General features: G+C 39.6%; 1 pseudogene; it reads left to right on the plus strand.

Moving 5' to 3' along the window:
- The first annotated feature begins 23719 nt into the window (after positions 1 to 23719).
- LOC149198153 (uncharacterized) lies at positions 23720 to 24537 on the plus strand (annotated as a pseudogene).
- Positions 24538 to 72089: the final 47552 nt, after the last annotated feature.

Raw genomic sequence — 72089 nt, forward strand, 5'->3', positions numbered from 1 at the left:
TTATTCTATAAGCCCATAATGCTTCATTCAATTTCTCTGACCAATCCTTCCTATGCATATTCATTGTCTTTGTCATGATGTTCTCAAGGGCTTTATTTGTTGACTCCACTTGTTCATTTGCGTCAGGGTGATATGGAGTTGATTTCTTGTGCTTGATTTTGTAACTCTTTGTAATGTCCCTAACAAGATTAGAAAGTAAATTGTGCTCCTTGAACTGTGACTATCCTTCTTGGAACTCCAAATCTTACAAATATCTCTTCAAAAAGAAAACATACTACTACAGTGTTTGTTTCCTTAGTCACTTCTTTGGCCTCCACCCATTTTGTTACATAGTCAGTACAACTAAGTTGTATTTCTTACCATTAGAGGGTGGGTTGATAGGACCCACAAATTCAATATCCCATTGCTCAAATGGCTTTATAAGTACTTGTGGTTTTAATGGAATTTCATCAGAAACTATAGGTGTGCCTATCCTTTGGCAGTTGTCACACTTGTTAACATAAGTCTTTGAGTATCTGAATATTTGTGGCCAATAATAGCCTAGATTAAAGACCTTGTATGTTTTTCTTTTCCCTGCAAAATGAACACCACATGGTTCATCATGACATGCTTTTAAAATATTGAAAATTTCATCTTCTCTTATGAACTTTCAAATTAAAATATCTGGTCCAGTGTAGAAAATGTCTCCATTAACGCAACTATGTCTAGCAATATCTCTAATTATTTTCTTTTTCTGTTTATTTGTAAAATGAGAAGTCAATTTTTTGGATGATAGATAATTAGTTATGTCAGCAAACTATGGGGTTTTAGTTGTTATAGCAAACAAGTGCTCATCGAGAAAATGACCAGAAATAGGAACAATCTCACTAGGAAGATGAAGCCTTGACAGGAAACCTGCCACTTGATTGTCTTTTCTTGGTCGATCCAAAATAGTAACATTAAACTCTTGCATTAATAACAACCATCTAGTGATTCTTCCATTAGTGATAGGTTTGTTCATTAGATATTTTATGGTTGAATGATCAATATGAATGAACACTTGATATCCTATTATGTAATGTCTGAATTTATTTACTGCATGCACAAAAACTAGAATTTCTATTTCAATTATTGTATAATTCAACTTTGTTGGAGTTATATTTTTGCTGATGAAATATATAACATAGTTAAATTGATTTTCTTTTTTTCCTAGAGATGCTCCTATTGTTTTATCGGATGCATTAGTGGATATGTTAAATTGTAATGACCAATTTTGTCCTCTGAGAATTGATGCTATGGAAAATTTTTGTTTGAGTTTATCGAATGCATGTCGACAATCAATATTCCATTTAAATCCTATGTCTTTTGTAAGTAGTTTAAATAATGGAAAAGATATTTTACTGAAATTTTCAATGAATATTTAGTAATAGCCCGCATATCCCAAGAAACTTCTTACTTGTTTTTTAGTTGTTGGTGGTAATAGGTTTACAATGATTTCTATATTTTTTGGATCCACCTTTATTCCAGATGATGAAATATGGTGTTCCAACACTATTCCTTTAGTTAGCATCATAAAACATTTCTCATTTCTAAGAGATAGATTTGTGTCCATGCATATTTGTAAAACGTTTTCCAAATTGTTTAAAAAATCATCAAATGTATTTCCATAAATAGTACAATCATCCATGTAAACCTATACACATTCATGTATAAGATCAACAAATATGGCTAAGACTACTCTTTGGAAAGTAACAGGAGCATTACATAATCCAAAAGGTAACACATTGTAAGCATATGTACCCCATGGACAAGTAAATGTAGTTTTTTTCTAATCCTATAACGCTATCTTGATTTGATTTTAACCACTAAATCCATCAAGAAAGGAAAATAACTTCTTCTCTACTAATGATTCTAGTACTTGATCGATGAATAGTAGTAGGAAATGATCCTTAAGAGTTGCCTTATTCGATTCCCTATAGTCTACAAAGATTCTCCATTTTCCATTTTTCATAGGAACCACAACTAAGGGAGAAACCCATTGACTATCAAAGATGGGGTAGATAAATCCTATCTCTAATATTTTTTGCAATTCTTCTTTTACTATCTCCTTCATCATTGGATTCATTATTCTTTATGGTTGTCTTACAAGTTTGATAGTTTCATATGTGTATATATGGTGGATACATGTTTTTGGATGAATTCCCTACATATCTGTATAATCCCAAGAAAAAAAAATAGTATTTATTTAATAGTACAATTACTTGTTCTTCCTGCGATGATTGTAAATTGTTACCAACGTTAAGATTCTTTCCGGGGTTGATTTGAATCACTTTACTTTGAGAATTTGTAATTGAGTTAATAGGAAAAATTGCTTCAAATGATGTTTGCAATGAATTAATAGTGCAATTTTCCTGAAAAAATTTGATCTAACAATTGATTTACAACTTCATATTGGATGGTTCTTAGATTCTCTAAAATATCAGGTTCTGAAATGAAGAGATCTTTTAAGTCTTGATTATCCTCTTCTCTAAAATAAAAAACTTGATTAATGCTTAGAATAGGTTGAATTTATTCTTTTTGTTCATCATGACAAGATAATAAAGAAGGAGATTGAGTAGGAGGATAGAGTTTTACGTGCTTTCTTTCATTTCCATGTGATATGATCATATTTCCTGATCTACATCCAATAAAGCCATCGGTTGTGGCTAACCATGATCTGCCAAGAATTAAAGGATGGCCTTCTAAGTTTGATTTTGGTTGTAGGAGTAGGAAGTCTACAGGATATTCCCAAGAATCTAAAGAAACAATGATATCTTCAAGTAATGCTTCTATCACTACTTTGGATCTATCAACTAGTTCGAAAATTATATTGGTTGGTCAGATATTTGGCAAGTTCAAACATTTCATGGTTTCTATTGTCATGACATTAGTAGAAGCTCCTAAGTCATTTAGAGTTTTAGAAACTGAATTTTTTTTTATTAAAATTCTTACCATAGGTATTTTGGGATCAAAATATTTTGCAAGTATGGTATTTGTTGACATAGGACTAGCTAATTCTGCAATGACATGAATCGTACCTCGATCTTGATTTCTTTTTCCAGTTTTCTTTGTGCACAATTCCTTAATTGCCTTTGTATAAATAGGAATATCTTTAATAGCGCGCAATAAAGGAATTTTAACATAAGAATTTTTCAATTCATCTAAAATATCAAATTTAGGAAGAGAGATTAAAGATTTTTTCTCTACTAACCTTTCCAGAAAAGGAGGTGTTTGAGTTGTTATTATTCTATTCTTCTGAATTTGATGTTCTGCATTAAGTTTTTCAAGATTTCTCTCCTCCTCAATTTGTTCTTCTATAATCATAGGAGAGTCTTTTTGTAAGATTTTTCCAGACCTTAAGTGGATGTTTTGAATAGGAAGAATTGAATATGATGTTCCTTCTTCAATATTGTAGATTGGCCTCTCCACTTTGTTACTTGGATTTTCTACCAGTTGGGTTGGTAATTGAGTTGGTCTGGGTGGTGTTTGGTTAGAAGGAAGTTGAAGCTACTAAGGTTGTGTTAGTGCAGGCAATGACTTTTGTGTAAATGGATTTTATTGAGGGGGTTGCTAGAATTGCTGATATGGAAATGGTTGTTGATATGATTGGTGAGGATAAGATTGATATTGCTGTTGATATGGTTGTTGAGGATAAAATTATTGGGGAGGTTGGGCTCCATAAGCATATCCTTGCCAAATTTGTGAAGGTGTTTCCTTGTTTTGCTGAGGAAGCCAAGATTGCCATAGCATAGGAGCATTCCATGAAGTTTGAGTAGGATATTGATAATTTTGGGGAATTTGTTGAGTAAATTGTTGAGGTAAATTTCGAGGCATACCTGTAAACCATGGTTACCAAGGTCTTCATGGTGCTAGATAATAGAGAGAGCCAATTCCTTGACCTTCATCTTTTGAATTTTCCTGTAATTCCTTTAGCTTTGGATAATTATCAGTTAGATGATTTTCAGTACAAAGTCCACAAATCTGAATACCATCTAAAGGACATTCCCTTAGTGGATGTTTCTTCCTACATTTAGGACAGAAAATTGATAGTACTTGATCTTGTTCATATTGTTTCTTTTTATCCTTAAGTACATCAAATTGTGTTCCGAATGTGCTCAAGATATCAGTTTTAAAATTCTGAAAAAAAAAATTCCCTAATTCAACTCCTATTATGCTTCCTGTTACTAATTTAGTAACTTTTGAATTTGCATCTCTTTTTCCACTTTTATCTCTGCCTCTCGAATACCTCTGACATAATTATGCAATTTCATCAAATGGAAAATATGATATGTCTCATTTTCCCATCACATTGAGAATATCAAGATACTCATCTCGTATTCCTTTGAGAAAAATTGTTCGAATGGTATCAAGATTTAAAGAATGTTGTTTGGATTTTTGTAAGTTGTAAAGAAATCGTTCTAAGTATTCTTCCAAACTCTAATCTTCTTGTTGAGACATCCTAAAAGTATCTTCCTTTTAATCTCTACACCTACAATAGGCTTGATACTTCTTAAGAAACATTTCCCTCATGTCTTCCCAAGAAGTAATAGTGTGTTCTCCTAATCCCATAAACCATTTTAATGCAACTTCTTTAAGAGTAGTAGGAAAAAGACGAAGCTTATGTGTATCATCATTATAACCATAAGTATGACATAACATATCAAATTCAAACATGAATGAATCAGGATCTTCAGAAGACCTTCCATAGAAATTTGGTAAGGAAAAAGGTGGAATATTCTTCATTTTTACCTACTCTACAAGAATTTCTCTAGTATCTAAAATTGGGAATCAAAAAATAGCTTCTTGATCATTGTCTATTTCTGCATCCTATATTATCTTATTATCATATTCTCTTTCGGCATATTCTTCTCTTTTTCTGCTTCTCTTCTCATTCCTTCCTCTCTTTTTCCTTGCCATTCATTTTGTTTCCTTTCATATTGTAACCTTTGTTCTGGAGTTAGTATTGGGATATTAAATCCTTGTCCTTCTTTTGCCATGTATTTTTCAATAGTTTCAAATGTTTCAGTAACAAATTGAGATTTTTTATTTTCAACTTGTTTTGTTTGTTCAGAGATAGGTTGATCTAGTTTCATAGTAATACGCTGATCTAATTGTTCAATAATAGGATGATCAATTGGATTTCTTGTCTCTCTTTGTTTTTCTATGTAATATATTCCTGTTTGTTTTTGTTTTCTCTTCATTTCATAAGCTAACAAAGTTTGTCTTTCAACAAACCTTAACCTTTGTCTTGAACGTTGGTTTTCCTCTAACTCTTCCAAAGTTGGCTTTCTAGTAATTGGTGTAGTTAATTCAAATGTAGGTGATCTTGCTTCCACCAATGGTTTAGTAGCTGGAGTTCTTGTTTTGTATATCTACCCTTTTCATCTCTTTGTCTAGGCATAAATGACCATAATGAAAAATCCTAAAAAAAAATTATATGTTTTTTATTTTTATGTTGTTTTTTTTTGTGTTTTCTAAACGATCTTCCTAATTAGTTATATCGAAGTATGCTTCCCTGGCAACGGCCAGTCCAATATACCGGGTAAATTAAAACGTGTATTTTACTTATCAATCTAAGTTGGTAAACTTAGAAGCAAACCAAAGTTTATGGAATCTTGGATTAAACTAATGTAGAGAATAGTTGTGAAAATAATGGAAATTCATATTACAAATATCATTTATTCTAAAAAGGAAGTAAAAAAACTATATCTACTTTATGAAAGCATAAAAAATGATCGACCAATGAGATTAGTCTATTTTAGGAGATGGGGAAGAGGCTCTTTTCTAAGAGTCCTAAGTTGTCATTCCATAAACTTTCTATAATAACATTACCAAACATCTAAGAAAGCATGAGAGAATGTCACTATGAAATTACATAAATTTAGCCTAGAAAATCATATGAGAAAGTAAATCTTGTTTCAGTTCAATCCTAGCTCACGGAGAAGAGGCTCTTTTCTAAGAGTCTTGGTTGTCCTTCCACATCCAAACTAATTTCTGAAAGAAAAGAAATATTCACTTAATAAAACATGGCCATGAAATGAATTCATACTAAAAACATCTGCAAATATCCACAACAAAGAAATGAGATGAATATAGAGAATTAAACTAGCATATTACAAGTCGCGAACATTACTCTACAACAAAGTGTACTTATCTTGGTATGTGGGGCCTCCACCCTAGCTGGTACACTATTAAAACAATCAGCTACAACACTCCATTCAAATCATATAGCATACACATGAAAATGATAAAGAAAATCTATGTTTTCAATTATCTTTAGAAACCAATAATCTCCAAGTCTCAAGTTTTTCCAGATCCCTTCTAACTATGAACGTCTTGCTTAAATAGGAAAAATCATAAAACTATAAGCTAAAAAGGTTGCAACAACTAAAAATAACCCTAATCCATATCATAACGTCAAAATCATCGGTTTGTTACACAAAATAAGGATGAATCCCACAAAATCATAAAGCTGCCCCTGGTTCAGGGGATTTCCTAAGTGACTGTTCAGGTTCCCATTTTTTTTAGATATGTATTTGATTCGAGCCCATATATCTTGCAACCATGACTTTTTTCGAGTTTTGTCCAAATTTAGTTTTAATGCTCAATTTTGATTCAAACACTAAAATAATTAAAAGACATAGTTTGATTAAATTGATGTGCAGAAAAGAGGGAAAATGAAGTGAATATGATAATAAAGTAATGAGAATAGGTGGTAAATTGTGAGATGTATAAGGTAAAAATAAGCCAAAATCGGAGGCCAATAGGTTCCTCCCATAGCTGATTTGAAATGGATAATAGTTGTAAAAGACCTGGGGTCTTCACTGTCTCAACTTTATTTTGTTCACAAAGAAAACATTTTGCCACAAACTTTTGAATATCAAATTTAATTCCATTCCAAAATAATTTCTTCTTAACCATCTGGTAAGCTTTTAAAAATCCTAAGTGCCCTCTTATAGAAGAGGTGTGTAATTCCAAAATAACCTTATGTTTGAGTTGGGAGTTCTTACATAGATATATGTGACATTTTTACAATAGTGAATCATTTTTCCAGATAAATGTATCACATGCACTAGAATCTTGCTGCAACTTTTAAATGAGTGTCTATACATTTTTGCTATTCTTCCATTCATCCCTCGCTTCATCTATCCAATTAGATTGGACTATAGAAATGGCACAAAGAAATGCTTCCATATCCTCATCCCTTCTTGAGAGTGGATCTGCAACAAGATTTTGCTTCCATTTTCTATAGATTATTTCAAAGTCATAACACAACATATTTGTGACCCATTTTTTCTTCGGTTATGAAGATAATGTTTGTTCTAAGAAGCATTTAAGGTTATCATGATTTGTTTTTACCTTGAAGTATCTTCCCATTAGGTAAGGGCGCCATTTATTCAAAGCATGTAGTATTTCCAACATTTCTTTTTCATAAATAGGTTTTCGTAAATAATTTCCCTAGATTGGATGACTTTTGAAAGCAATGGGTCTTCCTTCTTGCATTAAAACAATCCCAATGTCATTTCTTGAGGCATGACATTCCACAATAAAGGGTTTTTTGAAGTTTAGTGTAGCTAAGATCTGAGGTCGACACATTGCCTCTTTAAGATGTTCAAAGGCCTTAGTTTCCATTGGAGTCCAAAAAAATGCATCTTTCTTCAATAATGTTGTTGGTTGTGTTCTTATCTTCCCATAATTCTAAACAAACTTGCGATAATATCTTATCAACCTGAGAAATCCTCGAAGATTCCTTATGGTTGTTGGGATTTTCCATACCTTTATGGATTTAATTTTGTTAGGTTCTACCTTAATACCCTCATGAGATACAATATGACCCAAATATTCCACTTCCTATACCCCAAAGGAACATTCAAAGGGTTTTGCATATAATTGTTTTTCCTCCACTAGTTTGAGCACCCTGTCAGCATGTTAAACATGATCTTTACAAGGCTTGTTATAGATTAGTATATCATCAAAAATACTAACACAAATTTTACAAGGAAGGGTTTGAAAATGGAATTCATCAAATCTGGAAATGTGGAAGGTGCATTAGTAATACCAAAAGGCATGACCAAAAACTCATAATTACCTTCATGAGTTCTAAATGTTTCTTTTGGAATGTATTCTTTCTTCATTCTAATTTGATGATATCCTAGCCGAAGATCTATCTTGGTGAAGTAAATTGATCCATGTAGTTAATCCAACAATTCATCAATGATAGGTATGGGAAAGTTATATTTAATAGTGGGCTTATTGAGCTCTTTATAATACTGACACATATGCCATGATCCATCCTTCTTATGCTCTAATACTACTGGAGAAGAGAAATAGCTTTGGTTAGGTTGAATTATACCTTCCTCTATCATTTTTGCAACCATACGTTCAATTTCACTCTTCTAGGCATAGGGATATCTGTAAGGTCTGATGTTTGGAAGAACACTTAAAGGAATTAGGTGAGTATCATGATCATGATTGCGAATAGGTGGGAGACACTTGGTAGTCTCAAATACCTTGGAATGATTGTGATGTAGGAGGCTGATGAAAATGGGGTGGTAGTATGGAATTAGACTACTAGTTAACTTTGTAATCAATTAGCTGCGGGTTGATAGATCTTTTACCCGGATTTTTGCCGAGGGTCCCGCTTACTTGACCAATCACCATCGGTCCTTCTTTGACTTTTCCCTTTGTTAGGCGCTTCAATCTACACCGATGATTTCACTCCTTCTGATCCAATGGATATTGCGTCACCTGCTCGCCAACTAGCTTGGTCGATGTCCGCTATCGATCTATCCCACTCAATCTAATGACTATTGCACAATCTCGAGTGAAATCTTGCACACCCGATATTAGGTCGAGAGCGTGCGAGAAAAGTAGTTTTCTCATGCTACGTGTCACCAGCTTAGGTTAATCGTGTGAATTGGAACAATACCATCTACCACTTCTTAAGCACACGAGATACCGTTTACCACTTCGGAATAATTCCCATGTGCTAATTCATACTTTAAAAGACACGATTTAATAGAGGTTTAGCTTAATCTCAGAATAAATCCTTAACCCTAATTGATAATGATTAACAATAAAACACATAAATGTAAATTAATACTCGATTAGGGTCCAGAATGTCGATCCATAGATTCAAGAGAATTTCACACTAGGAATAATATACCACACCACATTTATTCAATAAAATAGAAATTACAAAGTCTTGGTCTTCTCGGCTCAATTACAACAATTTTTCTGACCTCTGTTTCACTCTCAAACCTTATCTCTCACACACCTCTCGCTTACTCACTTTCCTATTCCATTTCAATCTATCGTTACATTTTTTTCTTTCCTTTATGAATCAAATCCTATCCTAACTGCATTGATACTCAATCTCTATTTTTATCAACTCAACCATTAAATCCATCTTCTCAAGCTCTGATACACACTTATACTAACAACTTATCTCCTATTCTAAAAATAATACAATATTCTAATTATTATAATAATTGGAGTAAAGATAATTTTCGAGAGATCCAATCCTCTCTACTAAGAATTGATTTTGACCACTTAGGTCAATGATATTCATCTCTTGTTGGCCACAACATGTGAACATACAATCACATTATTGGCTAAGTCTAGATGATCTTGCATCAGATTGTCAAAGGCTCCTTGGAGATCTAGAGAAATGGATGACTTAGATATTTAAACATCTAGTGAGAATAATTGTGCAATCACCCCTCATTGTTCCTTCTTCAAAATCTCTTTCATGGAATTAGAGCTAATTATCTTCATAGGTTTCACTGTGATACCCATTAATTAAATTTTATTTCCTCTTCATAAAAAAATTCAAGAATATTTCTTAAAAATTAAAACATATCGTCCCCAAATATTGTAACCATTGGACTCTTAATACAAAATCATAGTGTTGTTGGGAAAAGTATCTACTCAGAACGCCCCTATCCCACTAAGGTGTGATAGTGCCTTAGCAACAAACAAGGAAAACTACTTTCGTATTCTTCTTTATGAAATGTAAACGAAGAGGAATAGGATGAACCAACCTGTGTCTTTCGCTAGTCCTTTGATCCAATCTCTCTCCTCTTTGACAGCTTCCAGCTACCTGCTCCCTTACTTGCCCAGCTTCACCAAGTTCCTGCAAGATCACAGAAGAGGAAAACTACACAAAGACATAGATTTACATTCATAAATAGCTTAGGATCAGATTTAAGCTAAACATGCAAATATAACAAAACATCATTGATACACAAGCATGTAGGAGAAACTCAAATAGTTTTATTGATATAACAAGAAGATCCAGGAGGAGATACAACCAAGTGAGTCCCGATCCAGCATCAACCTCCCAGCAAAGGAATCCCTTCTTCACCTCCAACAAAGCATAAATCACCCAATGCACTGATCTCAATCTCAAAACCAACAACAATTCTCTGCAAAGTACAAAATTCCAGCCCCTGGATCTCTGGGATGAGGGATCCATATATAGATGTATGCAAAGAGGATGAGTCAGCTTATGATTTGACTTGTGGCTTCTCTCTGTTAGTTCTTGCTTCCACTTGGAGACTGAGAGCCTCTTACTCATCCTTGGTCGAACTCAGTGAGGCAAGTGTCATTGGGGAAGATTCTGGAAGCTTCCATTGTCTGTCCACCTCGCGGAATGACACTGCCATTTGTCATTTCCCGCTCAGCGCACCCTGGTAGTGCATTTAGGTGTGTTGCAACGCACCTAGCTAGTGTACTGGGGTGCTATGCAACGCAGGTAGCTAGTGGAGCAGCTGAAATGATCCTGATTTGATTGATTCTGAGCAGTTTCTAGTGGAGAACGTTTGGGAGAAGCTGTAATTTGTTGACCTTGTTCCTTTAGGGGCAGGAACAACAATTTTAGGGACTTTGGATCCCTTGGTTTATGGACATTTCATGCTTAGAGCTGTAAGGCACAAAAATGTCTATAACAGTTGCCCCCTAAAGTATGAGGCCGTTTATCGGGTGAAATGCTTTATTAGGAGGATCCAAAGTTCTTTCAATGCTGGGAGGAGACCTATAATAAGATACAATACAATACATTATTTTCATACTGTTTTCATGATCTAGCTGAGGCGGGCATTCCCATGCTCAGCTTTATAAATTCTTTTTTATGTACACAGGACAGACAATTGTCTGATGGTAGACTGATGATTTTGATGAAGTCATCATCCTTTTGGTAGGATGATTATCTATGCTGCAATGCTGTACATGTCAATGTCTTTATTTTTCCTGAATATATATCGCAGCCTGGATGGATGAAACTAGATCCAGGGTCTTCAATCTCGTCCGATCTTCACTCGAAGTACAAGTCGATCCATGTGAGAAATGTTTTGAAGTCGAACATGGAAAGACATCGCTTGATTACCAGTCGATGATGTAAACTGTTAACAAGCGCGAGAGAAATCACCGATAAGGATGATGACCCTCAAGGTACTGCAGTAAAATTCACGTGGTGTGAATAAAGGACTTGGCGTCGAACACCATGCAAAATCTTTCGGTCGAAGGTCATTGATGTATACCTGTCGCCGGAAGTGAGAAACATGCCATTGAGGCATGCAAGCTTCAAAGTACTGAATGGGGTGTTCCTAGATCAACTTCTTGGATAATGAGCTGATGTCGACAAGAAGCGATCCATCAAAGGAGGGCCTTAATGAATCCCACATCAATGACACGGAACGGAGCAAATGATTTTGATGGAGGTGGAAACGATCTGATGATATATGGTTCAGGATGGCGGTCATGAAGGAATGAAGTATAATGTATGGTAGTGGATGGAACATGGGTGACTTCTCTGGATGACTTCTCTTGAACATGTCGCGACACTTATGTGATGGATTGGTAGCATTTACCCCAAATGTGGATGGTATGGCGTGACCATGGTGATGTGACCGGTGAATGAAACAACCCAACCCGACTCAGGCATGGAGTGGAAGTGTCATGTTCAAGAGCGACTTGCTACCAATAAAGATTCTTTGAGTTTCTTCCCAATTTTTCCCCAGTCATTGCTGACCAGTACCTCTTTATTTTTGTCAAGCTTGAGGAGGATAACATATGCTTGTTCTATAATTTGCCCTTTGGGCAAACCCATCGCTATGTTTTAACGAGCCTAGCGATAGTGAAACTCGTTCTCGTCTAAAGACAAGTTTGTCGCTATTAATGTTTTTAACGAGTTTAACGACAAAGATAACTCGGTCCTTTTCATTTTTAGAGAGTCTGAAAAGGTACGTAAAGTTAACTCCAGAATTCCTTTTTCGTCATCTAATCCCTTAAGTCCGAAAAAGTATAAAACAATACAGAAGGGATGAATTTTCGATAGTTTTAATGAGCTGAACAACACAAGCGCTCGATCTTTTTTGTGCAATAATCCCTCAGGTCCAAAAAGATTAAAATCTAGAGGAGGGATAGCACTTCCGGTCGCTTTAACGAGCTAGAAGGCCAAAACTCGGCAATCTTTTCATGTTTTACGAGTCAGATGAAAAGAGCTTAAAGAAGACTCGTCTTTTGAGGAACGAGTGATAAAATGGGTAGCAGCTGATTCCAGGTAAGGGTTGGAATTTTCCAATCACGAAAGTGTCACAAGGATGGCTAGTGAAATCACTCTTTGCAGCTGTTCCTCAAAATGGGTAAACAATCAAATGGAGGTGAATGATCGGCCAATGAAAAGTGGAGGTGACGGTGCAAACACGACCAAGGCTTTAATGGCTGATAATGCTACATTCACGGTGGTTATTTACCGGAGGATAGTTCATTTTTTAACGAGCTTAAACGCGGATTGAAACACTTGCTCGGTCTTATGTTTCTTTTTTAACGAGCTTGAACTATGTGCTAAAACTGCTCGATTATCCAGTCATATGATAAGAAAGTCTCATATAAAATGGCAACATTTAGATTTTTTCCCCACATCCTTTCTTTATGCAAGTTAGGAAACGGCTAATCCAAAAAACATATAAATAACCGCTCTTTGCTTGCACTCCAAAAGGTTTGCATGCACCCAGGTATAAAATATGATTTCAAGGTTACCCCTCAATTTGCAGACAAAACATTTGTTCTATCAGGAAAGGCCTACCTCTTTCAGGTTACCAAAGATTGTCTCATTCGCGTTACAAATGAAACACTTCCTCGGCGATGTCTACCGAAATAAACAAAGGTGAGCAGAGACGCGCGCCACTCACATAACTTTGACAAGAGAATCTTTTTCTAGAATAACCCCTCTTCCACTGACGGACGGGGTACAGACTAGTCATATTCTCCCGCGGAAACCTACCCTATACCCGAAGTTTTCCTGCCGAAGCAGACCAGGACGCATGCCCCCTGGGATTCAGTCATATCCCTCCGAATTACTCGCGCTCATCGGGAGGACGGATTGGGGGTTGAGACATTTCTTGCGTGAAGAGACCATTTAGGGATGGTATATGACTATTTGCTATGCGTGATCCGAGAAATGAAAGTTGGTCTACGAGCTTGACCACTCTTCCTTCGTGCGGAAAACACATTACTCTAAAGAGTGAGGAGACGATGGCTCCCATGCAATAAATATAGTCTCGCCCAAGGAGTAGATTGTAATCTAAGGGTCCTTGGACTACCATTACGTTCATTTGAACTGTCTTCCCTCTCAATGTTATGGGCACATTGGGAAGGATCCCTAAAGGCCGACTGGTTCCTTTATCAAAGACTGTCAGATTTCTCATCTTAGGTAAAAGCGATGGCGAACCAAGCGCTTTCCGAGCAGTAGAGGAAAGGATACTCACAGAAGCCCCCTCATTTATGATGGTACCATGACCATTCTATATATTTGGACGATAATTCTGAATGGTATGCTTGCTGGTAAACGGGGTCTGCCTAGTTGATTCCAGTCGAAGGAGACAACTAGGTTGCTTGGAGGTGGGACCGAGTAGACGGCCGGGTACGGCTCTGACGAACTTCCTTCCTGCGGTAAGGGAATGGGTAGGTTGCCCCCGTGTTCGTCGGAGTCTGTGTTGATGAAGAGAATTTGGATGGTGTCATCCTTGTTCTCTCCAGTGACTGTGTCATTCGAAGATAAAACCTCTAAAGGCAAGACCGGGTCAACTGTCGCCTCGACCTTTTGACTTTCGTCAGGTATGGATTCAGCTGGTTCATCTTCAATGACAGGCGCTTCAGCTGACCACTTGAGTGGGGCAGCCGGGTTTTCAACTAACGAAGGACTCGACAAGAGTTTTTTATATCCAGGAGGAAGTCGTAACGGTGAAACCGGACGATCATCCAAAACTCTTTTAGCTTCATCTAAGAAGGGACAACGGTGGATGGCATGATCGCCTTCACACAGTTTACAGGGAGATCTAGCTCTCCCTTTTTGTCCTGGGGCTTCACTTTCGCTATTTGACGGTGTGCTTTCAACATGGCCATCAGAGGTTGATGACACCGGATTGTGCAAATGGGGAGACCAGTCCCTTAGTATCCGAGGGATGCAAGGACAATTTCTATGAAAGTGGTCTCCCTCGCAAATGACACATGGAGATTTAGGCCTAGTTGGTGCAGTGTGTGGATTTTAGTTAGACGGCACTCGTTTGCCCCCATTCTCTTTTGGCTCCTTCTTATTCTTCTCTTTCTTCTTCTTTTCCTTCTTCTCCTTAGGAACTTGACTTTTGGCTTTGCCAGCCCCATCAAGCGAAGAGGAAGGAGAGGAAGAATTAGAGGAAGTAGAAGGTTGGTGGGTAACTCTGGACTGGTCTAACTGTTGATTCGATTGTTCAGGAATAGTGGTGTTCTGAATGACATTGGTTGAGAAGAGCCAGACCGGCAAGCCAATTGTCAGTCCTGGAAGCGACAATGTGGCCATATGGGGTGCACCAACATCTCCCCAAGAGGAGAAGGGACTAGGATTTCCACCAAGGGGAATTCCTTGGTTGGTAGACTCCATTTTCTCAACCTAAGATCAACGTAGGAAAAGGGTATGAATATTTTGTTTAAAATAAATTTTAAGACGCTTGGACACAACTTGTTTTTTCAATTTTAAAGAGTCGAGAAAAAACAAAAGATGACTCTAGTCTCCTTCGATTTTTAATGAGCCTGAAGTGACAAGTGCTCAGATGGACCTTTTCCGTTAAGGAGTCTGAAAAGGAACGAACGGGACTGCTCTGGAGATCTAGGTAGAGGGAGTACCAAACCAATCACAAAACTGCAGAATACGTTTTACGGTACGGCAATCAATCTTCCCGAATGCTGTGTTCGGTGCATTGCGATCAGTAGGGCGGCCGACACGGCTTCCTATGGATAAAAGGTTTTAAGCCTATAGGGGTCTCCCAATATATACTCGACGGTACGTGGGAGCACAAGTCCTTACTGGCACTTATCGTCTCACAGTGGAGGAATCACCCAACCATCAGTGAGGACAACGGTTACCAGGCTTTACGACGCCGGAATACGTCTCTAGCCTAGACCTCTATGTTGTGCGTTAAGTTCCAATGCATTGTTAGATTCATTCAATTTATTTTAAGTTGATCTTTCTTAGAAGTTTGCCTTTTGGGATCACCACGAGATGTAGATGTAATTCCTAAATGCAATCTAAAGATGATAAGCAGGCTTTTATCTCTTTTCAACAATGAAAATCCTAGCTACAAGGGGAAAAGAAAGACACAATCTTTTCTCAAAGAGCAAAGAGGACACTGTAGATGCACTTTTCATAAATCAAGCCAAATAGATTATCAATATGCAAATGCACATATGCATGTATTTGTTTTCATTTTCTTAATATTGATGCCTAAAAAGAAAGTTGATGTACAAATCTGAATTTGCTTTCAAGTGAAAAACACAAACAAGCTTCTTTTTGAAATAAAAAAGGTAGAGAAGATTACGACACTTTATGATTTTGAAATAAACACTCGTTTCGACACTAGAAAGAGACAAATTCAAACCAAAGGTAAAAGTAAAAAGTATAATCAACTGTCAACAGTAAACAAACTTTCTCCTAAGATCAAAATCGACACTTACGACAGATCTAAATCTAAGGACGACAGTATGACTATTCTACTCTTTCAATGGAAAACTGTAAATGATGTAACAAACACACAAAGAACATCTACAGCCTTTTTGTACAAAGGAGGCGGAATTAAGGCAAAGAAAAGGAGTTTTCAGACAGGTACACACACTGATAACAGGCTGCAAAAATCAGAGATAAAACTAGACAAAATGAAGCAAAGAACCTCAGCTGCACAGGGCAAAGGCTGATCAGCGCAACTGTTGCACAGAGAAACTCAATTGCAGTGTAGGTAGCCCTTCTCAGGACCTGCGTTGAAATGCAGAACCTCTTCACAGAGCCTGCACTGGGGCAGAAACGAGACTTCTATTCGGGTTCTGGGTCGCGGTTTGCAGTTTAATCTATGGTTTCTGGCCGAGTAAAAGCAATCAGTAAGGTACAATCAGAGGGATGATTTAAAGGAGGAATAAGAGCTATCACAAAGGGTAATCAGATCATTTGTGGATCAGCTGTTCAAATCATAAACAAATCCAGTGAGTGGATCGAAGTAGCAACTACTTTGCATTTGATAATGGCAAATGCAGTTCGATTGCTACTTCTGTGTTTATGAAACAAACAACAAGAGAAACACAAACAAACTAACTAGACACGCTCCCCAGCGGAGTCGCCATTTTGTTGTTGGGAAAAGTATCTACTCAGAACACCCCTATCCCACTAAGGTGTGACAGTGCCTTAGCAACAAACAAGGAAAACTACTTTCGTAATCTTCTTTATGAACTGTAAACGAAGAGGAATAGGATGAACCAACCTGTGTCTTTCGCTAGTCCTTTGATCCAATCTCTCTCCTCTTTGACAGCTTCCAGCTACCTGCTCCCTTACTTGCCTAGCTTCACCAAGTTCCTGCAAGATCACAGAAGAGGAAAACTACACAAAGACATAGATTTACATTCATAAATAGCTTAGGATCAGATTTAAGCTAAACATGCAAATATAACAAAACATCATTGATACACAAGCATGTAGTAGAAACTCAAATAGTTTTATTGATATAACAAGAAGATCCAGGAGGAGATACAACCAAGTGAGTCTCGATCCAACATCAACCTCCCAGCAAAGCAATCCCTTCTTCACCTCCAACAAAGCATAAATCACCTAATGCACTGATCTCAATCTCAAAACCAACAGTAATTCTCTGCAAAGTACAAAATTCTAGCCCCTGGATCTCTGGGATGAGGGATCCATATATAGATGTATGCAAAGAGGATGAGTCAGCTTATGATTTGACTTGTGGCTTCTCTCTGTCAGTTCTTGCTTCCACTTGGAGACTGAGAGCCTCTTACTCATCCTTGGTCGAACTCAGTGAGGCAAGTGTCATTGGGGAAGATTCTGGAAGCTTCCATTGTCTGTCCACCTCGCGGAATGACACTGCCATTTGTCATTTCCCGCTCAGCGCACCCTGGTAGTTCATTTAGGTGCATTTCAACGCACCTAGCTAGTGTACTGGGGTGCTATGCAACGCAAGTAGCTAGTGGCGGAGAAATGATCCTGATTTGACTGATTCTGAGCAGTTTCTGGTGGAGAACTTCTGGGAGAAGCTGTAATTTGTTGACCTTGTTCCTTTAGGGGCAGGAACAAAACTTTTAGGGACTTTGGATCCCTTGGTTTATGGACATTTCATGCTTAGAGCTGTAAGGCACAAAAATGTCTATAACACATAGCCACCCATTGGAATGGAAATCATTGGAATATTCAATACGTATTTCCCCATGGTTAGATTGATGTTATGTAACTTACCTAAGAAATTTATAGTTCCTCCATTTGTAACAATCATTTGACGATCTAGCATTGGATATAGAAAGCAATTCAAATCCTTTTCTATCTTACAATAAATAAAATTATGGACCTAATCCCTAAATCAATTAGTACTATTACCTTTTTCTTCTTGATACATCTTTCTATCTTTATATTTTAAGGAGTAACAATTCTCACCAATCAATTACAAGATATGGTTGGGTTCACTTTGTATTTTTCAAGCCTTGGGGTTGGTTCCTAGTGTATATCTACTTTTGATGTTTTCTTGTTCCTTTTCTTCCTCCTCTTCACAATCTATGTAAAATAATTTCTTCTCGGCACACTTATGACCTTTACTATATTTCCTATGACAATTATAAAAAAATCCCTTTTTCTCTTATTTCCTCTAGTTGTTGTGGTGTCAACCTTGTAAGTTATGGGAGGCTAGGAGCGACAACATTTCCATCTTTATAGTTGTGAGTGGTAGACCTTTTTTCCATAGTTTTTCTTTCAACTTTTCTTGCCATCCTGATTACATTTTCAAATGACTTAGGTTCCCAAACGTGGGGCTTAATGGGTCAAGTGAATCGCTCCAGCTAAAGTCCATAGGAAAACAACAATCAGATGCTCCTCTAGAATATATGTTACCTTGATATTCAATCTTTGGATGTACTTAATGTGTTCCCTAGCTGAACGAACCTTTTTGTTTGAGCTTTATCATTTGTCTAAAAAAGGTATTTCTATTTGTATCTTCATAATGTTATATCAATTCCTCTATAAAAAATTTATATTTTATGAAAACAAATCACAAAACATAAGAAAAGATAGACCATCAACTTGAAAATTAGCCTCTTCGAGGTGGAAACCTCCTTTATATCACATAAATGAATAATTTTTGGATGATTCCAATGACAAGACCTCCTTGACATAAACAGGAGTCTAAATATTCATAATATAATCAGAGCCTACATAACAATAATAATGTAAGGGCATAATAATAACAATAATGGGCTTCTACTGGGAACATCAATAATAATATGGGGGCTACATGGGCACAAAATTAACAATAAGGGGGCTACGGTAACAGTGACAATAAGGAGGCTACACTAGTATTATAGGGACCTAACATGCCCCTCTTCTTCAAAAAAAAGTGTTGTCCTCAATGCTTGAGTAGTTATGGATGCTTTTGTATAAAATTGTCATCCTCCCATGTGGAATCTTCAACGAGTAAGTTCTTCTAGTTAATGAGATACTTTGAAATTGATCAATTCTTTAAATTTGGAGTTCTTGTTTCCATAACTGCTTTAGGCCCTGATAAGTTTTTCCTTCCTCATCTAGTTTTGGAAATATTGTTTGAATTGGGAGCTTGTCACTGATTTCCTTCTTTAAGCATGAAACATGGAAAACTGAGTTTACTCAGGAAGATGTAGGCAAATCCAATTTGTATGCCATAGTACCAATATCTTGCAACACTTTGTAAGGACCATAGTACTTGGGTGATAATTTATTATCCTTCTTAGTTTTCTTGAGGGACATTTGTTTCTATGGTTGTAGCCATAAAAGGACCTAATTTCCAGCGTCAAAACTTCTTTCACTATGATGTTGATCTTCTTGTTGTTTCATTTTATTTTGTGTTAGAGTTATGTTATCCGTTAATAGTTCAAGAAATTTTTGTTGATGCTCATTATGATCTTCCACTACTTGAACCATAGAATTTTCTCTTAAAGATGATGTGACGGATGGTGGATTGTATCGATAAAGTTGCATAAATGGGGTCATTTTTATTGTAGTATTGGAAGGAAGTTCTATACCATTATTTAGCCAGAGCTAGTCACTTGACCCATTATGTTTGTTTATGAAATACAAAGCAACAAATATATCCTTCCAAACATTTGTTCACTATGTTAGTTTTCCCATCATATTAAGCATGATAATATGAGCTATGAGCTAATTGTGTACCAAGATAAGAAAATAATTCCTTCCAAAAACTTCCTGTGAAAATGGGATCTTTGTCACTTACAATAATATTTGTGTAGAAAACTAATGAAAAAATAATACATACTCACACTCATAAAATAAATATCAGAAATATAGAAAAACCAGACATGGTGGAAAAGGCATGAAAGACTTTCATGTAGTCTCTCATTCTCATGAATTTCATTATTAAAATAATGTTTATGATACATATAAATACATGAGGAAGTTGTCTCAAGATAGTGCATCTATCTTAAACAAACCTGGTTGAGAAAATATCTCAACAACACACTAATCTAGGAGCCTAACTAATTAAAGAGAATCTCTCAACCAACTAAGCCTAAACTGACTCCTAACCATGAGGAACAAACACAATCTAGAAAGGTAGGATTAAATCCTAACTTTCATAATTTTAATTAATTTAATTATTTGGACTTAGAATTGTTTTTAATGTGAGAGTGAGGCTAACATTCCCCCCCTTAATGATAAGTCCAAATTAAGAACCAGGAACCATCTTCCAAGTTCTCATGCTAAAACTGTTGATCCTCAAAAAACGTTTGCCTAAAAAACCGCCAAAGCTGGATGTTGAAAAAACTCAAATTTGAAGAGAACATGAATCAACTGCATGTCTGATTTATCTCCGAATGTTGCTTGACAACTCCATCACGTGCCAAGATGCAAAAGGATCCAATTGTCCTTTGCTTGAAATCAGCATCCTTTGTCCTCTGACGAAATATTGAGAACGCCCACTAGCTAATGATGTTGAAAAACATCTCACTGTTGCTTTTGTTGTGTTTGAAAACTGCTCATTGTTGACTTTGCTATTGATCACCCACTGGAAAATTTGTTGGTTCTCACTCGTTGATGAAAATGCCCACTGGCTGCTTTGTTGATGTTGTCGAGACTTTCAGTCTGACAACCACTGTCAATTTCATTGACATTTTCCCCCCTTTGTCAGCTAAAAGGAGAGACAACTTTCTTCAAATTATTTCTGAACTCCCCCCTTCATTGTACGAGTGTTTCACTAGTGTACTCCCCTGTTCAATTGCACGAGAGTACCATCTTTATTTTTATTGTTCGCTACAATATGTGTGAGTGAATTCGATTGTAAAACTTATACAATCTTTTGACTATGGATGACCATTCCTAGGGTTCAATCCATGAATAATTGATCTTCAATCTGATTTATTGTTGTTGTTTGTTGCATTGTGTTGATGAATGATTTGACTTGCCACAATGGTGACAAGGATGGAGATAAAAACATTGATCTTCCAAATGACTGGTTTTTTGACAATGAAGGCATTTTGGTTTGACTGCAACTTCAGTTTGCACGCATGTCTATTTGTCTGCAACTTCAGTTTGTGTGTATTTCTGTTTGTCTTCAACTTTCTTAGAACTAGCCGATGTGATTTGTGCAAGAAACCCTGCACTGACAAACTTAATGGGCCTTGAATAATCTGGGATATGCAATTTGGCGTCATCTTTGACATATCCTAAGCCTCGTCGATTTCTGTTACTTTGGATTTATTCCCATGGCTTGATGATTGGTTTGGAAGAAAGTTGAATTGGATCAGGGACCACTTCGACACTTGAAGTTGGTTGGATCAGTGACTTGGAATCATCAACTGTATTGTTCAAAGACTTGGAAGCATCACTCTTCTCTAGCAACTCAGTTTTTTGTAATTGTGACTCTAGTTGAAGGAACTTAATCATTTCATGTGCATGTTGAAGATGCACTTGAATATTAGCAAGAGTTTTTTTGCTGAAATTCACCATGTCACGAGTTGATGATAAAATCAAATTGTTAAGAATTTGGGAAAGTTGAATGTATGTCGCCATGTTAGCTTGCTCACTTTGAATTCAGGCTAGCTCGTACTGTTTTGTATTGCTGATGCTTCAAACACTTGCTAGAGTTTTATAACTTGGTTGCTTGAACTCTTGATTTCACGCTCTTTTGATGACGATTGCTTTGCTTGAATGTTTCACTGACACTTTGTGAATGCTTAAATAAAATTCACACTGGCTCGTTTATTGTAGATGTCATGCTTTTAAATTCGCACTTGATTTTGACATGCTCGCTTGCTTGGTTTTTTGAATGACACACTCACTTTCTTTGTTGTTTGAATGACACGCTCGCTTGATTTAGTGCTTATTGCTCACTTGAAGAAAAGAATACTAAAATTCACACTTGTTTGATGATGATTTCTTGTTAGATGGCTTTCTTGAACTTTCTTGATTGATTACTGACACTTCGTGCTTTATTGAATGTACTCACTGAATGTGTTCATTTTAAAAAAGGAAGGGTGTCGAACACTATCGAAAATGCACCCAAGAGACAAATGACAAGTTCAATCTTGATGACTCAGTTGAAGACTTAGTTGACTTAATGTATTCACCTTAACAATGCAAATTAGGGTGTCAGTTACAACTGAGAATGCACCTGTACAATTCACTTAAAAAATGTTTATTTGCAAGTGATACAAAAAGTGTTGATGATGTTGATGTCGTCTTAGCTTGAAATTCTTGATTTTGTAGCATGCTTAACTTGATTGCTTTGATTACATGATGTGAAATGTGCTTGCTTGGAAGATCATCTTATCAATTTGATGATGTGATGCTTTGTGCTTGTGTACTTAATCTTGATTAAGCGTTCTTATACTTAAGCTTGCTTATGTGCATGTAGTTGTTTAAGAATAATACAAAGATAACATTTTGATAATATGAACACAAGCCATGCACACGCATTCATTACACACTGTGTACCTAAGATCCCCTTATTCAATTTCGGGCAGATCTAAGACATAAGCACCACAAAAATTATGATTTTATTAATTACTGGAGTACATCATTCTTAAATGTCACAACTTTGTTGTGGAGACTTCTCAATGAGAATGTCACGCTTGCAAAATTTTGTCTTAAAAAAACTTCCTATAGTGACTCAATTGCTCTCAAAGTAAAATATTACTTTGGATTACAATAATGACTTTCACTTATCACTCCAAATTTACAAAACACTTATACATCAAAGACTTTGAAATTTGTCTTGACTTGAAAAATGACTCCTTATTGCTCCAAAATGACAAAACTCACACCTTATTACTAAAAATTTGTAAAACATGAGCCTTATGAAAAAATTAATCCCAATCTTCACCCTTATTACTCCCAAAATAAAAATATTTTATCCACTCCTAATCTCTCCCAAAATATATTCTTATTGCTCGCATACAAAATATGCATCTTGTCACTCCATTACAAACCTTTTAAAAAATATTTTTATAATCCACCTTATTCCTCCAAAAGCATTATTTTATGATCCCTATAAAAAATGTTTTTACACTCATCCCATTAAATTATAAACTTTAAGAAAAAACTCCAAAGTGACGTAACGTTTCCTTTTAAAATGATTTATGAAAACACTTCAAAATGATTCAACGTTTATGCATGTAAAAATATACACCATAAGCTTTATGCACGTTATTAGTTGGAGAGAAAAAATGAGAGGGGGCATAAATAACCTTAAGGAGACGGCAAGTGATCAACCAGTTTGTTGAACTTTGAACTCCATGATCACCATAAACTCCATGCAAATTCTGGTTCACTTTCAATAAACACACGTTGGTTCTGAAAATACCGATTTCATTTGGATTTTTGTCAAGTTTTAGTTGTTTCTCCCTTGGACATCGTAGTAGAGCTGATTTTCTCCAAACGCAGGTCTATGTGTAAAGATCAAATCAGATCGGTTCGTGTTGCTAGCTTTCCATGCTACTCACAGGTCTCACGTCGTTCTCATCAATGTTGACTTTGATGTTGTGGTTTTCACATTGCAATTCCTCGACGCATTCATGGGTTTTACAATGCTTCTCAGAATTAATGTCGTGGATTCTCTTCTCTTAATCACGAGCCCACTTCTTGTGCTCTCTGCTCATCTCCCTTTCGCTATTTATTATCTCGCAGACAACAATGGCTGAGGTTTTTATACCATCTCAGAAAATGACAAATTTTGAATTTATACCGGTTGAGAATCCTATTTTTAGAAATAAGAAAAGTTCAAATGTGGAGAAAGGTGGGAAGATAAGATTTAAGATACTTGCTATCAAATGGGTAGAACAACACCGAGTATTCCAAGCATTGGGAAGTTTGGAAGGAGATTTTCTAGGACCTATTTTTGATCCAAAGATCTTTAACGAGATGAATTCTCAGAGCCCTAAGATGAATGCTGGGGGCGATGATGAAAATCCTATGGCTAACCTGAGAAAAACAATGAGAATCAATCAAAGAATGTTGATATCAATCCTGAGCATCTTCAGGTGAATACTGATTTGAACCATGAAACGAATTCTGAGATGAATCCGCAAAAAAATAGTGATGCAGTGGTTCCTCAGACCAGTCCTGAGTGTCTGCAGAGGAATTCTAAGATGAATCTGGAAACAAATTCTGAGAAAGCTCTGCAACAAAATTCTGAGTTGAGAAATGAAACAATGAATCTTGTGATTAATCTTGTATATCTTGAAACAGTGAATCCTGTGCTTAATCTTGTAAATCTTGAAACAATTTTTGAGACGAATCAGTCACAGAATGTTGAGATGAACACTGAGACAATGAATTCTAAAACCAATCTTGAACAAATTCAGGCGTATGTTGAGATGGATGTGCAACATATTTATGACACTGAGATATTGAGCTTGACGGATGTCATGAATTTTAGATACCGTCAATGTGCTGGTGAAAATACAATATGTGCATGCTACGAGTTCTCCAATAAATGGCATGAGATATGAATGTAAACAATGTCTCCCCTTCTGATTCCATTGCCATGATCATAATATAATTAATAGGTTTCCAGGAAGACTGCCATGGAACCAGTCAAGCCCTAAGAACCATTGATGCTTTGATACCAATTGTAGAAAACTAATAAACAAATAATGCACACTCACACTCATAAAATAAATATCAGAAATATAGAAAAACCAAACATGGTGGAAAAGGCATTGGAGACTTTCCTGTAGTCTCTCATTCAAATGAATTTCATTATTAAAATAATGCATATGACACATATAAATACATGAGGAAGTTTTCTGAAGATAGTGCATCTATCTAGAACAAACTTGGTTGAGAAAATATCTCAACAACACACTAATCTAGGAGCCTAACTAGTTGGAGAGAATCTCTCGACCAACTAAGCCTAAAATTACTCCTAACCATGAGGAACAAACTCAACCTAGAAACGTACGATTAAATCCTAACTTTCGTGATTTTAATTAATTTAATTCTTTGGACTTAGAATTGTTTTTAATTTGAGAATGAGGCTAACACTTTGGGTTTCCATGTAGCTTTTGAATTGTTTCCATAAATGCAGTTGCCATTGTATTGGTGTTAAAAGGATGATATAATGCACAAAAGTGTGCATACTAGGTAAGTATATCAACTACCACCATGATGACACTCATTTCTTCAGACTTGGGCATAGTTGTGGTAAATTCCATTTAGATCTCCTCACAATGTTGACTTGGAATGGCTAAAGTTTGTAACAGACCTAGGATATTAATTGTCTCAACTTTATGTTGTTGGAAAAACAAACATTCTGCTACAAACTTCTAAATATTAGATTTAAGGCCATCCGAAAAAAAATCCTTCTTGCCCCTATGGTAAGATTTTAAAAATCCTGAGTGCCATCCTAAAGGAGAGGTGTGCAATTCCAAAATAATCTTTTGTTTGAGTTGAGAATTCTTGCATAGATATAAGTGACCTTTGTACAATAATGAGTCATTTTTCTAGATAAAAGTATCAAATGTACTAGGATCCTGCTGCAACTTTTGAATGAACGTCCACACATAATCATCATTCTTCCATTCCTCTGTTGCTTCAGTTATCCAGTGAGTTTGGATAATAGAAATGGAATATAAAAAAATTTCCACATCCTCATCCCTTCTTGAGAGTGAATATGCAAAAACAATTTGCTTCCCTTTTTTGTAGATGATTTCAAAGTCATAACCCAACATCTTAGTGTTGTGCCACATTTTTTCTTCTCTTTTGAAGATAATCTTTGTTCCAAAAATTATTTAAGACTATCATGATTTTTTTTTACGTTGAAGTGTCTTCCCATTATGTAAGGATGCCACTTCTTCAGGGCATGTAGTATTTCCAACATTCCTTCTCATAAATAGGTTTATCTAAATACTTTCCATTGGAAAACTTTCAAAAGTAATGGGTCTTCCTTCTTGCATTAAAACAACACCAATTCCATTTCCCGACTCATTGCATTCCGCCATAAAGGTTTTGTGAAGTCCAGAGTAGCTAAAACTAGAGCTTGGCAGATTTCCTCTTTAACTTTTTCAAAGGACTTAATTGCTTCTAGAGTCCAAAAAAATGCATCTTTCTTTAATAATGTTGTTAGAGGTGCCTTTTTTTTCCCATAATTCTTAACAAACTTGCGAAAATACCCTATCAACCCAAGAAATCCTCAAAGATGCTTTAGGGTTGTGGGACTTTACATTCCTTGCTGAATTTAATTTTGTCAGGATCTACCTTAACACCCTCATGAGATACAATCTGACCCAAATATTCCACCTTCTTTACCCCAAAGAAACATTTTGAGATTTTTGCATACAAGTGTTTCTCCTCCAATAGTTTGAGAACCCTATCGACATATTGAACATGATCCTTTAAAGATGTGTTGTACATTAGTATATCATAAAAAAATATTAACACAAATTTTCTAACGAAGGGTTTGAAAATGGAATTACTCAAACCTTAAAATGTGGAAGGTTCATTAGTAAGGCTAAAACGCATGACTAAAAATTCATAATGACTTTCATCGGTTTGAATGTTGGTTTCGAAATGTCTTGAGTCTTCATTTTAATTTGATGATATCCTAAACAAAGATCTAGCTTGGTGAAGTAAATTTCTCCATGTAATTCATCCAAAAATTCATCAATTACAAGAATGACAAATGTATCTTTAATATTGAGTTTGTTGAGCTACCTATAATGTAGACACATACACCATAATCCATCCTTCTTGTGTAACAATACTACTAGAGTAGAGAAATAACTTTGGCTTATTTGAATTATACCTGCCTCTAGCATTTCTACAACCATACCTTCAATTTCATTGTTTTGGGCATAGCAATACTTGTGAGGTCTCATGTTTGGATGAATGCTTCCTATAATCAAGTCAATATCATGATCATGATCATGAATAGATGAAAGGCCATTGGGAGTCTCAAATACCTTGGAATGATTATCCAAGATTCTTTGAAGATCCAAGGAAACATATGATTTTGATGTTTGAACATCTAGTGAGAATTATTGTGGAATTATGCCTCATCGTTATTTATTCAAAATATTTTCCACCCCATTAGATCTTATTAACTTCTCCAATTTCCGTGTCATACCCCTTAACTCAATTTCCTTTCCTTCCCAAGAAAATTTCAAGACTCCTAATAAAACATCAACACCACCCATGGGAATAGAAAACATTGGACTATTCAATACATATTTTCCCATGCTTAGATTGATATTATGGAATGATCGAGGTGGCTCCAGACACATGCAGAAGTCCCAGAGGACTCAGAAAGGGTCAAAATTTAAAGTGGCCATATTTCTCCCAAACCAACACCAAATTGAAGTAATCATCGCCCTGATTCCAATGGTGTGAACGACACTGAAATCCGAGCTTGTGTGAGGGAGAAAGAGCCAGTCAAAGTTTTCGTCAAATTTGGGTTGTCGGCCAGGTTTAAATGTCCTACAAATTGACCAAGTCCTGGATAGTGAATCTAGCTCTCAAGAAGCGGGTAAATTTGTTGGATACTTAATTTTTCTAATATCCCTTATATTAGACAAAATCGAAAAAAGTGGCCTTATTATAAAAATAAAAAATAAAATAAAATATTAAAATTAGGTGGTGGGCCATGACCCTCACCACCTCTATCACACCCAACCACATTATATATTAAAAATTAATTTTGAATTAAATATGGGCCGATGGGCCATGACCCCCACCAGCCCACCAACTGCCATACAGCATTGTATTAACAAGGTGCGAGCCACCCCTGTCGGACCTGCCGCCCAACCAATGTATGCAACCAAACAACATACGATATATATATATGCTATAAAACCATTAACAAAACCAATGTGGAGCCGTCGGGGATCGAACCCGCCCGGCCAACGTGGGCCGACCCCCACCAGGCAGCCCTATGTGGTGCACTCCAACCAAAACAACGCACCAAAGCCATATTTAATTATGTGACGATGTGATGATTCCACAACCATATATCGTTAAACACCAACTCCATTTAATGTAAACTGTTACAATGTGCCTATGTTAAAAAAAAGGGTGGGAGCAGGTTTGGAACTCAAAACCTCCGCCACCAATGTGCCACAACGACATCATTGTTAACTCCACCACGAAGATGTATATAAAACATTTCTATATAGTGCGCCGACAGAGGGGAACCAAACTGAGGGAATGGACAAGAAAACAGAGATTTGGCAGAATTGCAAGCGACAAAATCTTGATAAGCGGAACCATGCCTAGCCTAGATGCAGGAGTGGAACCCTGAACTTAGAGATTATTCCACGGAGGTAAAAAAATCATTTGTATCAGAATGTAACCAAGTTTACAGACATTTTTCCCAGATTTTCATAGGGAATGCAATGGCAAAGTTGGATTTGCCTTTTGAGAAGTAGATTTGTGGATTCCCAGCGGAGGAGGATATTCAAAATCTTGAGGGAATCTTCTAGATTCCTTGGAGGCTGAATTTTCCGAGATTCAGAATGAAACCAACTTTATACTCATTCTTCTCACAATTTCGCAAGGGTCTCAATGGCGAGATCAGTTTGCTGATTTGAGCAGCAGATCTTCAGATGACCCAGAGGAGGTAATCTTTGAGGAATCTAAAAGATTCATGTAGCCCCATATTTTCACTTTGTCAGCATTCATAAATTTGATAGTTGATTTTACACTATTCGACGCCACGAATCTGATGGTGTAATCAGATTTTCATTTGATCATTCCATTTTTTGGCCACTTTTCAAAGTGGAGTGTAGGTGTTAGCATTCAATGTGCGAGTAGTCATTTCCATGATATTCGACACCACAAGATTGATGGTACAACCAGATCCAGCAGTTTATCATATTTTTCTTCATATAACTCCTTGATGTGAGGTATATGCAATGTGATCATGTACTTCTTTATCTCTTTGCTTGAGATGCAATGTGCTGCATAGATCCCTGTTTGATGTTTGATGTGGGATCATGTCTTTGTTCTTGATCTGAGATGTACTTATTGTCATGTTTTTATTGAGATCACTTTGTCACCATGTTGATGGGATACTCATGTGTCGTCATGTATGTTTAAATTGAGATCCCTTTGATGCCATGTTGGTTGGATGCTCACCATTATCATACGTGAAATTATGTCATGATGATAGGAGTCCTTTTGTGAATGAGAGTTCCAACACCAGAACATATCGTGGAGCCATTCCTGCATGAGGGCATATTCCTTGTATGATAGAGAAAACGAATGCATGTAGATCATCACTCTTTCCATCACTTAATGTAGCGGCCTACACCATCTTGACACTGGGTACCAGAGACGTAGTCCCTCCTGGATGAACTCTATTATCAACATCTTGTGTTTTATGTTGTTGATTCTTGTCATGTTCCTTCTTCTTTAAAACATGCATATATGTTCCTTTATTCTATTTTAAATGCAATTCTAATCACATCATGAAAGAAAAGATCTTGGTTAAATTCGGGAGTTGAGTCAACTCGAATCAATTTTGGTATCAAAGTGGTATTTGCGTGGATATGAATTGAGAGCGTGAACAATGGAACCTGCAACGATGGAGGATGAGAAAGCGATGTATGAGACCATGCTTAGAATTTGCCAAAAGGTGGAAATAATGTATGAAGCTCTACAAAAAGAGACAGAGGAAAAGCAGAAAGTGAAGCTTCAGTTGTGAGCCATGGAAGAGGCTCTGGAAGAACTGAAGCACAACAACCAAAATATTCTAACAGAGAATGACGAATTGAAGATGCTTATACGTGAAGAGGAAGAGGAAAAACAGAGTTTGCTACAACAGCTGCAAGCTAAGAATGAGGCCTTGGAAAAGCGGCAGCGTGACCCATATGAGGTAAAAAGTAATTCTATGTCTTCATGTATGTTTCTTGATGATGATTTTGCTGTTTTTAAAAATCATACCGTAGAAATTGGCTCGAAACTATTGAATAAAATGGGGTATGAAGGAAAAGGCTTGGGCATTAATGGCCAAGGCATTGTAAACGCCATCAAAGCAGAGGAATTACCCCATCATGCAGGACTTGGGTATGTCGGAAAGGAAGTTGGGGAATGCGCCATGATAGCTAGCAAATCCCCAACAATAGATGATGAAAAGCCCTCATTAGTTATTTGCAAATCGATAGTGGAGGGACCTTGATTTTCGAGCTTGGGATACATCGAAGGAGAATGCTCGAAGGTGTCAGATTCTTCCAAGACATTGTTGAAATCATCGAGAAAAGAGAATGATGGGAACACATCCCCATCATCCCATGGCAGTGTCCATTGCAGGGAAAGAGCTGAGGCAAGCTCTCATCACCATAATGACACTAGAGACAACAAGGAAAGGTATAACGAGTCTCAATATTTGAATGTTCATTTCAATTATAATCATGTTGTTAAAGATGAACGTAAATCATGGAATTGAAAAACATGTAATTTTTGTGGTTTACATAACCATGTATTTTCCAAGTGTTGAAAGAGAATGGCAACACGAAAAGGGATAAGGCGTGAAAGACCCTCTCAACAGTAGGCAAAGAAGAAGGTAAAGAATATTTGGAGGAAGAAGATCTATTGTAGTCATTGCAACAGAAGTGATCACCAAAGGGCCACGTGTTGCATGCTTCATCCAGAGAAGCGCCTTAAAAACAAACCGTCAGTGCATGAACCAGGTGAAATAGTTGCTCGACAAGAAAAACCACCACAGTGGGATGACCCATTCACATTGATAAGTTAAAAATGGTTTCTAGATATGTTGGCTTGTCATGGTCGTGCTTTTGTAAATCATTTGTTGCATTTTAAATATAAAAGTGATGATGTGTTTTCCATCACCTGTTAAGCAACAATGACGTCTGGTCTTATTTTGTGTTGCATTTTAAACTATGAAAGTGATGTTGTGTTTCCATCACTTGTCAAAGAAACAATAGTGTTTGGCCTTATTTTTTATAAATCATGTGTTGTAGTGATGATGTGTTTTCCATGACTTGTTGAAGGAACAATGATATTTTGGCCTTGTTTTCATAGCTGGGGTATTGTTTCCATTTTGATGTAAACTTGACCACCGAGTATGTGTTATAAACTTGTCGCAGGTATGGGATGCTTGGGTCATTAGTTGGTCATGTAAATCAAGCATGTAATTTTCAAACACAATGTACTACAAGTTTGCAGAGGTTGCAGGTGTCGTCTCATCGCTTATCGCTCCGAACGACAAAGGTGAAGGAGAAGGAAGGGTGACATATCAGATACTTGCAAGTGCAGACAAGGTACAAAGAAGTTGCATATTATTTTTCATGCTTTTGGAGGACTAAAAGCTCCTCAGTTGGGAGGAATGATCCAGGTGGCTCTAGACACATGCAGAAGTCCTAGAGGACTCAGAAAGGGTCAAAATTCAAAGTGGCTAGATTTCTCCCAAACCAGCACCAGATCGAAGTACTCGTCGCCCTAATTCCAATGATGTGAATGACACTCAAATCCAAGCTCATATGGGGGACAAGGAGCCAGTCAAAGTTTTGGTCAAAGTTGGGCTGGGGGCCAAGTTTAAGTGTCCTACAAATTGAGCGAGTCCTGGATAGGGAATCTGGCTCTTGAGGAGCGAGTGAATTTGTTGGATAATTAGTTTGTCTAATATCCCTTATTTTAGACAAAATCGAAAAAAAGTTGCCTTATTATAAAAATAAAAATTAAAATTAAAATATTAAAATTAGGTGGCAAGCCATGACCCCCGCCACCTCTATCGGCCCCAACCACATTCTATATTAAAAAAAAAAATTGAATTAAATATGGGCTGACGGGCCATGACCCCCGCTGGTCCCCCAACTACCATACACCATTGTATTAAGGGGGTGCAAGCCACCCCCGATGAACTGCCCACCCAACAAACATATGAAACCAAACAACATACGATATATATATTCTATACAACCATTAACAAAACCAATGTGGACTGTAGAGCCAGTGGGGATTGAACCCACTCGGCACACGTGGGTTGGCACCCACAGGGTGGCCCCATGTGGTGTACTCCAACCAAAACAATGTACCAAAGCCATATTTAATTATGTGATGGTGTGACGGTTCCACAACCAAATACCATTAAACACAAACTCCATTTAATGTAAACAGTTACAACACGCCTATGTTAAAAAAAGGGTTGGAGCGGGTTTGGAACCGAAAACCTCCACCCTCCTAAATGCCTCTGCCACCAATGTGCCACAATGACATCATTGTTAACTCCGCCATGAAGATGTATAAAAAAACATTTCCCTGTAGTGTGCTAGGAGAGGGGAACAAAACTGAGGGAACGGACCAGCGAATAGAGATTTGGCGGAATTGGGAGCCAAAAAATCTTGACAAGCGGAACCATGCCTGGCCCAGATGCAGGAGTGGAACCCTGAACTTGGAGATTTTCGCTAGAGCTAAAAAAAATCATTTTTATGAGAATGTAATCAAGTTTACAATCATTTTTCTTAGATTTTCGTAGGGAATACAATGCCGAGGTTGGATTTTCCTTCTGAGCAACAGATTGGAAGATTCCTAGTGGATGAGAATCTTTAAGAATCTTGAGGGAATCTTCCAGATTCCTTGGAGGCTGAATTTTCCCAGATTCAGAATGCAACCAACTTTATACTCATTCTTCTCACAATTTATTTAGGATGTCAATGGCTAGATCAATTTTCTGATTTGAGTAGCAGATCTTTAGATGACCCAGAGGAGGGAATCTTTGAGGAATCTAGGGGGAATCTAAAAGATTCCTATAGCCCCAGATTTTCATTTTGTCAGATTTAAGAAATTTGACAGTCGACTTTACACTATTGGATGCCATGAATTTGATGGTGTAATCATATTTTCCATTTTATCATTCCATTTTTAAGCCACTTTTCAAATTCGAGTGCAGGTGTCAACATTCAATGTGCAAGTAGTCATTTCCATGATACTCGATGCCACGAGATTGATGGTACAAGCATATCCAACATTTTATCATCATGTTCTTGAGATAACTCCTCGATGTGAGGTATATGCAGTGTGACCATGTACTTCTTTGTCTCTTTGCTTGAGATGCATTGTGCTGTATAGATCCCTGTTTGATGTTTGATGTGGGGTCATGTCTTTTTTCTTGATGTGAGATGTACTTATTGTCATGTTTTGATTGAGATCATTTGTCACCATGTTGCCGGGATACTCATGTGCCATCATGTATGTTTAAATTGAGATCCCTTTGATGCCATGTTGGCAAGATTATCATCATTATCATATATGAAATTATGTCATGCTTATAGGAGTCCTTTTGTGAATGAGAGCTCCTATAGCGGAACATCTCGTGGAGCCACTCCTGCGTGAGGGCATATTCCTTGTATGATAGAGAAAACACATGCATGTACATCATCACTCTTTCCAGCACTTAATGCAGTGGCCTACACCATCTTGACACCGGGGCCTAAGACGTAGTCCCTTCCTAGATGAACTCCGTTATAAACGTCTTATGTTTTATGTTGCTTATTCTTGTCATGTTCCTTCTTCTTTACAACATGCATATGTGTTCCTTTATGCTCTTTTAAATGCAATTCTAATCACATCACAAAAGCAAAATATCTTGGTTAAATCCGGGAGTTGAGTCAACTCGGATCATGGAACTTCCCTAAGAAATTTATAGTTCCTCCATTTGCAACCATCACGTGACACTCTAGTATTGGATATAGAAAGTAATTCAATTCCTTGGCTATCTTAAAATGAATAAAATTATGGTTACTACTGTTGTGGGGAAAAGTATCCGACTCGGAATGACCCTATCCCGACTCTAAGGGTGATAGTTCCTTAGCAACAACTGAAAGTAAAGCTTTGATAGTTTTCCTTTATGAAAATACAGAGAAGGAAGAAAAGATTGACCAACCGATGTCTTTCGCTTTTGTCGATCCTGTCTTCTCTCTTTGCCTCTTGTTCCCAGCTCCTTGCTCCCTTGCCGGCCCAGCTACACACAGATCCTGCAAAAAACGAGAGAAGGAAACTACAAGAAACATGTACTCATAACTGATGCATGGATTAGGATGAATCAAATATACAGATGAAAACAATACATCATTGCAATACAAGTATATAGGAGAACATCAAAGCTTTATTGATAGAAGAAAAAGGTTCTGAGAAGGTTACAACCATAAATGGCTCCAATCCAGCAGCACCTCCCCAGCAGCAAGAAATCTCCTCTTCCCCTCTATAAAAGCAATCACCCAATAGCTCTAACTGTAAACCAACAACACTTCCTTGCTTTGCACAAAATTCCAGCCTCTAGAGCTCATAGGAGAGAGCTCAATATATAGATGAATTGAGAAAGGATGAGTCAGCTTGCAACTGATGTGTAGCTGCCTTGTGTCCTCTCTCTCTTCAGTTAATCTTTAGTTGATCTTCAGTTCTTGAGTCCACTTGGTGAACCTTGCTTCCACTTGGAGAAACAAAGCCTCTGACTCATCACAAGGCGAAATACCTGATCCAAGTGTCATTTTTGGAAGATTCCAAAGCAATGACTCACTGTGCCACTTGTCCTTTCTCGCTCAGCGCAGGTGGCCTTCATTGGTTTTGACTTTCAGCGCAGGTACAAGGAGGAGCAGTTGACATTCAGCGCAGATGCTCAGTGGAGTAGCTGACAGGATCCAAAAATAGCCTGTTTTTGAGTGTTTTCAGGTGGAGAACTGATAGGAAGTGTTGTGGTTTGCTGACCTTGTTCCTCTAGGGGTAAGAACAACATGTTTAGGGACTGAGGATCCCTGTAATTATTGACATTTCATGCTCCATGCTGCGAGGCACAAAAATGTCTATAACAACTACCATAATCAATCAACACTATTACCTTTTTTTCTTGATATATCCTTCTATATTGAGAGTTTGAGGAGTGATAATTCCTACCAATGCATTACAAGATATGGTGGGTTTCATTTCTTATTTATCTAGGGTTGGTTCTAGATGTATATCCTCTTCTATTGATGTTTCTTTTTCATTTTCTTCCTCCTCTTCACAATCTACGTAAAATGATTTCTTCTCAACACACTTATGAGCCTTAGTGTATTTTTTATCACAACTGTAACAAATCCCTTTTTCTCTTTTGTCCTCATGTTTTTGTGGTGTCAACCTTGTAGGTTTTTGGAGGCTAGGAGAAACAACACTTCCATCTTTATAGTTGTAAGTGGTAGACTTCCTTGTTTCCATAATTTTGCTTTCAACTTTTCTTTCCACCTTGAATGCCTTCTCCAATGAATTATGTTCCTAAAGGAGTACCTCAAGTTGGAAATTGCCGTTTAAAGTCCCTATGAATACATCAAACCTATGCTACTATGGAATATCATTTACCTTGATATTCAATATTTGGAAGTACTCAAGGTTTTCTACCATTGAACCTTTTTGTTAGAGAGGTACAAATTAGCTAAAGTAGGTATTGCTCTTTGTATCCTCATAATGTGCTACCAATTCTTCCATAAAAATTGTCTAAGAGACAATTGAATTACGAGAAAAAATCCATCAATACTACACAAACTAATTATTTTTTAAACATAAAGATGTAATGTGTACCTATTATGCATGTGGCACATCATGTAGATCAAAGAATTTCTCCATTTGTAGTATCCATGTTACTGGATCCTTGCCATCAAGCTTAGAAATATTGATTTGGAATGCGGTTAGTCTTCAACCCACTATTGGATTCTCTGAAATCATAATTCGTATTCCTTTTCTCCTCATCATGATTTTATTGGAGTACCTTGTCTCCACTAGGAAGCATTTCTTGTAGCAACTTGTCAAACCTTCCTTCAACCTTGCATCTTGACATTGATCATTGCTTCCGTGTTGGATTATAAACAATTCTTTGAACCATCCATCTTAGCTTCTAGTTCAATTTTAGGTACTCTTTACAACAACAAAATCTGTTGCACTTGGTATCATAATTTTGATATATCATGTTGCATTTCTTCCTCTTCTTCATGCGTCAAACTAGATATTTTTGTTTCCTTACTCAATTTATCCATTTTATTGTTACAAGGAATATTGGGACCAAATAATTATTTACATTCTTTAATATTCTCTTTGAATCATTTCAAACATTTTTTTAATAAAATACGTACATACCTTTTTCTTTCTTTTACAATCTCAATATTGAAACTCTTGTATATATATAATTTCGGCTCTCCAAGGTTTGAAATTTCATCTTTTGGTAGCCCTATGATTCTTATTTCCAATGACACAATTCAGACCGAGATTTGATTATTCAAGGTAAAGTTATGCCTAATCTCCTACGATCCCCTGATTATGGACTGGTTCAACAGAGAAAACTTGTACAAAATTGTTGGCTTGTTGGGGCCTGACCCAGGTTCGAAGGTGATTAAGCCAAAAAAATCCCAGTACTACTAGCCCTTTTAGTAATAGTCCGTGGAGCACAGACTAAGGTCTCACCCGAAGTAGTATGGGATGGTGCTAGAACTAGGTTTCCGCACCTTGGAGATGTCTGATGGTTTTCAAGTGGTCCAAGGTTGCACATGTTTTTATGCAGACTTTATTGTACCTCGTAGCCCGAGGTATTGGCTTCACCCAGCCCTATTCGGGGGCCAAACAATGTTATTACCCAAGTCCTTCCTAGTAACTCGATACTAGTTGCTTGACTTAGCTTACCTATATGCTTTCAGTTGTACTTAACAATATTCACCATTCATACAAGTGCGCGTAGTAAATAAACTGTATAATTGCAAATGATATCAAACATGTAATAACTCAGAACAGATGCACATAATCGGTAACACAACCTTTATTTATTAATCTCTTCTTCGGTTATAGACTCGACTCTACCCTACGCACTTAGCTACAGGGGTCTGCACACTCAGCTGCGGACTCTACTAGGCCTCTGCGGACTAAGCTGCAGAGTCTCTTCCTACTACTACGACCCAAGACACACTTAGAATTTTCTTCTATGATTCACTATCTCATTCTATCCATTAGATTCGATGATCCTCTCCATCCTATATTTACAACTTATAGCCTCTCTCTATTTATACAATCCCATGGTCTGTGGACCATCGGAAGGCCGACATTACATTCAAACTTAAGGCAGACAACCCTATCACTCTAACATACATTTCGCGCCCGCAATTCCAGAACTTTACAATAATATCACTCAAAACATGGGCTTTGAGCCCCAATGATGCAGGAGCAACAAGGCCAACTTTCATTTTTTATTTATGCAATAAAGGGGGGTGTGACATTTTAATTGTTTTATTAATTAATTTGGTATTTTTATATAAAATAGGAGTTAAATTCTAAAAGTGAGGATTTTGTAAATAATTCTCAAATATGAGAGAGTTTGGTCAGTTGAGGATGTAAAGGGATGAGATATTTTAATTTAGAAATTAGTTTCATTAGTTTTGGATGAGAGAGGATCCTTAGGGATTCAAAAGTGACTTTAGGATTTGTTGAGATATTTGGGGATTTTGTTGAGTGATTAAAGGGATATGAACCAGAATTGGTTCAATTCAAATTGTATAAATTTATGAGCCTCAAAGGCAAATGGGGGTAGATAGGATAGAATAGAGAGGAGAAAGTGAAGCTTGGACAGCCCAAGGCTTGAAAGCCTCTTGGCAATTGTAAGGCCATCAACCTGGAATATCAGGCCAATAAGAGTTTGTAAGTAATTTGTTTTGATTTCAGATTATATATATACATTCGGTGATTGATTGTGAAAGTTATATTTATTTCTGGTTAAATGTATATATATGGTTGAGGAATTGATTGTTGGTAAGATCGACCAAAGGAAGGTGCAATAAAAGAATTTGTGAGGTTGATTTATGCGTACAAGCTAAAAGGATCGATATTCATATAACAATTGTCATCTGTGCTAAATAAATGAGCTTATCTATGTCGAATGAGTGGTTATGTTAAATTGATCTGAATTTGATTGATAATGGTAAGAGGAGAGCGCCAGTAAATGTGAAAACCGTTATGCATACTTGGTGAGTATAGAAGGCGTTAAACCTCTGCGTAAGGGGGTATTTTAATACATTTTAGGTATACAGTTTGGTGAGGAATCTTGTACGCAAAACTCTGTTATGTCAGGCTTATATATTTTTGAGTGATCGATAGCAGAAATTGCTATTCGTTGGTGCGTTGAGACCATTGTTGAACTGAATGGAAAGCGTTAAGCTGTATAGGAACAGGGTACTTTTATATGCTTTGATTAAGAAAAAAATCCAACTGCTATATGACTGTGCGGTAATGTAGAACAGTAGCAGTTTTAAATCGATCTCATCTATGGAGAATTTGGATGCGCTGTTCTATGTGGGTCAATACTGTAATTGTTAATTGCAGAAATCGACGAGATTATAATTGTTTGCAGCTTGTTTGAAAGTTTTAAATAGAGCGCAGATTTAATTACAATTCAGTGGCAACAAAAGCATGGAGTGAAAACGCTGGTGCAGAGGACAAGTTTATTATCAAAGGTGTCAGGACGGATTGATGATAGGTTGTATAAATTAGAAGCACTGGTATTGAGACAAACCAGTTCGAATCCAATGCAGACGTTGAAGCGCCAGATGTGAACAAGGTAACGCAGGTAGGCACAGCATTCAATTAGCAATTGTATTGATGTGTTGAGTTTTGTATTAGACTTTGAATTAGAGCGCTGGCATGTTGAAGAAGTCAATATTGAATCTAGGTTTTACACGAATTACTGGTGTCTGAGGGACGCAGTAAGTCAATTTCTGAACTTTGTGGATATGTTGCTGAAATCGATTCCACTAGTGGCATCGATTGGAGGAATTCTGTTCGATTAAATATGTTGTAGACGAGTGAATACCATTGAAGTCGATTTCAGGTCAGTGTAATTTAGATTCAGAGGAATCGAATGTCAGTTTGAAGTGGCAGTTCGAATACTTAAAGATCCAGTTTGGAAGCAGTGTCAAAGAATTGTGTCAGCGCTGGAGAATTGGGGAAATACAAGTCGACAAATTCGCTGAAGGCAGCGTTGGGTAAGTGATGAGCCCCAATTTTTGGTAACAATTTGGGCTCATTTGGCCTACTTACCTTGCTCAACCCTTCATCTTTTATCACTTATGCATTCATTTCTTGGTATATTCGTGTTATTTGTAGGAAGAAGGGCAGGCATTATATCTATGTGGCTAATACATGATGATTTCAGGTTTTTTGGCATTAAAGGGAGCAAAGACCACGCAGAAGGAGACAAGGAGACAGCAAAGGTGGCATTGAAGGTTTATAGGAAGGTTGTCTACAGCCTTAAATGACCTCCCTCGTGGTCTCCACCCTAACTCCGAGCTCCAACAGCTTTCCCCACCGAGCTTAAAGGCATCCAACGGATTCTACAGGAACAACAGTTTACAGCAGTTTACTTTTAGTTGGACAGCCGAGCTCCACTAATTGAGGAAGCCAGCTTGATCCTCATCATGTATAAATATTAAGGTCGTGGCCTTTGATAGGAGCTTTTTGAACTTTTGAACTACTGTTGCAATTTCTAAGCACGAGCTACAGCTCGGTTTTTGCTTTTTGTAAGCCAGTTTTGGCATGATGTTAGACTCATGATTATTCAATAAAGGCAGACAGCTTTGGATTCAATTCTGAGCTTTTAAGGGAGCTATAGCTCTCAGGTTAGGGCCCAACCTGAGAGCAATAGACCTCCTTTCCCTTGTATTGTTATTTGTCTTTCCTTTCAGCACTTCATTTCTTTGCTTTGACATGCATTTGAAAAACACAGTCTGCTGATTTAATTTCTTTTATGTGATTGAGTAGGATTAGTTTACGGTTCAAGTGCTTTTAGTTGCTTAGATTAGAGTAGGAGGATCAGCATTCATTAGAGCTCCAAGAAAAGGTTGACAGTGCACTCACTGCCATCTCTGTTTAGAGATTGGGGGTGTAGACCGTACCAACCACCAAAAAAATGCAGTCTTATACTTTCATTCAAGATGCAACACAGTCATTTCAATTGTAGATCCATCCATGCATTCTGATCTTGAGCAGTAGTTCTTCATTCCAACTCCATGCACGATTTTTCTCTGAAGTTTACATAGCTGTTCGTTGATTTAATAACATAGTTAGGATAGGTTGATGAATTCTCGGTTTTGTGCAGATTTGTTTCCTTTACACTGCGTTGCATCACTCTGTTATCTTCTTCTTCTTCTCAAACATGCCCAAGTCACCTACCCAACCTCTGTTCAGCTCGTTTGCCTTCCAACACTTCTACTGTTCACGTAGCTCCATCTTTTTGGACTTTCCATTGCTTCCACCCTTCCATTCACCAACCAACTGCAAGCACTCTCTCTCCATCCCATCTCTCTGTCCCTGAACCATCACAAGCTTCCTTTTCATCCTACCTATCCACCCATACAACTCCTCCATCACCCAAAACTCCAACCACAGAACATCCTGTAGAAGTTAGCAGACTTCCTGTAGAAATCCCGAGCTTCCTGTAGGATCCCCTGCAGACATCCTGTAGAAACCTGTAACCTCGGTTGCCAAGCACCTGAATGTTGTGGACTTCTGTGGAACGATGTTAGGGATCCCCTGGAACCTCTCCTAGCCCTCCTGACCTTTCCCAAGCTTTCTTTCCCTTCGAACTACCCCTGCACAGTCAAAACCCTAATAAGAAACAAAATCATAATAACTCCAACCACTTAAGCAAAAATATAAAAACAATGTTCTTTTCAGTAGAAGTAGTTTAAATTCATGCATCTCATATCACTAGAAGTAATGGCATCATTTCTAGAAGTTTGCACTCCCACCATTGCATCATAGAGATTAGACTAGTCAGATTAGGGTTTACTAGGGTTTCCATGTTTTGTTGGCTTTCAGTTCATTATTGCAAAGTAGGTTAATTTCCTTTGAGATAGCCTTCATCCATCATTTAGAAAGCTTCTTCTCAGAACATATAGAAGTTGGCTTGAGCCCTAGCGGACTTGTGCTAGCTGACCAAGTGACAGCTGCGACAAGAGCTAGTACTTGTGCATACAGCACCGTCGCTTCCAAGTTTGTTACGAACTACCGGGTTGATAAAATTAGAGATAGGAAGCTCCAGGAGTTGTAGCATTATTGCTACAATACTGGAGCCCACCATTTTTTTGGCGTCGTTGCCGGGGAAGCGTCAGAGTATTAGTAATTGTTGCTTTTCTTCTATTTTCTTACTCTTGCCTTCTACTAAGTAGTTTATTTCATTTCCATTCTGCAAAAGTAGCATAGACATTTCCTGCTTTCATAGATTAGCATTTCCTGCTTTCATAGATTAGCATTTCCTGCTTTCATAGATTAGCATTTCAATTCTGCAATTTCATTTCTGCAAGCGTAGATTAGCCTTTCAATTCTGCAAGTGTAGACTAGCATTTCCATTCCTGCAATTCCATTTGAGCAAAGTAGATTAGTTCTTTCCTGCTTTCAATTTAATTCTGCATCTTTATTTCAGTAAGATAGTTAGTTGTAGATCAATCTGTTTCAGTTTTGCAGGTACCAAAGAAGAAAAAAAAAAAGCAATCAAAAAAGTCTTTCCATTTCATGCCTCGTAGGAATCGAGATAAAACAGGCAAATTCTTACCCAACACCCCCACCACATCACTGAGTCACCCTTCTCTCTTCTTCGGTGACAGTGATCCAGAAGAACCTATAGGTGAACCTCCTGAGATATATGAAGATCCTATAGCAGAAGAAGAATTAGAGACCATCCCATCTGAAGCCATGGCTGACAATAGAGGAGAAGATGAGAGAATAGAAGGTGCCTTCCCCATCTGAGAGACCAATGGAGAGATGAAAATGAAGAACATTAGCCCCTCCGCTTTACCTCACTTCCATGGACTGACTACTGAAGATCCTGATACCTTCCTGTTTGAGTTTGTTGTCCTTTGTAGAACCTATGACTATACTGAAGATGAGCAGAAGCTAAAACTCTTCCCTTCCACTCTTAAGGATGCAGCATTACGCTGGTTCATGGGCTTACCTAGGAATAGTATCACTACTTGGGCTCAGATGCAGCAAGCTTTCAATAGCAAATACCGGGACTACTGTAGGTCCAAGGAAACCAAGGGAGAAATCTTTCGGATGACCATGGGAAATGATGAGTCCTTAGAGGATTATGAGGAGAGGTTCCAACTTAGCTATAAGCGGGCCAAGTGCACACTTGACCCTAAATCCCTCAAGTTGGTCCTGCTTCGAGGAGTCCCTGAAGACCTCTTAGATACCCTTCACATGTTAGCTGGGGGGGACATTTACCAACTGCCTTATGAGGACATCAAGACTGTGTTTAGAAACCACTCCAGGGCAGCTCGAAAACGAGGAAGAGGAAACCTCCTCTCAACTGGTGTCCCTTTCTCCAAACATGAGTTTGCAAATCAATTAGAAGATCTTAAGAGTGAGGTGAGACTGACCATTTCCATGCAGCTGGACACATTCAGGATCCAGCAGAAGAAGGAAGAAGCTGAGAGAGCCTTGGCTATCTTCTGCCCTAGATGTATAAGGAGACACCCTAAGAACGAATGCCCATTGCATTCAGTTGAAGTGTGTTTCGTTTGTGAGGAGGACCATCCCACAAACCAATGTCCAACCTTACCTGGATTTAAAGCCATGTACCAAGGGACAGAAGCTCCCACTGAACCTCTCTATTTCCTCAACCAAAGAAGGCCACAAGGACCTAGACCTTACCAGCAGGGGATGCAAGGGGCACCCCAAGCTTATTACAGCCCCAACCAATCGACTCCTATGCCTTCCTGGGGTCCCCCTACTCATCCTTCCTGGTCTATGCCTCCTCCATGGTCTTACCCACCTCAGTACCCTACTCAACCCACTACTCATTCCTATCACTCACATGCCCAGCCACAGCCTCAGTGGAATGCACCTCAGTCGGGGTGGAGGCCCCAGTACAATACTCCTCCTGCCATTTTTCCTCCACCACCAGTCCAACCTCAACCATTACCTCTTGCTCCTCCAAGGCAACCTCAAATACCTGCTCAACCGAACCCGAATCCCAACAATAGACAGGCCCAGCAGGTATACACTGGGGAAACATCATGCCCTACTTATGTTGTGGAGATCCAGGAGATCAATCTTCGATCTGGAAAGACTCTTCCGGATCGCCAACCTCCTCCCCCAGAGGATGAGGAAGATAAATAGGAAAGTGAACCAAAGGCTATTCCACCCTTTCCTGAGAGACTAATAGCCACCACACAACCCAACCCAGAGGAGGATGAGCTTCTGGGTGAGCTCAAGCAGTTGTGTGTGAAAATACCACTTCTCCAAGCCATCAAGGATGTGCCAATATACAACAAACTGGTTAAGGAAAAGTGTTTCAAACACCCAGGCAGGCGAAAGGGAGATTCTTCAGCCATCAATGTCTTAGGACAACTGTCTGACCTTATGTTAGGACAAGTCATCTGCCCAAAGTATCTAGATCCTGGGAGTCCTGTAGTAGATGTCCACATCAATGGCATCATCATACCTCACACCTTGATTGATCTGGGGGCTGCCATTAATGTGATGACCAGGGATACCATGCTCAAACTCAATCTTCAAGGTTCCTTGAGGAAGACTTCGACAGTTCTGCAACTTGCAGATCGCTCCACTGTGACTCCCGAAGGGATTGTGGAGGATGTCTTGGTCTCCGTCGACTCTTGGGAATAACCTGCAGATTTCTTGGTTCTGCAACCCAAGGCAAAGCTTACTGGATATCCTCTTATTTTGGGAAGGCATTGGTTAGCCACTGCAGATGCTTACATAAGTTGTCGTGCAGGAAACATGACCATCAAAAATGGTCCTATGTCCAAGCAGCTAGTCCTATACCCTCCTGCCCAACCTTCCTTAGAGCATGACTTACCACTTTGGTTGGAGGAAGGAGAAGAGGATGAAGTGTACTCAGCACCTCTGTGCACCGTAGATACCACTAGAAGAGACCCCCCAACCGAGGATGACTTGATTGAGACCTTGATCCAGAATCCACCTTCCAGTGCACTATCCTTAGAAAAATTGGTGGAGGATGCCCAAGCCAGCACCTTAGTGGATCTTTGTACGACCAACCCTGTCACTCCCAGAGTCAAAAATGTGGAGTTCGGCCCTGAGAGAACGTTAAAGATCAGCTCCTCCCTATCTCCTTCCCAGGAAAAGGAGCCGTGTAGCCTGTTGGCTAGTCACCTAGATGCTTTTGCTTGGAGCTATAAGGAGATGAAAGGAGTCCATCCCTCGGTCTGTACCCATCACATATACATCAAAGAGGGTTGTAAACCGGTTAGGCAACCTCAGAGGAGAATGAATCCAGCCCTTAAGGACATTGTTAAGGAAGAATTGCAAAAACTGTTGGATGCCGGATTCATTTACCCCATCTCAGATAGTGAATGGGTGTCCCCTCTGGTGTTGGTTCCCAAGAAAAATGGAAAGTAGAGAATCTGTGTGGACTATCGAGAACTGAACAAAGCTACCAAGAAAGACCATTTCCCTCTACCTTTCATAGATCAAGTGTTGGATGGACTGGCAGGAAAGAAGTTCTTCTCTTTCCTGGATGGGTTTAGCGGGTACAACCAAATCCAAATCAGCCCGGAAGACCAAGATAAGACCACCTTCACTTGTCCTTGGGGTACCTTTGCCTACCGAGTTCTTCCCTTTGGGCTATGCAATGCTCCTGCTACCTTCCAGAGAGCTGTCTTGAGCATCTTCTCGGAGCTGGTCCATGATGCAGTGGAAATATATATGGATGACTTCACTCCTTATGGGGCCAACTTCCAGGAAGCATTGTCCAATCTGGGAAAAGTCCTAACCAAATGCATTGAGATGAACCTGTCCCTTAGTCCTGAAAAATGTGAATTCCTGATGACTGAAGGGACCGTGCTAGGCCATACCATTTCTTGCCAAGGGTTACAGGTGGATCCTAACAAAATTTCTCTCATCAAGAAGGTTCCACCTCCTCAAAAGGTAAGGGATGTTCGGAGTTTCTTAGGATTAGCAGGGTATTACAGGAGATTCATTAAAGACTTCAGCAAGCTAGCCTCGCCATTGTTTGGCCTATTGGCAAAAGATGTGGAGTTTAAGTGGACTGATGATTGTCAGAGGGCTTTGAATGAATTGAAGGACAAGTTGGTGTCAGCCCCAATCTTGAGAGGTCCAAACTAGGCCCTACCTTTCCACATCCACACTGATGCCTCGAACAAAGCCATAGGTGCAACTTTAGGACAAGTTGAACAAAAACTTCCATATGCCATTTACTTTGTTAGTAAAAACTTGTCCAAAGCTGAACTGAATTACACTGTAACCGAGAAAGAGTTCTTGGCTGTGGTCCATGCATTGAACAAGTTCCGACATTATATCACTGGCTATCAAACATTTGTACATACAGACCATGCTGCAATTAGATATTTAATGAATAAACCAGATGTGAATGCTCGTATTATTAGATGGTTACTTTTGTTGCGGCAGTTTGATTTGACCATTGTTGACAAACCAGGTAAAGAAAATGTTGTTGCTGACTTTTTATCTAGATTGGATTTGTCTGCAGATGAGGATGGAACAGTGGATGACCAGATGCCCGATGAACATCTGTTTGCTATCTCAGCACTCTCTCCATGGTTTGCTGATATAGCAAACTACCTTGTTTTAGCACAGTTCCCTCCGCACCTATCTTCAAAAGAGAAGAGCAGAATCATCAGAAAAAGTGCCTCATTTACTTGGATCGGGGGCAATCTGTTCAAGCTTGGCCCTGATCAGATCTTAAGGCGTTGTGTAAGGGAGGAGGAAGTCTTTGATATCCTCCTCACCTGTCATGATGGGCCTTGTGGAGGACATTTTGCAGAAAAGAGGACTGCCTTCAAAATCCTGCAGGCAGGCTACTATTGGCCCACACTTCATCAAGATGTCCGAAGATATATCAGCCAATGTGACCAATGCCAAAGAATGGGGAAACCGACTCAAAGGGATGAGGTGCCTCTCCAACCTCAAGTGACTCTTGAGCCATTTAAGAAGTGGGGTATGGACTTTGTGGGTCCAATCAACCCTCTTTCGAGGCAAAGGTCTTACATCATTGTGTGTACTGACTACCTGACAAAGTGGGCAGAGACTAAAGCAATCAAAGCAGCAACAGAAGAAAAGGTGGCCGAGTTCTTAAGAGAAAACATCTTCTACAAGTTTGGCTACCCAAGAGAGCTAGTCACCGATCAAGGGAGCCAGTTCACATCCAACCTAGTTGAAGATCTACTAGCTCATCACAAGATCAAGCATAGGACTTCCACCCCCTATCACCCTCAAGCAAATGGGCAGGTGGAAGTCACCAATAGAGCATTGGAAGGGATATTGACTAAGGTGGTGAGCAGCAGCAGAAAGGACTGGGCAGATTGCCTGGTTGAGGCCACATGGGCTTACAACACAACCTGGAAGACCACCACCGACTTCACACCTTATGAGCTGGTCTATGGGAAGAAATCTTTGCTGTCCATTGAGTTCGAGTACAACACTCTGAGGATGGCAGCTCAGCTAGATCTAGATCTCAGCCATGCACAACAAGAAAGGTTATTGCAGCTGAATGGACTGGACAAGCACCGGATGCAGGCCCTCCTTCACTCAGAAGTGGTTCAACTTCAGAGAAAGGTATGGCATGACCAACACCTCCATGACAAGAAATTCCAGCCGGGAGATTGGGCTTTGTTGTATGACTCCAGATACAAAGATTTCAAGGGGAAGCTGAGAACCAGATGGCTGGGACCATATGCAGTGGAGAAATGTCATGACAATGGATCTGTTCTTATTCGGACCATTGATGAGGAAGCCATCCCCATGCTTGTCAATGGGCATCGATTGAAGATCTACAGGAAACCTCTCTCAAGACAAGAGTTCATCAAAACTATGGAGAAATCAGTGTTGGTCATAGAGAAGGGTTCTGCCTCTCCTTTGGGCATACCCTGAAAAATAATAATAATAATAATAATAATAATAAATAATAAAGATCCTTGGGTGAAAACCTTTCTGAGGCGCCCAAGCCAGGTGGTAGGGGTGAAAACTTCATTGAGGCGCCCCTATTGTCTTTTTTAAAAAAAAAGATTTGAAAAAGATCCTTGAGTGAAAACCTCTCTGAGGCGTTGTCACGCGAAAAGAGTCGTTAGTGCGGACACAACCGACCTTCCTAGAAGCCTAAGACTTTCTAATGACAAACAAGACAAATAAGAGCAATCCTTCCCTAAATATGCTTTTACAATATGAGAAATCAAGTGTTTAGATCCTACCTGTAATCCAACGCTGTTGTAGTAGTCCAGCTTCGTTGATCTGGATGAGCTCCTCCTTCCTTTCGAAACCTACATTCACCAACAATCCAACGATTAAATAGCACCTGAATATCACATAAAATAAAACATATTTAACATATAGACCAAGGAGTATATGAAACAACTCATAAATAACAAATTGTTGAGAAGAATGGACTAATTTGTATTAAAAGGTAACAAAAGGAACCATTACAACCTGAGCCTTGGTGTTGTGCAAGCTCCTCCCAGGGTCCACAAGAGTTCTCCCTTACTCTGATCAGCTCACCCACCTCCCAATGGAAACAAGTAAAGATGGTAATCTCTCCTCACAAGCTTCTAAAAGGAAGTCCTATTCCAGCAGCATCTACCCTTAGGAATGTTCAGCTTTCAACCTCCCCTCCCTTTGGCCCAATGCCTGTATTTATAGTGCTCTAGAGGAAGTTATTCAGGTCCACCATCAATGGGATAAGCCCCTCTTTGGATGGGATAGCTCCCCTCTTGATGGGATAAGTTCCTCTTTGGTAGGGGTACATGAACCATCTGGAGGCGCTTCATACACGTCAAACAAGCTTCTAGAAGACTCTAGAAATGACCACAAGTAACTTTTTTGGAGTGAAACTTGCGCCTTTTGACCTTTACAGGAGTACGCACCCATTGCTTTACATACAGAGCGTGCAAGTACGCAGGTATTGTGAACTTGGGTTGCGTACACGCAGGTAAGGCTAAGAGAAACTGCGTACCAGAGATAATTGACTTTTAATGACTTTTCTCTTTTTCTTGAAGTTTGACATGAAGAGCAGAGGCATGAGACTTGCCAAGGAGGATAGTATGACAGTGGATGGAGCCATACTAACTGCAAATAGTCATGGTGACATGTTTTAGTGTAACAGATTGCCCCCTAAAGTGCGAAGCCTGTAGTAGATTAGGGTTTCATATGATCTAGGAAGGGTGAAGTACTTTATCATTTCAAGGAGTATCTTGCGGAGAGCCTGGTCGAAACCTGCAAATATTCAACAAAAAATACATATATAAGATGATATCATCGCTGAGGTAGGCATTCCCATACTCAGATTGAAAACTTTAACTAACAATCTAACTATTGCTCTAATACAAGAATGATTTTGCAGTACATCACAATCGTAGACTTTTGTAGACACAGTATGGACGCAGCCATCTGTTTATGATAAGTCTACTATATAATGAATACAAACTCCTCGCAGCCTGGATGGTGGAAACTAGATCTAGGGTCTTCATTTCTACTTCCCGAATTGGTACGATTCTATCCATGTGAATAAATGAGTTGATGTCGAGCATGGTAGAAACCACTTGATTACCGGTCAATGATGTAAACCATTAACAAGTGTGAGAGAGACCACCAGTGATGTCAATGGTTCTCAAAGTACCCAGTACAATCCATGAAATGTGAATGAATGGGTTGATGTCGAACACGTCACGGAATCCCTCGATCGAAAGTCAATGATGTAAACTGTCGTCAAAGGCGAGAAACCTGCCATTGATGCATGCAGACTTCAAGGTACTGACGATTTCTAAGTCATCTTTCTAGATAATGTGCTGTTGTCGATAGAAAGTGACCCGTTGCAGGCAAGCCCACAACACGAAATCATTGTTCAAGTTGAAGAAATGTTGCTATAAGGACTAACTCAGGGATGGTCAAATGGATGACAAGTATTTTGCATATGAATGGTTTATTTGCAGAGACGTCTTGAACACATAACGACACGACAGATGGCTTGGTGACGATTGACCCAAAGTTAATACCCGGAAACGATTGAATACTTTCAAAGTGGTTTGACCAACTTTAAGGCAAAGGATTTCCCAACCCAGGTGAATGAAAAGTGTCGTGTTCAAGAGCGGTGATAAGGTTCTTCTGTAACAAAGGATGACAAATAGGTTCATTCTTCTCTCTTTTCCCCCACCATTTCTGGCAAGTACCTCTTTATTTTTTACAAGCTTGAGGAGGATAACATATGCTTGATTATAAGCTCATCCTTCGGATGAGTCCAACTTAGTTTAGATTCGAACCCTAAGAAAGAGTGGTCCATTCCTGTTTGTAATCGAACAGGTCCTTTACTGTGAAATTTTAACGAGTCCAGTATAGGAGAAACTCAGCGTTTTTCAATTTTAGAGAATCTGAAAAAACTAAAGAAGACTCCAAGGTGAACTTTTTCGTAAATTTGTGTCTCCCAAGCCCGAAAAAGTATAAAATAATACCTGAGAGAACCGCTTGATCTTGCGACCAAGGATTACTTTCATCATTAGTGTCTCTGACCTGAAAAGTAAAAAGCGATCAAGGACACGTTGTTTTATTTCCAATATCGAGTTTGAAACGACAAAAACCCGGCAATCTTTTCCTGTTTTTACGGTCAGAAAAGGGCTATAAGGGGACCGTCTTTTAATTCCGTTTTAACGAGTGTAAAAGAAACGCTCGGAAACCTTTTCATGTTTTAGGAGTCAGAAAAGGGCTTAAAAGATGACTCTGATGTCTTGGTTCGTAAAAAATGATGATTTTACCCTAAAGTCCTTTTGTCCTACACAAAGACAACACATTACTCATACCTGTTTAAGATGGGCAAAAATACATTGAAAAATATCCTTTCATGGTGAAAAATAAACAAACTTAGCATTCATTCATCCAAAAAACCTATAAAAAGACTTTTTACCATGTCATTTTTACCATTTTACTGTTGAGGTTGAGAAAAGGGCTTTTGACAAGAAACTTTCCGTGGACTTTGTGGAGAATCCGACCGTCAGAATCGAGCGCCGTCTCTTTCAGGTATTTCACAACATCCTCCTCTTCAATTTCATCCGTTTAGAATTTCATTTCAAGTTCTAGTTTGATTTTTTAGAGGGTTTTAGGTTTTAGGGTCCGCTTCTCGGGGGACGCAGGTGCCCCATGGGCGACCTGCGTACCCCAACTTTTTCGTATATGGGAAAAAGGTCAGAGTACGTAGCCCACCTTCAGAACAGCTGCGTACCGCCACTCTGTTTTCTAAACGTGGGGTGCGTACCCCGTGAAACGCGGATTTTCAAACCCCAAACCCCAAATTTAACCAACCAAATTTTGTTTAATGAATTCTAATCATTGTTTTTTGGTGTGTAGGTCACTCACCATGCTAGATTGGCGTGAAAGAGAACACGAAGACGTTGATTTGGCCGCAATAGGTCATCAACCTTCTATTGATGCGTTAAAGGCATGCGATCTCTACAAGTACTGGGCCATACCTGGCATGAGGGCCCAGGTGCCATTCTTAGAGTGGCTGGTTGAAAGGTGGAACATTCAGGATCAATGTTTTTACATCGGAGAACACCAGCTCGAGATAGAGTCCTCCGACATATATTTTCTCACTGGCTTTCCTAACAGGGGCGAGCAACTCTCTCTATTCGGGACTAGGCCGGGTGGCCAATCCCTTGCTAGTCTCCAGCTAGAATGGTGCAACCAATCAAAACCAGGAGAAGGGGATAGAAATCAAATACATATCCCGACCTGAACTTATGGTAATTGCCTTTACAGTTACCATACTTTGCGGTGCTGCCGCTTTGCACATAGCCACTGGTTCCCAAATGCGGATGGCTATAGATTGCTTCCGAAGCACCATTTTCAACTGGTGCGATGCTGTGTTGGCCAATATGAAGGGCAAAGAACGGACAACTAAAAACCTTTGGATATGGGCCTTTAGTTGTGATCTTTGCCCTAGAGAGAGTTCCAATGCTGATCCCCCAGCATCTTACAGTTCCAGTTGGGGCTCCTCGGGAGCCTAAGTTGACGAGATGGGTTGCGGTAATGGCTCGGCATCCTGATGAGGGAGCAGCAGTTGTTCAATTTCTTGATGGTTACTTTCACTGGCTGGAGGGCCAGGTCTTTGCGATTCAGGATTTTCCTTATGCCGGAATGGATTTTCGTAATGATCCGGACATGGTTCTTCCACAGGGAGAACAATGGGACGACAGAGGTATTTCATTTTTCACAAGTTTTTTAAATCATCTATTTTTTTTTTGTTTTTTTATATATCGTCTCAAAACTGACAGTGACAAATTTTCAAAATGCAGATGTAGGTCCACGGCGTCTGGCCAATCTCCGGGCTTTTGAGAGAAGAGTACCAGCTGTACCAGCACCGGCCCCACAGGATGCGGCCGCAGAGACCTTAGCCGAGCTGGAACAGGATCTAGAGAGTCTGACGGCGGGTATACCAGAGACCACTATAGATGACATTCCTATCCGACTTCAGCGCTATGTGGTCGCAGTCCCAGGACCTTTTAGGAGGTTCTTGTGTAGGGTAGCACGGGCAGTGCTCTCGTATAGAGAGCACCACCAGTGATTGGCTAGTCACTTTTGTAGACACATGCGACATTTTTGATTTTTTGTACTTATCATTTTTGCCGATCATAAGGTGTTTTTCAACCTATGATCGAAGACGATGTATATTTTTGACACACTCCTATCTATATATATCATTATTACCGACTTATTTTGTTAAACATGTGTGATGAAATGTTTATAAATTTACATTTATGATTGTTACAAATGTCTATTTAACATTCGAGACGCCATTGCATCTGCTAATGTATTTAAAGACCTTGGAATATGCTGATATTCAATGTAATCAAATTCACGTTCCAAGAGACGCACCCTCAAAAACAATCTTAATAACACTGGATTTCTAATGGTATAGACTCTATTAAGCTGTAATACAACGAGTTCAGAATCTAACCTCACTATCAAACTTCGAATCCCAAATGAAATAGATTCAGATAATAATTCAATCACTGCACTGTATTCTACAATGTTGTTTGTTGTTTGATCAAGGCTCACCCCATGCATAGAAACTAACTCGTCAGAGGGCGAACAGATAACCCAAGCTGCGGAAGAGATATTCCGTGTACTACGACAAGCACCATCAGCGAATCCAATGTATGTTTGGAGAGGCGTCGACATCTGCAATATCAAGAGTAAAACCAAGATAAGCCAGAATAACGACGAAAAACACACTCTTAAGCACACAGTCTAAACTAAGCACACATACCAGCTAGAAAGAAAAATTATCCTAACTAAACTAACTGAATCTCCATACCCACCATTTCTGGGTTTACCCAAAGAGTCCCCGTCAAAGTCCACCAGCTCATAGGTCCCTTTTGCTAGCTTGCGCTTGACAATGTAGGGCCCATGCCACATAGGAACGAATTTTCTAGCACCTAACTTATCATTAGCTTGATCATATAACAACACTAGGTCTCCTTCCAAAAAATTTCGAGGGGTTACATTCCGATCATACTGAGCTTTCATTCATTTCGCGTGAGTCTCGATTGCTAAAGCAGCTTCACGTCGAGTCTCATCTAATTTAGCTAAGTATAACAGGCGCTTCTCCTCTTCGGAAGTAGCTGGGAGTAATTCGATGGCCATTTGCAGTGACGGGATTTTGCATTCAATGGGTAGCACGGCTTCCAAACCATAAACTAGTTGGAAAGGAGTGAACCCTGTTGATGTTTTCACTGAGGTTCGGTATGCCCAAAGTGCTGAAAATAACATGTTGTGCCAATTCGACCGATGAATACCAATGATCCGTCGGATCATGATAACTAGAACTTTGTTGATGGATTCAACCAAACCGTTTGCTTGAGGATAATAAGGAGTAGAACTATCATGACGTAAACCAAGCTGGCTTGTAAGTTCTGTCATCATAATGTTTCGAAAATGGCGCCCATGGTCAGTGATTATCGCTTGTGGGACACCAAACCTAGCAATAATGTGATTGAATACAAAAATTGCTGCTGTCTTGCCGCTTGCCTCGAATGTAGGCATCGCCTCGGCCCACTTAGTAAAATAATCAACCGCAAGGATGATATACGCATGCCCCCCGGCCGAGTGAGGGTTACAAGTAATAAAGTCGATACCCCATTTGGCAAAAGGACCAATGGCAATTATAGGGTGGAGAGGAGCAGGTGGCGCGCGCATCTTACGATCAAACACTTGGCAGTTGTGGCATTTTCGGACCGCAATAATACAGTCTTTAAACAAGGACGGCCAAAAATAGCCAGCGCGCAATATCTTTTGGGCTGTGGCATACCCAGACATATGACCGCCACACGCTCCAGAGTGACAGTCATTCAAAACCCTTTCAGCTTCCTCATGAGTTAAGCAACGTCGAAAAATCAAGTCCGCCCCACGACGATAAAGAGTATCTCCAATGATTTTATATTGTTGGGACTGGAATCGAATTTTCCGACGCTCCGACTTTGAGATTTCGGGCCGAAAGGATTGGGTCTGGAGATAGACAATTATATCCCCATACCACGGATCTAAAGTGCTGATAAGAAACAAAGATTCGTCCGCAATGGGCTCCTCTGCCACTGTTTCTGTGTCAGCACGCGGGAAATCACACATTAACTCGGCAAAAACTAAGGATTTCTTAGACTTGGACTTTTCGAACTCCAAATCGAACTCCTGCAGGATGACGATCCATTTGGAGTACTTGCCCCCTAGCAATTGTTTAGTCAGAATATAGATCATAGGGTTGCAATCCGAAATCACTGTAGTTTTACGGAGAAGAATGTAGTGACGAAATCGCTGGACAGCTTGAACGGCTGCCAAGGCCAATTTCTCCACATGCGAATATTTTAGCTCAGTGGGATTTAACGTCCTACTAAGATAATATATCACATGTTCCGTTTCGAATTCGTCTTCCTGAACTAAGACCATTCCAATGGTGGAGTGGGAAGCGGCGAGATACAAAAAATAGTCCTGGTTGTAGTTGGGAGGATGCAGCAACGGTGCATGGGTCAACGCGTGCTTAAGCGCATCAAAAGATTTCTGAGCTATCTCATCCCAAGAAAATTGAGCGTTTTGTTTCAACAACCAGGTGAAACCTTTTGTAACCTCGGCGTAGTTAGGAATGAATCGACGTAAAAAGTTTGCTTTCCCCTGCAAACTTTGGAGTTGGCGCAAACTCGAAGGAGGAGGCAATTTGATGATGGCTTTGACCTTCGAGGGATCGATGCGGATACCGGCTTTTGAAACGACAAATCCTAGCAATCGTCCCACTTCTATGCAGAAGACACATTTGTGTGGGTTCAACCGAATTCGATAATGCCGACACCTCATAAAAATAGCGCGTAAGTGGACAAGGTGATCAGCTCGATGTAAAGAATGAGCAGGCAAATCATCGAGATACAGTTGCACAATGTGCTTGATGTCGTGAAACGCGTAAGACATTGCCCGCTGGAAAGTGGCTCCGGCATTCTTAAGTCCGAAAGGTAATTTGCAGTAAGAAAATGTCCCCCAAGGACAAATGAAAGCCGTTTTTGGTTGATCGGTAGGTAGAATATTGATTTGGATGTAACCGGAAAAACCGTCCATAAAGGAAAATATTTCACTGCCGGCACAATCATCAATTATTTGATCGATATAGGGCGTGGGATAGTTGTCTTTTGGACAAGCACGATTTATATCCCTATAATCGATACATATTCTTATTGTTCCTTGTTTCTTGTTAATCGGAACAATATTCGATACCCAATCCATTAACGGGATCGGATAAATGAAACCTGCTTTCAACAGCTTCTCAACTTCTGCTTTAATCGCAGCCGCTTTCCTAGGGTGTATCTGATGAAGACGTTGCCGAACGGGTTTAGCGTCCGGGTAGGTCTTGATTTCATGAACAACAATGGAGGGATCAATTCCTGGCATTTCCTCATAGGACCAGGCAAACACGTCGCGGAATTCTTGAAATAGGACCTTGTATGTTTGAATTTCGTTATTTGTACACGAGGCACCTATATGAATGTTTTCAATAACTCCGGTTTTGACTGAAATGTCAATGGCAATAGTTTGGGAAATCTTTCCCAAATTCAACTCTGAATCAGGATGTTTCATGGGATTCTGAGCGTCCTTGACATATTCAGCTGTAAAAATTGATGAAAAATCATTTTCAAAGTCATCGCTCTCAGGTAAAAACGAAGATCTATGATGAAGATCTTCCCATGGCAGATCGTCTACGCTTAGGATTTCGTGAAGTTGTTCATCAAATGACACGACTTCAGGAAATGTTATCCGTTCTGAGGTTGATGTGAAAAGTGATTCCTCACGGACCACATTCATTTGGTCGAATTGGGTTGAACTGGAGTCAGAAAAAGACTGCACGGCCTCATAAGCAATTTCATATGGACTCAAAGGCATTGCATTACCGAATGAGTCTATCTCAGATTCAGATGGGACAATCCAAGGATCATCGTAAATAATAGTGTCTGAAGTAATCATATGAATGGATGCGAATGAAGGGTCTGCATTGATCGAAGGAAAAGGAAAAGTTCCCAGTAAACCGGAATCTTTAACTAATCCTACACCAACATCCTTGTAAGGGATAGTCGTTTTACCGACATGCTGGATACTCTCTGAAGAGGCTGGGTCGGATGAAAAGTAAGCCAGCTGGTCTATCGTTACGATCTTACCATTATGTGGAAACTTTATAACTCTGAAGACCGATGACACGACCGCTGTCATAGCGTAAGACCAACTGCGACCCAAAAGAAGGTTGTAGTCTAGAGGGGCATCAACCACCTCCACATCCAGACTAACGGTTTTTCCTTCAACCCCTATAGGCAAATCCTGTAGAATGCCAAACGGATGGAACCCACTGCCATCAAAGGCCTTAAGAATCGTCGGGGATTGGTTCAGCGAAGGAGAACCAAGCGATCTCCAACACTGAATCGACATAATACACGTAGAAGCTCCTTCATCAATTATAGTCCGATGAATAGGCCTGTTTTTTACTATCACTGGTATCTGGAAAGCCATTTGATGACAGAGGCGCGATGTACTATTTTCTAGATCAAAGATTATCAGGTTCGGGTCCTGAATATCAACAGCTCCTATAGCCGACAAGAGTAATTTTCGCTGTGCTGGGCATGATTGCAGCACTTCCAAAGCCGACATTGCTGAGGGTGAAACAGCTAAATCCTCAACAATGTTATAATTCTGAGCTGCTCTCGCATGTGGATTGAAAGCAGACTTTCGAAGTATACCCTTGGCGGGCGGTTTGATTACCAAGTCTAGGTTAGGTTTCTCGATCTGTAGTGGATCGGAACCGGGAGCTGAGGTTGATGGATTAGAATGAGAAGATTCTGCTTCTTTGCCATCAACAGGATTCTTACTACCATAATCTTGCGATCGAGTCACAATCCGTACGTGAGACATCATCAATATGGGTTCTTCACTGGCACTTGAGGAAGAACCTATCATTTTACTCTCCTGCTTTGGAAATGGATCTTTCAAAACAGCAGGAGTTGGGGAACCCTTAACGATTTTCACAACCTCTGCCCGATGAGGGCAATCTCTTGTGAAATGATCTTCTTCACAAATTAAACAAGGATAGCGAGGTTTGCACTTTTCGTCGTTAGATTCCGACTTCTCTTTTTTCTCCTTTGGAGCCTTGTCTGCTTTATCCTTCTTCTTGCCTTTCTTCTTACCACCGTTTTTTGATTTAGCCGTAGATGTCTCTACAGCATGAATGTCGGCGGTAATTTCAGGAGAAGACTCTCCTGTTGGGGAGTCTGGTAAGGTTATTATTGGAGAAGAATCCTTTGAGAATTTCTTCTTACTTTTCGTATTCACCGTACCAATCATGCCATCAGCAGCATGAGACCCCGAAGGAGCAGTAGCAATTTGATTCGACTTAGGAAGATCTGGGATCTTCTCGTGCAACGTACATGACTGAGTGTAAACTAAGTCAAGGTACTGGGCTTGAGCAATGACTTGCTCCTCAGTAACTACTCCGGCCTTAGCTACATCCTCAGTAATCTTCGGTAATAATGATTTTACAAACCATTCAGCTAAGATTTGGTCCGGGATAAAAACTTTCACTAAACGTCTTTGACGTCTCCATTCATGGATATGATCGGAAATATAAGTGGACGTCGATTGTTTTAATGAAGTTAATAACTCAGTACCATTATCGTATCTGACCGGCAACTGAAAATGAGTTAGGAACGAGGTAGCTAACTGGCTAAAATTGTAAAAAGAGGCCCGTGGTAACTCAATGTACCACTTGGCCGCGAGACCAATGAGCGTATGCTGGAAAAGACGTAAGCGGATCAAATCATCCGAGATAGAATTGGAATCACACCAGAGGTGGTATGTCATCACGTGATTGGACGGATCCTCTCCAGACTTACCTTCGAACTTGGGTATATCACTGGGCAACTTATTTGGCATTGGCGGCCAGAACGGAAGATATTGAATTGGATTGTTCGTTAGGCACGTCAAGTCTGGTAAATCCAAAGTTGCGATAAACGGTAACTGCCGGTTAGGATCTCTAAAACTCTGGGTCACAAGACCAGTCCCAGGAGGAGGATATCCAGGATAACTTGGAATAGGAATCGCATTCAGGATATTATATCCTCCTGGAAAACCAGGATTAACCAGACCGTACTGGGGTTGTTGAGGTTGTTGATAAGTATACCCAGGATACGGTTGATACTGGTAAACCAGTTGTTGGACAGCAGGACCGAATTGGTACTGTCCCTGGTACTGTTGGTAGGTAAATTGAGGTTGACTTGTTACAACAGTACTTAAACCAGGCTGCCCTACAGGCATCTGGACCGTGGTTTGAATCGTAGATCCAGACAACGGTAAAGATGTCTGAGGAGTGGTTGCAGAGACAGTAGAAATCGAAGCTGTCGATACTCCAGAAGTAAGTGCGGTAGATGTTGCGGTAGTTGCAGCAGCCGTTTGAGATGGAGTACTAGGTGCAATTGGCGGTTGAGTAACTACCGAAGTTACAGAAGTTTGAACATTTGACTAGACAGGTTGTGGTTGCTGGGGTGAACCAGAAACTACAGGTTGTCCAGTTTGAGGTAACAACTGTATACTTGGCTGCAACACCTGTTGACCTTGTGATGGATCCCACACTATCATTCCGGGGTATTGACCCGTAACAGGTTGATGATACTGAGATCCATAACCAGATTGAGGATAGGATTGATAACTGAAAGGTACAGTTCCCATACCTTGAACATATGATTGACCTTGAGGTGGTTGATAACCTTGACCCGAGTATTGACCTTGAGGTTGATAACCTTGGGGTAAATACTGATACTGGGGTTGACCTTGACCTTGAGGTTGATACCCTTGAGGTTGATACCCTTGGGGTTGATACCCTTGAGGTAAATATTGATACTGAGGTTGACCCTGGGGTACATATTGAGGCTGGGGTTGACCTTGAGGCATGTATTGTACCATGGGTACATACTGGCCTTGAGGCTTCCCCCCAGACACAATTTGTGTACCTTGAGGTTGCCCCCCAGGCGTTAATTGAGGCTGCCCCCCAGGCGGTAATTGGCCACCTTGAGGTTGAGAAACGGGAACTGAACCTGACATCATGTAAATGTCCCCTACACCCAACGGTTTGTTACCATTGTTTCCAGCTAATAACCCATGATCAATGGGTTGAGGAGATGCCCCCGCAAAGGTACCAGAAAGTGACTGATACCCGGTGGGAACAGAAGGACCGCCGTGTAAGAAAGATTCAGGAGATTGAGTGAACACGGACGACTGACCAGACATATTTACAGGAGTATAAATACCTCCAGGTGGAAAAGGAGTACGAGGTGGAGAAAAACCTACCCCTGAGTTGTCTAAATAATTGGTTAACGAAAGGTACCAAGTAGTACTTCTAAGAGGACTGTAAAAGATAGATTCACGCTCCCTTAGATCAATAGTAGGTTGATCTTCAAGGATAGATACGCCTAATTCTTCCTCTGGAGCAAGTTCTTCAATAGCTATCAAACCAGTAGGAAGATTTTCGGTGATGACTCTTTCTACCCTAGGTGAATCTGGTACACTAGAAGTTGGAGTAACAGGTTCAGATATTTCAGGTTCTTCGCCTATATCACTAGTAGATGAAAAACTACCAGCAAGCTCAGAAACTACAACTGCTTCAGGATTATAATCTGTTTCTAGACTTTGGTAATCTTGATGGACTACCAACGAAGACTCTCCTTCTTCAGGTGAACCTACTCTACTGCCACTAGGAGGAGTTACAAGGACCTTTAAACCTTCGTGATGACTCGGGACGTCTTGAGGAGGTTCACCCCGAAGTCTACGGGATTTCCTCAACAATTCGGCCACAGAAACAACCTCAGGAGACTTGCCCCGAAGTCTACGGGGTTGTCTCGGTAATTCCGCCACAGTTAAAAACTTTTAACTACTGCACACGCAAACAAAGTAAAATCTCAAAGCAAACCACCTAAAGTCTCTAAAGAACCAAACAAATTTGAATCACACGCCTAAAGAATCTACGGCGTCAAACCAAGCACAAATAGTAGCCTTCCAGACCGAAAACGCTAGTTGGAGATGAAACCCAACATCGCCGGATTCAATACAGAAGTGGTGGGTGGAACAGTTACCCCAGCAACTTGCTTAATGAATAGACCGGCACAAGTTCCTCCACTTTAACCGTCTCGAGTGAAGTGAACCCCCCGGAAAATCCAAGTGAGTCTAGCCGACGTCTGTTCCAGGTACAGTGGGATCTTCCCTCCACCATCACCTCGGTAGAATCCTAAAGATAATGGTCACTAAGGTTACCAACCGCAACAAATGCACCTGGGGGAACAGTCTACACTCCGACAGCACGCAAGGGCAGAGTATCAAGCTCAATCCCCTTGTCGGCTCCTTGACAACAATCCAAGGTTTACGGAAAAGTGACCCCTGGTTCCTCGACAATGGTTAATCCGAGGTTTACCGTTTGTAATACGTGCGTGTCTGGCGTCATTCCCAATGAGGGAGGATTGATCCCCTCACTGGTTCGGACACGAGCTCGTGCGTCTCCTTTAAGAGGAGCTTTCCAAGAGTACAAATGAAACAATTGGATTTATTCTATCACAAGATAAGCTACTTGTTTGATTTTGTTGTCTTGGAGAGTTAATTACTCCCCTACTCCAAGACACTAGCCTGATCTAAATTGGTGTTTCAGAGCCCTAGTAAATAAAAGTTACTAAGTTGATTTTACTTTAAGCGTTAATTTTATGGTTTTTCTTAAAGACAAAAGGTAGTGGAGATGAAACTGGTGGTGTGTAGACTCAACTCGCAACCACTACAAAGATGCACCTAAGATGATTTACACTACTTTTCTTTTTTCAATGAATCTCCTAACTAAGAGAGTTGGAAAATGCAAATTTTATAGAAAACAACTTTCTTAGTAAAGACAATCAAAGAAACAATTCTCTTTATCTTTTCAAAACACACAACTCATGACCACTAATTACTCTACGAAATTTCCTTTTTCTCCCAAAAGTCTACAAATGCTACCAAAGCAAACTTTTTCCAAAAGAATTTTTGTGTTTTTTTTTTAGATTAATAAAGCATGTAAAACTATTTTATCAAATCAAATTTAACAAATCTAATACAATCAAATCAAATTCACTCAAAAGCAAATCAAAAGTAAATTTACCTAAAAGAAAAAAATAATGAGGACAAAAGCCTACAAGGATAATTCCCGGATGTTTTACTCAGTCAAAATGCAACTAAGGATCAGTTTATGCAGAATCATACACTAACCAAAAAAAAAAATCGAAATCATTTTGTTCCTTTTTCTCAAGAATGGAATTCAAGGCTTTAACACACAAACTTTTCGAGATTCGCAAAGAGAAGACACAAAGGTAGGTCTCTCACAAAGGTGACTTCTATGACAGGCCCGACTCCTAAGAGGACTGATCAAAACCAAGGAGATCCAAAGTTTGACAACCTCTAACGCCAAAGTCACTACAGGACCAGTTTAAAAATCAAACCCTAAGGCAAAATCCCTATGAATTCCACCAAAACCCTCGACACTAACGGGACAAGTTCAGGTGAAGATCTCTGACAGTAAACTAATGGATCTGGGCAGTAAAAACAATTTAAAAACAAAATCTAAAGAGCAAAAAGAGGAAAAATGAAATTTTCTCAAATTTGACAGGGGTACACAGGTGATCTGTTGACACAGGCGCGGGTACGCCCTGTGCACAAAGACGCAGTGCGTACAAGTACCCACTGTGTCAAACTCAGAAACTGCGTACTACTGGCAAAGCTAAGAAAAATAAAAATCTAAATTGACTCTAAGCTAACCCACCCAGATACACAGTTAAACAGCCAAAAATCAAAAAACAAGCGATTTTTCTCAGACCAAAGCATCAAATCAAAAAGAACTCAAACACATTCATGGATTCCCCAGAGTCGCCATTTTGTCACGCGGAAAGAGTCGTTAGTGCGGACACAACCGACCTTCCTAGAAGCCTAAGACTTTCTAATGACAAACAAGACAAATAAGAGCAATCCTTCCCTAAATATGCTTTTACAATATGAGAAATCAAGTGTTTAGATCCTACCTGTAATCCAACGCTGTTGTAGTAGTCCAGCTTCGTTGATCTGGATGAGCTCCTCCTTCCTTTCGAAACCTGCATTCACCAACAATCAAACGATTAAATAGCACCTGAATATCACATAAAATAAAACATATTTAACATATAGACCAAGGAGTATATGAAACAACTCATAAATAACAAATTGTTGAGAAGAATGGACTAATTTGTATTAAAAGGTAACAAAAGGAACCATTACAACCTGAGCCTTGGTGTTGTGCAAGCTCCTCCCAGGGTCCACAAGAGTTCTCCCTTACTCTGATCAGCTCACCCACCTCCCAATGGAAACAAGTAAAGATGGTAATCTCTCCTCACAAGCTTCTACAAGGAAGTCCTAATTCCAGCAGCATCTACCCTTAGGAATGTTCAGCTTTCAACCTCCCCTCCCTTTGGCCCAATGCTTGTATTTATAGTGCTCTAGAGGAAGTTATTCAGGTCCACCATCAATGGGATAAGCCCCTCTTTGGATGGGATAGCTCCCCTCTTGATGGGATAAGTTCCTCTTTGGTAGGGGTACATGAACCATCTGGAGGTGCTTCATACACGTCAAACAAGCTTCTAGAAGACTCTAGAAATGAACACAAGTAACTTTTTTGGAGTGAAACTTGCGCCTTTTGACCTTTACAGGAGTACGCACCCATTGCTTTACATACAGAGCGTGCAAGTACGTAGGTATTGTGAACTTGGGTTGTGTACATGCAGGTAAGGCTAAGAGAAACTGTGTACCAGAGATAATTGACTTTTAATGACTTTTCTCTTTTTCTTGAAGTTTGACATGAAGAGTAGAGGCATGAGACTTGCCAAGGAGGATAGTATGACAGTGGATGGAGACATACTAACTGCAAATAGTCATGGTGACATTTTTTAGTGTAACAGGCGCTTAAGGCAGATGGCAAGGGTGAAAACCTCATTGAGGCGCCCCTGTTATCTTTAAAAAAAAAAAAAAAAACAATAAGAAAAAAACAAGGTCAGCAAATTCATAATGTAAAGTTGCATGCAGGTTGCAGGTGTACTATGGAGGAGAGGAAGCCTCTCAACTCAAAGCTAAGGATCCTTATCATGCTGTCAGGAGACCTCACCAGCACCTCCTCCAAGAATACTCATTTTCTCCAAGGTATGTGCAATTTTATCACGGCTTGAGTCTTCTACAGGAAGACGCAGATTTTCTACAGGAAGATGCAGATTTTCTACAGGAAGGTGCAGACTCTCTACAGGAAACGCAAACTTTCTATAGGAAGCTCTGTATTTCTACAGGAAACTTCTTGTAGAAGTTCAGGACGGCCCAGAATCCATTTTATGAGGAGATCTAACGACTAGGGATTGGTTTGGACGCATGCAAGCTATTGTTATCTCCCTTGCACATTGTTGTCACCTCGTCCTGCCATCCTTGTCGACATGCAACGAAGTTACCTGCACCAGCAAAGCAGATCGATGAGTTATCAAGAAAAAGCAATTTTTAAATAAAAAAACCGCTGAGATCTCATACCATATCCATCCCAGTCATCTAGAAGCTCTGGGAGCGTGATCGTGAGGCCAGATCCTTCGTCGTGCAGCATGCACCCAAGGAGGAAGAACTGTTACAAGACATCCCGTGGGAGTCCTGTAACAGTTAAGCCCGCTAGAGTGTACACTATTCACAGCGCTGGCCATATGCAATGAAAACGCGGACGCATGCAGCCAAGCATCAAATCCATCGTCGGCAGCCTGTAAACGTGAACCTCCGGGCCTGTGCAAATTCACCAGCAGCAGATAGATCCATTCATCATCATCCAAAACCCGAAAAATCATGTTGCAGCCGCGCAGGTAAGTGTCTCGACCCTTTCTTCCGTCAGATTGCATGAATTTTACTTTGAATTGTTTGCAAAGTGTGAAGAGAATGGGTTGAGCGGCTGTATGGCCAGTTGACTGGCCACGTCGACCGGTTAATGGTCCAATCGGATGTTTGGGTGGCGGCCGTGACAAAAGGAATGGGCAGCACACACGTGAGAGCAATCCCCGTCGGGAAAAACGTATTTAGCAGAAGAGACGGCGGCGGATCTGCTGAGGGATGATGCGGCAGTAAGTGAACTCGCAGGCAAATGATGGGACGACGTCATCCAACGGTCCGGCGGGGACAGCTCACCCCCGCGCCACGGATTTCGCCGATTCAAATCTAATCGGCTAGATTGCCCGCATGCATTTATCATTCACCGTTTGAAACTCAAGTGAACATCCGGATCCCTCTGCAGTTCGAAACTCCGAGCCTTTGGCCATCAGAACGCCTGTGAAGCAACACCGAGAGCGCAGACCAACTGCAGTCCTTCCCAGAAATCACGCGCTGCTCCTACAGGAAAGCTGTTTCTACAGGAAGGCGGGTTCCTCACGTAAAAAGGTGGCAGATAAAAAGGTAACCCTGAACTCTCCATGCAATTGGTTTTTAAAGGTGGCAGAATCGTCGTCTACAGTCTAGTCGTAGAAAGTTGTTGCAAGTGTTTTCTGCTGTGCATAAACTGTCGTTCTACAGGATGTTAGTGTAATTAAACTGTGTTAAGGTCCTCAGGGATAAGTTTTGTGGATTATTTGCACGACGGAAGCGTAATTCTACGCTCTGTCCCAATAAGCTAAATTTCTTCTGCATTCGCCACCTCTAGCAACAGTTTTTATCATGCCGGGTGGGTTTATTAGACGGGAACCCACTGATTCATCAAAGTTAAGAGAAAACCAGGAGGTGGTGGAGCTCTTCACACGGGTGCAATGGATATCCTTTTGTGACAAGTTGCAGGGTTATGACGATGAAGTGGCAGAAGAATTTTTACAAGCTTTGAGGCCGAAATCCAAAACATTGGCCACCGTGAACTTCAGGGGCCTAAGCCTCAAGCTCACCCCGCAATATATCAGTCAAATTACTGAACTTCCAATGGGTTTGCCATGGGATAAGGAAGAAAGGAAGTTGAGCCAGCAGGCAAAGAAAGAATTCTTTCCACCTGAGGAGGAATTCTCGGAGGACAAAAATGGGGTGCGTAGAACCAGTTTGCTGCCACCATGGAATGAAGTTAGCCTACAGATCATGAAGTATATAACCTGTGAAGGCCGTTTTAGCATTGTGTACGGGTATCACTTTCGGTTGCTCACTGAATTGAGGCACCAGATTGATCTTCCTGTAGAAAATAAACTGAGCATCCCTTATTTCCTGCTACAGTCTCTAATTGAGTGTGCCACAAAGTTAAAAGAAGGCATACCAGATCAGGTAGCCCACCATGGATTGATCAAACTTCTTGTGGAGGATGCGCTTCATTCATATAAGGTTCCCCTCTCATGGGAAGCATTCAGAAATTTGACAAGAGATGGAAACATAAGGATGTTGACTGAAGAAAGTGGTTCCTCCAGCAGTGAGGAAAAAGAATCCGTGGCCGCAGGAAAGAAAGAAACAGGCCAGAAGACCCCAACCACAGTGCAGAAGAAAGACCAAAGGAAAAAGCATGAGAAAAAGGATGACAAAGAAAAAGATGACACACCCATCTTGACAGCAAGAGAGAAAAGGTTGCAAGGCAGAGTGGACAAGGCTGAGAAGGTCCACATCAGCAAAAGTACCTCATCAGCGACCGCAACCACGTCAAAAAGAAAAACCCATGCAGAAAAGCAAACCAAGGCGGCAACACCTGTTTCTACAGGAAAGCCGAAACCGGCTTCTACAGGAAGCCCGAAAATTATTGAGAAAGGGTCTTCTACAGGAAGCCCGAAAATGATTGAAAAAGGGTCTTCTACAGGAAGCCTGAAAATTACCAAAACAGGGTCTTCTACAGGAAGCCCGAAAATTACTAAAACAGGGTCTTCTACAGGAAGCCCTGAAAAAGTGAAACCCAAGGAGAAGAAAGCTGATATTCGTGAAAGGGAGGCAGCAGTTGTGCTGGCCGCCCTCAGCACGCCACCTAAGCCAAAAGAGAAGAGAAAGAGGGAGACCCCTCTATACTTTGAAGCTCGAAGAAGTGAGAGAATAAAGACGGGCAAGCCACAGCCCCCATCCAGTAACCAAATCACTACAGGGGATGCCCCTACTTCACCTAGTGAGAGGTCCCCCTCGAAGATATCGGTCACCTACAAGAGGGGGAGCCCAAAAACAACTACTTGGAAAGGAAGGGTAGACCAATCGGCTTCAAAAGGCCGGCTCAAGGTCAAGGAAACTGACAAGAGGGAAGGAGCGGCACCCTCATCGCCACCAAGGGCAGAACAGGCAGAGCCACCAAGAGTAGGAAAGAAAGAGCGTATTCCGGAGCCTAGTTCTCGTCCAAGGACAAGGAGCTGGGGCAAAATTGCTCAAGGATGAGCAAATATTTTAGCTGGGGGGTGATGATGAGCCCCAATTTTTGGTAACAATTTGGGCTCATTTGGCCTACTTACCTTGCTCAACCCTTCATCTTTTATCACTTATGCATTCATTTCTTAGTATATTCGTGTTATTTATAGGAAGAAGGGCAGGCATTATATCTATGTGGCTAATACATGATGATTTCAGGTTTTTTGGCATTAAAGGGAGCAAAGACCACGCAGAAGGAGACAAGGAGACAGCAAAGGTGGCATTGCAGGTTTATAGGGAGGTTGTCTACAGCCTTAAATGACCTCCCTCGTGGTCTCCACCCTAAATCCGAGCTCCAACAGCTTTTCCCACCGAGCTTAAAGGCAGCCAACGGATTCTACAGGAACAGCAGTTTACAGCAGTTTACTTTTAGTTGGACAGCCGAGCTCCACTAATTGAGGAAGCCAACTTGATCCTCATCATGTATAAATATTAAGGCCGTGGCCTTTGATAGGAGCTTTTTGAACTTTTGAACTACTGTTGCAATTTCTAAGCACGAGCTACAGCTTGGTTTTTGCTTTTTGTAAGCCAGTTTTGGCATGATGTTAGACTCATGATTATTCAATAAAGGCAGGAAGCTTTGGATTCAATTCTGAGTTTTTAAGGGAGCTATAGCTCTCAGGTTAGGGCCCAACCTGAGAGCAATAGACCTCCTTTCCCTTGTATTGCTATTTGTCTTTCCTTTCAGCACTTCATTTCTTTGCTTTGACATGCATTTGAAAAACACAGTCTGCTGATTTAATTTCTTTTATGTGATTGAGTAGGATTAGTTTACGGTTCAAGTGCTTTTAGTTGCTTAGATTAGAGTAGGAGGATCAGCATTCATTAGAGCTCCAAGAAAAGGTTGACAGTGCACTCACTGCCATCTCTGTTTAGAGATTGGGGGTGTAGACCGTACCAACCACCAAAAAAACGTAGTCTTATACTTTCATTCAAGCTGCAACACAGTCATTTCAATTGTAGATCCATCCATGCATTCTGATCTTGAGCAGTACTTCTTCATTCCAACTCCATGCACGATTTTTCTCTGAAGTTTACATTGCTGTTCGTTGATTTAATAACACAGTTAGGATAGGTTGATGAATTCTTGGTTTTGTGCAGATTTGTTTCCTTTACACTGTGTTGCATCACTCTGTTATCTTCTTCTTCTTCTCAAACGCGCCCAAGTCACCTACCCAACCTCTGTTCAGCTCGTTTTCCTTCCAACACTTCTACTGTTCACGTAGCTCCATCTTTTTGGACTTTCCATTGCTTCCACCCTTCCATTCACCAACCAACTGCAAGCACTCTCTCTCCATCCCATCTCTCTGTCCCTGAACCATCACAAGCTTCCTTTTCATCCTACCTATCCACCCATACAACTCCTCCATCACCCAAAACTCCAACCACAGAACATCCTGTAGAAGTTAGCAGACTCCATGTAGAAATCCCGAGCTTCCTGTAGGATCCCCTGCAGACATCCTGTAGAAACCTGTAACCTCGGTTGCCAAGCACCTGAATGTTGTGGAATTCTGTGGAACGATGTTAGGGATCCCCTGGAACCTCTCCTAGCCCTCCTGACCTTTCCCAAGCTTTCTTTCCCTTCGAACTACCCTTGCACAGTCAAAACCCTAATAAGAAACAAAGTCATAATAACTCCAACCACTTAAGCAGAAATATAAAAACAATGTTCTTTTCAGTAGAAGTAGTTTAAATTCATGCATCTCATATCACTAGAAGTAATGGCATCATTTCTAGAAGTTTGCACTCCCACCACTGCATCATAGAGATTAGACTAGTTAGATTAGGGTTTACTAGGGTTTCCATGTTTTGTTGGCTTTCAGTTCATTATTGCAAAGTAGGTTAATTTCCTTTGAGATAGCCTTCGTCCATCATTTAGAAAGCTTCTTCTGAGAACATATAGAAGTTGGCTTGAGCCCTAGCGGACTTGTGCCAGCTGACCAAGTGACAGCTGCGACAAGAGCTAGTACTTGTGCATACAGCACCGTCGCTTCCAAGTTTGTTACGAACTACCGGGTTGATAAAATTAGAGATAGGAAGCTCCAGGAGTTGTAGCATTATTGCTACAATACTGGAGCCCACCAGTAAGCATGAACTTCTATGAGTTTGGTTGGCTTGGTTTAAAACAGTGTCTAATGGAATATTAGAACATGCCGCATTTGTTTGGTTGAAATCTGATCATAAAAAGAAATCTGACCTTAAAAGGCTCATGTACAAGATTGGGCTTTAGAATGAATGATGTTTATGTGATTTGAAGGCAGGTAAATTGGGATGATGTGTATAAACACATGTGCATGAATGATGTTTATGCTGAAGTTAAATGAGTTTTTGCAGAAATTAATTTTCCAGAGATTGATATTTGGATTTGAGAATTACTGAGCATGCATTCTTATAGGCACCGATGTTGAAGATCCTGGGTATTGCAGGTTTAGACCTGCATCATTTTTTTGGTATCAGAGCTTGGCTCTGTTGAAATGAAAAATGTTTATTTTCTGAATAAGGACAAGAAGGTTTGTTGAACTGAAATGTATTTTTGAATGTGTGATGAATGATGAAGATCAGATTTTAAATCTGATATGCAGCATACACAATTGCAAGTGAACAGGATGGCAGAAGTAAATGGAGACAAGATCCTGCAAGATCTTAAAGGTGAGATGATTTTTCTGATTTGAAATTTATGAATTGAAGTTTATGGTTGCAGAGAAGATGATGGCAGTGAACCTGACATTCAGCTAAAGGCTGAATAGAAAGGACAATTGCAGTAGAAGGTGAGTTGAAGAGATAGCCTAGAGAGTGAGCAGAGGAGAGTGCTCAAGAGGTTCCAGAGGCAGTGAACCAGTACTTACCAAAAGACTGAGTGAGGAGAGCTTGGTGAGGTAAGCGGTGGCAGCAGAAGAGATTGTTGTTGCAGAGGCTAGTGCAACTCATGATGAGTGAGAAACTCATAGAGAAGATGATCATGGAGGATCAGAGAAGAGGTTCAGAGGAATGCCATAGAGGTGAGATGACTGCAGAAGTCCGAGAGAGAGAGATTGCAGTAATGAAGGTACAATTGCAGGTACTAGAGGAATGGCTGCAAGAGCAGGAAAATCAGAATAGAGGATGGATCTTTCCACTGAAGGGAAAGAGAGTGATTTGGCGACAATTGCAGGTGAAATTGAGGCAAAGTGTGATTGCCTTATTGAAGGAAGGACTTAGAGTTCTTGAGCCAGAGTGGGAATTTGAAGATTCCACATGCAGATTTGTTCAGAAGGATGTGTCGGAGGAAGCAGGCAAGACTGAAAGGTCTTGTAGTTTTAAAACTGACAAGTTGTGTATGTTTGCAGGTACAGTACAGGGAGATGAGCAAAGAGAAGAGTTGAATCTGAAGGCTGTTCAGATTGATGCTGAGATAGCAAGATCTCAGAAGGGAATGAAGATAGAGGAAGCAGAAAATGATAAGTACTCTGAAAAAGAAAGCAGTGATGCTTTTGCTGTTACAGTACAAGAGGAAATTCTTGTGGATGTTGAAGAAGAGAAGCAGTCTGAAGCGCAGATAAGGGAAGTAACAGCTGATACTGTTGAACATTTTGTGCAAACTGAAAGTTTATGTATGAATGCAGGTAATGATGATATGCTTCAGCAATGTCACAGAGAAATTGCATTGCTAGAATATTTGTTGAAGAATTCGGAGTATGACAAGGAGATGGCAGAAGGAAGAGTTCAGTACAGTGAACGAGTGCAGAAAGATATCATGGAAGCAGATGATGTGAGAGAACGACTGGTTGACAGTGTTGAGAATTCTTCAGAGGATTCTTTGGGCAAAGAGAATCAGCATATTGATGTGCTGATAGTGGAGGAGAATTCGGAACAGCATACGGAAGTGCTGGCAAAGGAGGACAAGGCACTAATGCCTTCTGATTTTTATTCTAATAAGTGTTTTGTGAATGCAGGTATTGTTGCAGAACATTTGACTCAGTTGAGCAGTCAAATGATGGAAGAAGAAGTTTTCTGTTCCAGAAGACAAGAGGGCATGGATGATCGGGTGGCAGTCAGAATAGAAACAAGCATAGAAGCAAGAAGTCAGCAAGTGACAGTACAGATAGAGAAAGTAAAAACTGAGCAAGCCGTATTAGCTCAGTAGGCAGCAACAAATCAACAGCCGGGAGATTATTTGGACTGAGAGATTGAAAGTATCAGAAGACTGATGACAAAAGAATCCCGGAAGAGACCAGCAGCAGAAAAAAAGAAAAGGAAAGACAACAAGAGAAAAACAGCGAAAGATTGCAAGAGCAGAGCAAGTGGAGCAAGACAGCATAAGATATGGAGACCTGGAGGAGAACAACAGACAGAAGCAGCGATAAATGGAAAGTTGCAGCATAAGATATGGGATCCAGGCAAACAGAGATCTGAACACATGATCAGGCGATCATGATTAATTTCAAACTTGGGAGTCTGATGCAGGAGCATCAAGGCCAACTTTCATTTTTTATTTATGCAATAAAGGGGGGTGTGACATTTTAATTGTTTTATTAATTAATTTGGTATTTTTAAATAAAATAGGAGTTAAATTCTAAAAGTGAGGATTTTGTAAATAATTCTCAAATATGAGAGAGTTTGGTCAGTTGAGGATGTAAAGGGATGAGAGATTTTAATTTAGAAATTAGTTTCATTAGTTTTGGGTGAGAGAGGATCCTTAGGGATTCAAAAGTGACTTTAGGATTTGTTGAGATATTTGGGGATTTTGTTGAGTGATTAAAGGGATATGAACCAGAATTGGTTCAATTCAAATTGTATAAATTTATGAGCCTCAAAGGCAAATGGGGGTAGATAGGATATAATAGAGAGGAGAAAGTGAAGCTTGGATAGCCCAAGGCTTGAAAGCCTCTTGGCAATTGTAAGGCCATCAACCTGGAATATCAGGCCAATAAGAGTTTGCAAGTAATTTGTTTAGATTTCAGATTATATATATACATTCGGTGATTGATTGTGAAAGTTATATTTATTTCTGTTTAAATGTATATATATGGTTGAGGAATTGATTGTTGGTAAGATCGACCAAAGGAAGGTGCAATAAAACACATTGTGAGGTTGATTTATGCGTACAAGCTAAAAGGATCGATATTCATATAACAATTGTCATCTGTGCTAAATAAATGAGCTTATCTATGTCGAATGAGTGGTTATGTTAAATTGATCTGAATTTGATTGATAATGGTAAGAGGAGAGCACCAGTAAATGTGAAAATCGTTATGCATACTTGGTGAGTATAGAAGGCGTTAAACCTCTGCGTAAGGGGGTATTTTAATACATTTTAGGTATACAGTTTGGTGAGGAATCTTGTACGCAAAACTCTGTTATGTCAGGCTTATATATTTCTGAGTGATCGATAGCAGAAATTGCTATTCGTTGGTGCGTTGAGACCATTGTTGAACTGAATGGAAAGCGTTAAGCTGTATAGGAACAGGGTACTTTTATATACTTTGATTAAGAAAAAAATCCAACTGCTATATGACTGTGCAGTAATGTAGAATAGTAGCAGTTTTAAATCGATCTCATCTATGGAGAATTTGGATGCGCTGTTCTATGTGGATCAATACTGTAATTGTTAATTGCAGAAATCGATGGGATTATAATTGTTTGCAGCTTGTTTGAAAGTTTTAAATAGAGCGCAGATTTAATTACAATTCAGTGGCAACAAAAGCGTGGAGTGAAAACGCTGGTGCAGAGGACGAGTTTATTATCAAAGGTGTCAGGACGGATTGATGATAGGTTGTATAAATTAGAAGCACTGGTATTGAGACAAACCAGTTCGAATCCAATGCAGACGTTGAAGCGCCAGATGTGAACAAGTTAACGCAGGTAGGCACAGCATTCAATTAGAAATTGTATTGATGTGTTGAGTTTTGTATTAGACTTTGAATTAGAGTGCTAGCATGTTGAAGAAGTCAATATTGAATCTAGGTTTTACACGAATTACTGGTGTCTGAGGGACGCAGTAAGTCAATTTCATAACTTTGTGTATATGTTGCTGAAATCGATTCCACTAGTGGCATCGATTGGAGGAATTCTGTTTGATTAAATATGTTGTAGACGAGTGAATACC

The sequence above is a fragment of the Pinus tabuliformis genome, chromosome 2_2 (genome assembly GCF_031772625.1).
Source record: "Pinus tabuliformis cultivar Carrire ecotype Pingquan chromosome 2_2, CPIR1, whole genome shotgun sequence".
NCBI classification, from domain to species: Eukaryota; Viridiplantae; Streptophyta; class Pinopsida; order Pinales; family Pinaceae; genus Pinus; species Pinus tabuliformis.